The following is a 69490-nucleotide window of genomic DNA, read 5'->3' as shown; positions in this document are numbered from 1 at the left end:
TTTCAGAATATCCCAAAATTTTGGGATTTTTAGGGGTCAGAATGTCCCAGAAATTGGGGCTCCAAAGGTTCAAAGAATCCCTGAAATTTTGGGATTCCTGGGGCTTCCTGTGGGCTCAGAATTTCCCAAAATTTTGGGATTTTTAGGGGTCGGAATGTCCCAGAAATTTGGGATCCCAAAGGCTCAAAGAATCCCAGAAATTTGGGAATTTTTGGGTCCCAAAATTCTCTGAATGTCCCAGAAATTTGGGATCCTTGGGGGTCCCTGGAATCCTGGAGAATCCCAGAAATTTGGGATTTTTAGGGTCCCCAAAGGCTCAGAATTTCCCAAAATTTTGGGATTTTTAGGGCTCAGAATATCCCAGAAATTGGGGACCCCAAAAGCTCAAAGAACCTCAGAAATTTGGGAATTTTGGGTCCCCAAATTCTCTGAATGTCCCAGAAATTTGGGATCCCTGGCGGTCCCTGAAATCTTGGAGAATCCCAGAAATTCGGGATTTTTAGGGTCCCCAAAGGCTCAGAATATCCCAAAATTTTGGGATTTTTAGGGGTCAGAATATCCCAGAAATTGGGGGTCCCAAAGGCTCCAAGAATCCCAAAAAAAACTCCGAGAATTCCGTGGAATCGGCGCTTCCTGAGCACCCCACAAATTTAAAATCCCCGAGAACCCCAAAACTCCAACCCCACATTCCCAATGGGATCCAGAACCAACCACAACAACTCCTTTGGGAATTCCATCCCACTCCCCAAAAATCCCAAAAATCCCAAAAATCCCAAAAATCCCAAATTCCCCTCTGGAATTCTGACCCCGTTTTCCGCCCGTTTTTCCGGAAAGTTGGGATCCCAAAAGCTCAAAGAATCCCAGAAATTTTGGGATTCCTGAGTGCCCCAAATTCTCCAAATGTCCCAAAAATTTGGGATCCCTGAAATCTTGGAGAATCCCAGAAATTTGGGATTCCTGGGGCTTCCTAAAGGCTCAGAATATCCCAAAATTTTGGGATTTTTAGGGGTCAGAATGTCCCAGAAATTGGGGGTCCCAAAGGCTCCAAGAATCCAAAAAAAACCTCCGAGAATTCCGTGGAATTGGCGCTTCCTGAGCACCCCATAAATTTAAAATCCCCGAGAACCCCAAAACTCCAACCCCACATTCCCAATGAGATCCAGAACCAACCAACAACTCCTTTGGGAATTCCATCCCACTCACCAAAAACCCCAAAAATCCCAAAAATCCCAAAATTCAGGAATTCTGACCCCGTTTCCCGCCCGTTTTTCCGCAGACGACGTCGTCTCCAATTATTTCACCAAGGGGAAAAGAGGGAACGCTCCGGGATCCTCCTGATTTTCTCCTTCATCAAGGAAGCCATCCTGCCCAGCAGGCAGAAAATTTACTGAAATTCCAGAAGATTTGGGAAAATTTGGGAATTTTTGGGAATTTTTGGGAATATCCAGAAGATCCCCCAGCCGGAATATCCCAAATTTTGCCGCTTTTTTTAGGGATTTTTTTTGGGAATTCAAAGACTTGGACACTCCTGGAGGTGCCGACCGCGCTTGGGGGGTTTTTCCTGCTGATTCTTTGGGGATGTTTTCATGGAAAATTTTGGGAATTTTGGAATTTTGGGAATTTCCCCAGTTCCCTGAGGAAGCTGCTCCTGGATTTTCCTGAGGGTTCCACAGAGCCGTGAATGAAAGGAAAAAAATATGGGAAAAATCGGGATAAACCCAGAGGATTCCACATTTTTCCAGAAGGAATGATCCCAAAAAAAAAAAAAAAAAATTAAAAAATCAGGATTTGGGTGGTTGAAATCCTGAAAATTCCCATTTTTCCCTCCAGCCAAGCCTTGGGAAGGAGTTGATGGAAGGGATTTTCCATGGGAATCTCAGTTTTCCAAGGAATTCCCAGAATTCGGATTTTTCTGACCTGCAGACGAGGGGGGAATGTTGAGAATTCCCAGATTTTTCCTTCCTCCTTTTCCAAAGGGTGAAAATCCTCCGAGGGAGCTGCAAATTTCTTCTTTCCCATCCAAAAAATTCCCGTTTTTTTTTCTGGAATTTTCCATTCCCACCCCAGCCAGGCTTGGGAATTCCCGATCCAGAAGATTTTTGGAGGAATTCCCAAAAAAACCAAAATTTCCTTTGGAAAGTTGGAATTTTGCTCTGAGACCTCTTGGATTGGGATTTTTTGTTGATTTTTTTTTCTTTTTTTTTTTTTCCCCCCCTCTGGATTGGCTGGAAAATTCCAGGATGGGAATGAGGAAAATCAGGAATTCCTGATCCCTTTGAATCCCGATTTTCCTGGGAATTTTTTTTTTTTTTCCATATTTTTCCAGCCTGGATTTCCAGGAGCTGAATCAGATTTTAGAGAAATTGTGGGAAATCCATCAATATTGAACCAGGAAAAGGAAATTTGGGATGAAACCTCTGGAAATTTGGGAAAATCATTCCCAGAAACACCAAAAATGAGAGAAATCGATGAATAAAGTGGAAAAATCTTGGATTTTCCGTGGGGTTTTGAGGCTTTTATTGGGATTGGGATTTTTCCAGGTTGTGGAATTTGGATGGAATTTTGCCACAGGAATTCCAGGATTTTGGGGGAAATTCATGGATTCAGATCCCATCCCCCATCCTGTGGGATTGTGGATTTTCCTGGATCTGGAAAGAGCAGGAAAAGGAAATTCCCAAGCTCTGAATTTCCCTGGAAGCAGCAGAGAGAGCTCAAAAAAAGCTGGATTGGGAAAAAATCGGGGGAAAAAACTCCAGGATTTGGGAAAAATCAGGGAAGAAACTCCAGGATTTGAAGAAATCCGGGGAAAAATCTCCAGGATTTGGGAAAAATCCATGAAAAACTCCAAGGTTTGGAAAAATCTGGGGAAAAACTCCAGGAGAATTCCAGGATTTGGAGAAATCTAGGAAAAAATTCCTGGATTTGGGGAAATTTGGGGAAAATCTCGAAGAAAATTCCAGGATTTGGGAAAAATCTGGGGAAAACTCCAGGAAAGTTCCAGGAATTGGAGAAATCTGGGAAAAAGCTCCAGGATTTGGGAAAATTTAGGAAAAACTCCAGAAAATTCCAGGAATTGGAGAAATCTGGGGAAAATCTCCAGGATTTGGGAAAATTTGGGAAAATCTCCAAGAAAATTCCAGGATTTGGGAAAATCCAGGAAAAAACTCCAGAAAATTCCAGGATTTGGAGAAGTCCAAGAAAAAACTCCAGGAAAATTCCAGGAATTGGAGAAATGTGGGGAAAAACTCCAGGATGTGGAAAAATTTGGGGAAAATCTCAAGAAAATTCCAGGATTTGCGAAAAATCGAGGGGAAAACTCCAGAAAATTCCAGGAATTGGAGAAATGTGGGAAAAATCTCCAAGAAAATTCCAGGATTTGGGAAAATCCAGGAAAAAACTCCAGGAAAATTCCAGGAATTGGAGAAATGTGGGAAAAACCTCCAGGATTTGGAAAAATTTGGGAAAAATCTCCAAGAAAATTCCAGGATTTGGGGAAAATCGAGGGGAAAACTCCAGAAAATTCCAGGAATTGGAGAAGTCTTGGAAAAAACTCCAGGATTTGGGAAAAACTCCAGGAAAATTCCAGGATTTGGGAAAAATCTGGACAAACTCCAGGAGAATTCCAGGATTTGGAAAATTTTGGGAAAAATCTCCAAGAAAATTCCAGGATTTGGGAAAAATCTGGGGAAAACTCCAGGAAAGTTCCAGGAATTGGAGAAATCTGGGAAAATCTCCAGGATTTGGGAAAATTTGGGAAAAATCTCCAAGAAAATTCCAGGATTTAGGAAAATCTGGGGAAAACTCCAGGAGAATTCCAGGATTTGGAGAAATCTGGAAAAAACTCCAGGATTTGGAAAAATTTGGGGAAAAATCTCCAAGAAAATTCCAGGATTTGGGAAAAACTTGGGAAATTTTCTTGCTTCTTTCCCATCAGGAATTTCCCTTTTCCAGTTTTTTTTTTTGGGGCATCTCCTTCCCAATTTTCCTCCAGGAAAAGGAGCAGGAATTCGGGAAATTTGGGAAAAATCCCTCCCAGCCTTAAATCTTGGAGTTCCAGCTGGAAAATTTGGGAAAAAAATGTGGGAAAAAAATTCCAAATCCAAGGGAATTCCCAAGGAATGGAGGATTTGGGATTTCTGGGAAAGGAGCTTTGGAATAATTCCAGGCGGTCTCAAATCCAAGGGAAATAAAGGATTTTATTGGGATTTGGGGGAAGGAATTCCCGAATTTTGGGGGGATTTGGAGGCTGGGATGGAATTCCGTGGGGTTGGGTTGTTCCTAAGGGAAAGCAGCGTGGAATTCCAGGAAATCCCGATTTTCCAGGGGTTCCCGGGAGGGTGGGAAATTCTGGGAATGGAGGGTGGGAAATTCTGGATTTAAGGGTGGGAAATGCTGGGAAATGAGGGCAGGAAAATCCGGGAAATGAGGGTGGAAAACCTGGAAAAATCTTGGGAAAAAGGGGTGGGAAATCCTGGGAATTGAGGGTGGAAAATCCTGGAAAAAATTTGGGAAAAAAGGGTGGAAAATCCTGGGAACTGAGGGTGGGAAATCCTGGAAATGAGGCAGGAAAATCCCAGGAAATGAGGGTGGAAAACCTGGGAAGGCGGGCGGAAAATCCTGGAAAAATCTTGGGGAAAAAGGGGTGGAAAATTCTGGGAATGGAGGGTGGGAAATTCTGGGAATTGAGGGTGGAAAATCTTGGAAAAATCGTAGGAATGGAGGGGGAAAATCCCAGGAAATGAGGGTGGAAAATCCTGGAAAAATCTTGGGAAAAAAGGGTGGAAAATTCTGGGAAATGTGGGCAGGAAATCCTGGGAATTGAGGGTGGGAAATCCTGGAAAAAATTTGGGAAAAAAGGGTGGAAAATCCTGGGAATTGAGGGCAGGAAATTCTGGGATTAAGGGTGGGAAATGCTGGGAAATGAGGCTGGAAAATCTTGGGAATTGAGGGGGGAAAATCGGGGAAAAATCTTGAGAAAGGAGGCTGGAAAATCTTGGGGAAAAAAGGGTGGGAAATCCTGGGAATTGAGGGTGGGAAATCTTGGAAAAATCGTAGGAATGGAGGGGGAAAAATCCCAGGAAATGAGGGCGGAAAATCGTGGAAAAATCTTGGAATTGTGGGTGGGAAATCCGGGGAAATGAGGGCAGGAAATCCTGGGAATTGAGGGTGAAAAATCTTGGGAATTGGGGGTGGGATAGCCTGGGAAAGGAGGACGGGAAATTCTGGGAATCAGAGGTGGAAAATCCTGGAAAAATCTTGGGAATGGAGGGGGGGAAATCCTAGGAAATGAGGCAGGAAAATCCCGGGAAATGAGGGTGGAAAACCTGGAAAAATCTTGGGAATTGGGGTGGAAAATCCCGGGAAAGGAGCGTGGAAAATCCTGGAAATAAGGGTGGGAAATTCTGGAATTGGGGGCAGGAATCCTGGAAATGAGTGTGGGAAATCCTGGAAAAATCTTGGAAAAACGGGTGGAAAATCCCAGGAAAGGAGGGTGGGAAATTTTTGGGAAAAAAAAAGGGATGGAAATTCCTGGGAAAGGAGGCAGGAAAATTCTGGGAGTCGAAGGTGGAAAATTCTGGAAAAATCTTGGAAATGGAGGTTGGGAAATCCCAGGAAATGAGGGTGGAAAATCTTGGGAATGGAGGCAGGAAAATTCTGGGAATTGAGGGGGGAAAATTCTGGAAAAATCTTGAGAAAGAAGGCTGGAAATTCTTGGGGAAAAAAAAGTGGGAAATCCTGGGAATTGAGGGTGGAAAATCTTGGAAAAATCGTCAGAATGGAGGGGGAGAAATTCCAGGAAATGAGGGCGGGAAATCCTGGAAAAATCTTGGAAAAAGGGGTGGGAAATCCTGGGAATTGAGGGCAGGAAATTCTGGGAATTGGGGGTGGAAAATCTTGGAATTGGGAGTGGGATAGCCTGGGAAAGGAGGGCGGGAAATTCTGGGAATCAGAGGTGGAAAATCCTGGAAAAATCTTGGGAATGGAGGGAGGGGAAGTGCTGGGAAATGAGTCAGGAAAATCCCGGGAAATGAGTGTGGGAAATCCTGGAAAAATCTTGGGAAAAGGGGTGGAAAATCCTGGAAATGAGGGTGGAAAATCTTGGAAAATTCGTAGGAATGGAGGGGGAAAAATCCCAGGAAATGAGGGCGGGAAATCCTGGAAAAATCTTGGGCAAAAGGGGTGGGAAATCCTGGGAAATGAGGGTGGGAAATCCTGGGAATGAGGCAGGAAAATCCCAGGAAATGAGGGTGGGAAATCCTGGAAAGGCGGGCGGAAAATCGTGGAAAAATCCTGGGAAAGGAGTGTGGAAAATCCCAGGAAATGAAGGTGGGAAATTCAGAGAATTGAGGGCAGGAAATTCAGGGAATTGAGGGTGGGAAATTCTGGGAATTTAGGTCAGGAAATTCAGGGAATTGAGGGAAGGAAATTCTGGGAATTGAGGGTGGGAAATCCCGGAAAGGAGGCAGGAAAATCTTGGGAATGGAGGACGGGAAATCCAGGAAATGAGGGCAGGAAATCCTGGGGAAGGAGGGTGGAAAATCTTGGAGGAAAAGGGTGGAAAATCCTGGGAAAGGAGTGTGGAAAATCCCAGGAAATGAAGGTGGGAAATTCAGGGAATTTAGGTCAGGAAATTCAGGGAATTGAGGGAAGGAAATTCTGGGAATTGAGGGTGGGAAGTCCCGGAAAGGAGGCAGGAAAATCTTGGGAATGGAGGACGGGAAATCCAGGAAATGAGGGCAGGAAATCCTGGGGAAGGAGGGCAGAAAATCTTGGAGGAAAAGGGTGGAAAATCCTGGGAAAGGAGTGTGGAAAATCCAGGAAATGAAGGTGGGAAATTCAGGGAATTGAGGGCAGGAAATTCTGGGAATTGAGGGTGGGAAGTCCCGGAAAGGAGGCAGGAAAATCTTGGGAATGGAGGACGGGAAATCCAGGAAATGAGGGCAGGAAATCCCGGGAGAGGAGGGTGGAAAATCTTGGATGGGAAAGGGTGGAAGACCCTGGGAACCGATGGTGGGGAAAGGAAGGTGGAGAATGCCGGGAAAGGAGGGTGGGGATTCCCGGGAAGCGGCTCCTAGGCACTGTCCCAAGCCCAGCGGGGACGGGGACGGGGACGCGTCCTGGGGAGGCCACCAAGGCCCCGGGGACGGAAGGAGACAGCGGCCGTGTCCGTGTCCTTGTCCTGCTCCTTGTCCTTGTCCTTGTCCTTCTCCTTGTCCGTGTCCTGCTCCTTGTCCTTCTCCTTGTCTGTGTCCTTCTCCTTGTCCTTGTCCTGCTCCTTGTCCTTGTCCTTGTCCTTCTCCTTCTCCTTCTCCTTGTCCTTCTCCTTGTCCGTGTCCTGCTCCTTCTCCTTGTCCTTCTCCTGCTCCTTGTCCTGCTCCTTGTCCTTGTCCTTGTCCTGCTCCTCGTCCTTGTCGCGGTTTCCTGGGAAAAGCCGTGACACAGGGCTGGCATTGGGGACAGGAGGGGACAGGGGGTGGCAGCTGCCAGTGTCACCTCCGCGCCCTCCTTGGGGACATTCCCAGCTCCGTACCCGCGCCTGGCTCCGTCCCGGCTCCGTCGCGCTCCTGAGCTCCTGTGGAATTCCTCGTGGGGTTGGTGCCCGTGGAATTCCCGCCCGTGGAGTTGGTGCCCATGGAGTCGGTGCCCATGGAGTTGGTGCCCATGGAGTTGGTGCCCATGGAATCGGTGCCCATGGAATTTCCCATGGAATTGGTGCCCATGAAATCGGTGCCCATGGAATTTCCCATGGAATTGGTGCCCATGGAATCGGTGCCCATGGAATTCCCCATGGAATCGATGCCCATGGAACTGGTGCCTGTGGAATTCCTTGTAGAATTGGTGCCCATGGAATCGGTGCCCATGGAATTCCCCATGGAATTGGTGCCCTTGGAACGGTTTTCCATGGAATTGGTGCCCATGGATTTCCCCATGGAATTGGTGCCCATGGAATCTGTGCCCTTGGAATGGTTTCCCATGGAATTGGTGCCTATGGACCTGATGCCCACGGAATTCCTCATGAAATTGGTGCCCGTGGAATTCCCCATGGAATTGGTGCCCGTGGAACTGGTGCCCTTGGAACGGTTTCCCATGGAATTCCCATGGAACTGGTGCCCATGGACTGGTTTCCCGTGGAATTGGTGCCCATGGACTGGTTCCCCATGGAATTCCCTGTGGAACTGGTGCCCTTGGGCTGCTTTCCCATGGAATTGGTGCCCATGGAATTCCTCATGGAATTGGTGCCCATGGACTGGTTTCCCATGGAATTGGTGCCCATGGAATTCCCTGTGGAACTGGCGCCCATGGGCTGGTTTCCCATGGAATTGGTGCCCATGGAATTCCTCATGGAATTGGTGCCCATGGGCTGGTTTCCCATGGAATTGGTGCCCATGGATTGGTTTCCCATGGAATTGGTGCCCATGGAATTCCCTGTGGAATTGGTGCCCATGGACTGCTTTCCCATGGAATTGGTGCCCATGGGCTGGTTTCCCATGGAACTGGTGCCCATGGGCTGCTTTCCCATGGAATTGGCGCCCATGGATTTGTTTCCCATGGAATTGGCGCCCATGGATGGTTTCCCATGGAATTGGTGCCCATGGGCTGGTTTCCCATGGAATTGGTGCCCATGGAATTCCTCATGGAATTGGTGCCCATGGGCTGGTTTCCCATGGAACTGGTGCCCATGGACTGGTTTCCCATGGAATTGGTGCCCATGGACTGGTTTCCCATGGAATTGGTGCCCATGGATTGGTTTCCCATGGAATTGGCGCCCATGGATTGGTTTCCCATGGAATTGGTGCCCATGGGCTGGTTTCCCATGGAATTGGTGCCCATGGGCTGGTTTCCCATGGAACTGGTGCCCATGGACTGGTTTCCCATGGAATTGGTGCCCATGGACTGGTTTCCCATGGAATTGGTGCCCATGGATTGGTTTCCCATGGAATTGGTGCCCATGGATTGGTTTCCCATGGAATTCCCCGTGGAATTCCCCGTGGCAGCGTCCAGGGCCCGGCGGCGCCGCTCCAGGATGGATCCCAGCTCCAGGGCCGATCCCCGATCCCGGTCCCGATCCCGATCCCGGTCCCGATCCCGATCCCGGTCCCGGTCCCGGCTCTGCCGGCTGCGCCTCCGGCTCGGCCTCCGCAGGGCGCCCTGGGACACAAAGGGTCACCGGGGGGGGACAGCGAGGGGACACAAAGGGGACACCGTGGGGACACCACAGGGACATTGAGGGAACACTGAGGGGACAGCAAGGGACGCTGAGGGGCACATTGAGGGGACATCGTAGGGACACCAAGGGGGACATCATGGAGAGGGATATCAAGGGGACATCATGGGGACATCATGGGGACATCGAGGGGACACAAAGGGGACATCAAGGGGACACAAAGGGGACATTGAGGGGACACCATGGGGACATCAAGGGGACACCGAGGGGATATCAAGGGGACACCATGGGGACATCAAGGGGACATTGAGGGGACACAAAGGGGACATTGAGGGGGACATGGAGGGGACACCGAGGGGACACCGTGGGGAGGGACAGCGAGGGAACACCATGGGGACACCATGGGGACATCAACGAGACATTGAGGGGGACATTGAGGGGACATTGTAGGGACACCAGGGGGGACATCATGGAGAGGGATATCGAGGGGACATCATGGGGACATCGAGGGGACATTGAGGGGACACAAAGGGGACATTGAGGGGGCACCATGGGGACATCAAGGGGGACATTGAGCATTTAGGGGACACCGAGGGGATATCAAGGGGAGGGATAGCAAGGGGACATTGAAGGGACACAAAGGGGACATTGAGGGGACACCACAGGGGACATTGAGGGGACAGTTCAGCAGCCGTGTGGGTGTACAAAGGGGACATCTAAGGGGGCACCAGGGGGACATCATGGGGACATCGAAGAGGCATCAAGAGGGCACTGAGGGGACATCAAGGGCCACCAAAGGGGACACCACAGGGACAGAATGGGGACAATGCAGGGAGAGCAGGTCAACATGGTGGGGACACCACAGGGACATCAGGGGGACGGATATCAAGGGGACATCGTGGGGACATCAAGGGGACACAAAGGGGACACCATGGGGACACTGCAGGGACAGCAAGGGGACACAAAGGGGACATCGTGGGGACACAAAGGGGACACCATGGGGACACCATGGGGACACTGCAGGGACATCAAGGGGACACAAAGGGGACACCATGGGGACACTGCAGGGACAGCATGGCAACACCGTGGGTATACAGAGGGGACATCTAAAGGGTCCCCACAGGGACATCATGGGGACAGCATGGGGACACCACAGGAACATCAAACAGACACCAGAGGGACATCAAGAAGACATCAAGGGGACACTGAGGGGACATCAAGGGGACACTGAGGGGACATCAAGGGCCACAAAAGGGACACAAAGGGGACATAAGGGGACACCATAAGGAAAGAATTGGGGCACCGCAGGGAGAGCATGTCAACACCATGGGGACACCATGGGGACATCGAGGGGACACGGAGGGGAGGGATACCCAGGAGACATCAAAGGGACACAAAGGGGACATCATGGGGACACCAAGGAGACACCCCAGGGACATCGAGGGGACACTAGGGGGACATCAAGGAGATAGGGTGGGGACATCAAAGGGACACCAAGGGGACACCATGGGGGCATCAAGGGACACCAAGGGGGCATCATCAGGGCATGGAGGGGACCCTGAGGGGACATCGTGGGGATCAAAAGGACATCAAGGGGACACCATGGGGACACCAGGGGGACATCAAGGGGAACATCACGGGGACACCATGGGGACATGAAGGGGACACTGAGGGGACAGCACAGGGACAGCATGGAGACACCAAAGGGACACCATGGGGACAGTGTGAGGACACTGAGGGGACACTGAGGGGACACTGAGGGATCAGCGCTGCCCACCAGGATCCCCTGCAGCTCCAGCGCTGCGCTCCTCCTCTTGCTGGCCACAGAGTCCTGCCAGGAAACCGGGAATGGCTCAGTCCTGGGAATGGCTCAATCCGGGAATTCCTGACCTGGGAATGGCTCAATCCGGGAATGGCTCAGTCCCGAGAATTCCTGACCCGGGAATGGCTCAATCCGGGAATTCCTGACCCGGGAATGGCTCAATCCTGGGAATGGCTCAATCCGGGAATGGCTCAATCCTGGGAATGGCTCAATCCGGGAATGGCTCAATCCTGGGAATGGCTCAATCCCGGGAATGGCTCAATCCGGGAATGGCTCAATCCGGGAATGGCTCAATCCGTGAATGGCTCAATCCCGGGAATTCCTGACCTGGGAATGGCTCAATCCCGGGAATGGCTCAGTCCTGGGAATTCCTGACCTGGAATGGCTCAGTCTTGGGAATTCGTGACCTGGGAATGGCTCAATCCTGGGAATGGCTCAATCCTGGGAATTCCTGACCTGAGAATGGCTCAATCTGGGAATGGCTCAATCCCGGGAATTCCTGACCTGGGAATGGCTCAATCCCAGGAATTCCTGACCTGGGAATGGCTCAATCCTGGGAATGGCTCAATCCCGGGAATTCCTGACCTGGGAATGGCTCAATCCTGGGAATTCCTGACCTGGGAATGGCTCAATCCCGGGAATTCCTGACCCGGGAATGGCTCAATCTCAGGAATTCCTGACCCTGGGAATGGCTCAATCCCGGGAGTGGCTCAATCCCGGGAATGGCTCAATCCCAGGAATTCCTGACCTGGGAATGGCTCAATCCCGGGAATGGCTCAATCCCGGGAATGGCTCAATCCCGGGAATTCCTGACCTGGGAATGGCTCAATCCCGGGAATTCCTGACCTGGGAATGGCTCAGTCCCGGGAATGGCTCAATCCTGGGAATTCCTGACCTGGGAATGGCTCAATCTGGGAATGGCTCAATCCTGGGAATTCCTGACCTGGGAATGGCTCAATCCTGGAATGGCTCAATCCCGGGAATGGCTCAGTCCCGGGAATTCCTGACCTGGGAATGGCTCAATCCGGGAATTCCTGACCTGGGAATGGCTCAGTCTTGGGAATTCGTGACCTGGGAATGGCTCAATCCCGGGAATTCCTGACCCCGGGAATGGCTCAATCCCGGGAATTCCTGACCCCGGGAATGCCAGGCCTGCCAGCCCGTTGTCCCTGTTGTCACCTGGCACGGGGGTGGCCTGGCCCTGGCCGGCCGCAGGACGATCCCGGTGCGGATCCGCTCCAGCATCTCCTGCACAGCCCGGGCACGGATGTCCTCGGTCCCCGAGTCACCTGCTGGGGTGGCACCGTGTCACCTCCCCGCGCTGGGGACACCACTCAGGTCACACTGAGGGTGGCATTGTGTCACCTCCCCGTGCTGGGGACACCACTCAGGTCACATTGAGGGTGGAGCTGTCACCTCCCCGTGCTGGGGACAGGGCTGGGGTCACATTGAGGGTGGAGCTGTCACCTCCCTGGCCGTGCCACCCTGTCCCCGGATCACTCGCAATGGAGCTCGGGGACCTCTGGAGCAGCGCCTGTTCTGGTGACACTTTGGGGACACTCCCAATGTCCCCATCCCCACCCTGGTGACACTCTGGGGACACTCCTGATGTCCCCATCCCCACCCTGGTGACATTCCCAATGTCCGCACCCTGGGGACACTTTGGGGACATTCCCAGTGTCCCCGCCTTGGTGACACTCTGGGGACACTCCTGATGTCCCCACCCTGGTGACATTCCCGACGTCCCCATCCTGGTGACACTCCTGATGTCCCCACCCTGGTGACATTCCCGATGTCCCCACCCTGGTGACACTCCTGATGTCCCCACTCCCCCCTGCTGACACTCTGGGGACACTCCTGCTGTCCCCACCCTGGTGACACTCCTGATGTCCCCACTCCCACCCTGCTGACACTCTGGGGACATTCCTGCTGTCCCCACCCTGGGGACATTCCCGATGTCCCCACCTTGGTGACACTTTGGGGACACTCCTGCTGTCCCCACCCTGGTGACATTCCCAATGTCCCCACCCTGGGGACATTCCCAGTGTCCCCGCCTTGGTGACACTCTGGGGACGCTCCTGCTGTCCCCACCCTGGGGACATTCCCGATGTCCCCACCCCTCAGGACTCACTTTGCTCCGGGTTTTTCCGCACCTTCCTCTGCCTGAGGGCGGCCAGGGGGCTGTGGGGGGGACAGGAGGTGACACTGGAGGGGACAGGAGGTGACACATCTGTCACCCCATCCCCTCCCCTCTTGGGGACAGCGGTTTTCTGGGAATGTTCTGGAATGTTGGCCGGAAAAGCTGCCGGGAAGTGTCACCTACTCGGCGGGGACGGTGGTGGCAGCGGGCGGTGGCAGCGGTGGCGGCGGGTGGCACCTCGGGGTGGCTCTGGGGTGGCGGCTGCTGCGCCAGCTGCTCCCGGAGGGATCCCACTGGAATGAGGCGGCATCGGGATTGGGGATCCCTCTGGAATTGTCTGGAACCCTCTAAAATCCCCCTGGCGTCTGTCTGGAATTCCTCTGGAATTTTCTGGAATCCTCCCTGGAATCTTCTGGAATCCCCCTGGAATTCCCCTGGAATCTTCTGGAATCTCCCCTGGAATCTTCTGGAATCCCTTTGGAATCCCCCTGAAATCCCTCCCGGAATCCCCCTTGGAATCTTCTGGAATCCCTTTGGAATCCCCCTGAAATCCCTCCCGGAATCCCCCTTGAATCTTCTGGAATCCCTTTGGAATGCTCCTGAGATTCCTCTGGAATCTCCTGGAAACCTCTGGGATTCTTTGGAATCAGTCCAGAATCCCCTTGGAATCTTCTGGAATCCCCTCTGGAATAATCGGGAATCCTCTAAAATCCCCCTGGAACTGTCTGGAATCCTTCTGAAATCCTCTAAAATCCCTCTAGAATTCTTTGGAATCCATCTGGAATCCCCCTGGATTTTTCCTGGAATCCTCTAAAACCCCCCTGGAATTTTTTTAATCCCTCCTGGAATCCTCTGGGAATCCCCCTGGAATTCTTTGGAATCCATCTGGAATCCCCCTGGATTTTTCCTGGAATCCTCTAAAACCCCCCTGGAATTGTTTTAATCCCCCCTGGAATCCTCTGGAATCCCCCCTGGAATTCTCTGGAATCCCTCTGGAATCCCATGGGACCCTCTGGAATTCCATGTGGAAATTCCCACCTTCCTTCTCCAGCCCTTCCAGCCTCTCCCTCAGCTCCCGTTTCTGCTCCCGCTCCTCCTGCAGCGCTTCCCGCGCCCGCTGCAGCTCCTCCCGCTCCTGCTGCAGCTCCTCCTCCTGTGGGAATACGGGAATTCCGGGATCCGGGAAAACCCCAAGGACGGCGACCCTTCCCCAACCCTAAAATTGGGAATTTGGGGAAAAACTCCCGGCGGGTTTTAGGGCAAATCTGCCCTCGCTGTGGGGTGAGGTTCCGTCAACACCTTGGGAAGTCCATGGAGGGAAATCCAGGGAGGGAAATCCATGGAAGGAAATCCATGGAGGGAAATCGACGGAGGGAAATCCACAGAGGGAAATCAATGGATGGAAATTCCTGGGATTCCATCCATGGATTCATGGAGGGAAATCCACGGAGGGAAATCCACGGACGGAAATCCATGGAGGGAAATCCACGGAGGGAAATCCACAGAGGGAAATCCATGGAGGAAAATCCATGGAGGGAAATCCATGGAAGGAAATCCATGGAGGGAAATCCACAGAGGGAAATCTGTGAAAGTAAATCCGTGGAGGGAAATCCATGGTGGGAAATTCATAGAGGAAAATTCATGAAAGGAAATCCATGGTGAGAAATCCATGGGAGGAAATCCAGGGATGGAATTCCATGGAAAGAAATCCATGGAAGGGGATCCATGGTGGGAAATCCATGGAGGGAAATCCATGGTGGGAGATCCGTGGTGGAAATCCATGGAAAGAAATCCACAGAGGGAAATCCATGGAGGGAAATTCGTGGTGGGAAATTCCTGGAAGGAAATCCATGGAAGTACATCCATGGTGGAAATCCAGGGAAGGAGATCCATGGTGGGAGATCCATGGAAAGAAATCCATGGAGGGAAATCCATGGAGGAAAATCCATGGAGGAAAATCCATGATGGGAAATCCACAGAGGGAAATCCATGGATGGAAATCCACGGTGGGAAATCCATGTGAGGAAATTAATGGTGGGAAATCTGTGGAAAGAAATCCATAGAGGAAAATCTGTGATGGGAAATCCCTGGATGGAAATCCATGGAAGGAAATCCAGGGATGGAATTCCACAGTGGGAAATCCATGGAAGGAAATCCAGGGATGGAAATCCACGGTGGGAAATCCATGGAGGGAGATCCATGGTAGGAAATCCCTGGTGGGAAATCCATGAAGGGAAATGCACAGTAGGAGATCCATGGAGGGAAATCCAAGGATGGAAATCTGTGTAAGGAAATCCATGGTGGGAGATCCATGGTGGGAAATCCATGGAAAGAAATCCACGGAGGGAAATCCATGGAGGGAAATCCATGGAGGGAAATTGGTGGTGGGAAATTCCTGGAAGGAAATCCATGGAAGGAGATCCTTGGATGGAAATCCATGGTGGAAATCCATGGAAGGAAATCCATGGAGGGAAATGCATGGAGGGAGATCCATGAGAGAAAATCCATGGAAGGAGATCCATGGTGGGAGATCCATGGAAAGAAATCCACGGAGGGAAATCCAAGGATGGAAATCCATGGAAGGAAATCCGTGGAAGGCAATCCATGGTGGGAAGTCCATAGAAGGAAATCTGTGGAAGAAAATCCATGGAAGGAAATCCATGGTGGGAAATCCATGGATGGGAATCCATGGAGGGAGATCCAGGGATGGAAATCCGTGGAAGGAAGTCCAGGGAAGGAGATCCATGGAAAGAAATCCAGGGAGGGAAATCCAGGGAGGGAAATCCATGGAGGAAAATCCATGATGGGAAATCCACAGAGGGAAATCCATGGATGGAAATCCATGGTGGGAAAATCCATGGTGGGAAATTCATGTGAGGAAATTAATGGTGGGAAATCTGTGGAAAGAAATCCATAGAGGAAAATCTGTGATGGGAAATCCCTGCATGGAAATCCATGGAAGGAAATCCAGGGATGGAATTCCACAGTGGGAAATCCATGGAAGGAGATTCATGGTGGGAAATCCATGGATGGAAATCCATGGAGGGAGATCCATGGTGGGAAATCTGTGTAAGGAAATCCATGGTGGGAGATCCATGGTGGGAAGTCCATGGAAAGGAATCCATGGATAGAAATCCATGGTGGGAAATCCAAGGAGGGAAATCCAAGGAGGGAAATCCAAGGAGGGAAATCTGTGTGAGGAAATCCATGGTGGGAAATGCATGGAGGGAGATCCATGGTGGGAAATCCATGGAAAGGAATCCATGGATAGAAATACATGGTGGGAAATCCATGGTGGGAAATCCATGGAGGGAAATGCATGGAGGGAGATCCATAGAAGGGAGATCCATGGTGGGAAATGCAGGGAGGGAAATCTGTGGTGGGAAATCCGTGGTGGAAATCCATGGAGGGAAATCCATGGAAAAGCAGCGCTCCATGGAATAATGGGAATGGAGGTGTGGGATCTGGACCCCGCTGTCCCCTCCCTGCAATGTCCCCAAGCTTGGGGACGTTCCCTCACCCGCTGGCGCGTTCCTGCCGCGTCTCCTCCAGCTCCCGGCTGAGTTTTTCCAGTTCCTGGAACGCTTCCAGGATTTGGGAATCGGGCGCGACGCTCCTCAGCAGGATGGAGCTCTGGCGCTTCGCCTCCTTCTGCTGGACCAGCATCTGGGAGCACAGGTGTCACCTCGGTGTCACCTCCTTGTGTGTCACCCACTTCGGTGTCACCCTCTGGAGGGGCTGGCAGTGAATCCCAGCCAGCTCCATGCAGGAAAACCACAGTGGGAGAATCCTGGGATCATCCCTTTCCTTTGGGATCACCCCATTCCCTCAGGATGGGTGCCAGGGATGTGCTGGGCCACCCCATTGTCACCTCTGTGCCACCCCCAGCGGTGTCCCCAACCCCTCAGTGTCACCTCAGTGTCACCTCCTGGAGGGGCTGGTGGCTCCACCCCGAGAAAGCACAGCGGGAGAATCCTGGGATCATCCCATTCCTTTGGGATCGCCCCATTCCATCGGGATGGGTGCCAGGGATGTGCTGGCCCACCCCATTGTCACCTCTGTGCCACCCCCAGCGGTGTCCCCAACCCCTCAGTGTCACCTTCTGGAGGGGCTGGTGGCTCCATCCCAGCAAACCAAAGTGGGAGAATCCAGGGATTGTCCCATCCCGATGGCATCACCCCATTCCCTCGGGATGGGTGACCCCACTGCCACCTCCGTGCCACCCCCAGCGGTGTCCCCAAGGCCCTGGTGGCACCTGGTGGGCGAAGGCCTCGGCGTGGCAGCGCAGGTCCTGCTCCAGCTCCAGCTGCTCCAGGGCCTGGCAGTAATCCTGGGTGACAATCTGGGACACTGCGGGGACAGCGGGGTGGCACCGGGGAAAGGGCAGAAAAGGATGGAAAAAGGGGTGGGAAAGAAATAGGGGAAAAGATTTGGGAAATGGGAGGGAAAAGGGTGGGGAAAAGGGGTGGGAAAGGAGTGGAAAATGTATGGGAAATGGAGGAAGAAAAGGCAGGAAAGGAGAAGGAAAAGGTTAAAAAGGGTGGGAAAAAGGGGAAAAGATTTGGGAAATGGGAGGGAAAAGGGTGGGAAAAAGGATGGGAAAGGGTGGGAAATGGAGGGAAAAAAGGGGTGGGAAAACGGGGAGGGAAAGGTGGGAAAGGGGGAAATGAGGGGTGGGAAATCAGGGAAAAGGGATGGGAAAAATGTGGGAAATGGGGGAAGAAAAGGCAGGAAAGGAGAGGGGAAAGCTTAAAAAAGGGTGGGAAAAGATTTGGGAAGTGGGAGGGGAAAGGGGTGGGTAAAAAAGGTGGGAAATGGGGGAAAAAAGGGATGTAAAAAGGAGATGGGAAATGGGAGGGAAAAGGGTCAGAAAAGTGTAGGAAAAAGGGGGAGGGAAAGGGGGGAAACGAGAGGTGGGAAATGGGGAAAAAGGGGGGGGAAGGGCAGAAAAATGGAGGAAAATGTGGAAGGAAAAGGGGAGAAAGTGGAAGAAAAGTGTGGGAAAAGTTTGAGAACGGGAAGGAAAAGGGTGGGGAAAAGGATGGGAAAAAGGGGTGGGAAATGGGGGGAAAAGGAGTGGAAAACGGGTGGGAAATGGAGGAGAAAAGGCAGGAAAGGAGAAGGAAAAGGTTAAAAAGGGTGGGGAAAAAGGGGAAAAGATTTGGGAAATGGGAGGGAAAAGGGTGGGAAAAAGGATGGGAAAGGGTGGGAAATGGAGGAAAAAGGGGTGGGAACACGGGAGGGAAAGGTGAGAAAGGGGGAAATGAGGGGTGGGAAATCAGGGAAAAAGGGATGGAAAAAGTGTGGGAAATGGGGAAGAAAAGGCAGGAAAGGAGAGGGGAAAGGTTAAAAAAGGGTGGGAAAAGATTTGGGAAGTGGGAGGGGAAAGGGGTGGGTAAAAAAGGTGGGAAATGGGGGAAAAAGGGATGGAAAAAGGAGATGGGAAATGGGGGGGAAAAGGGTCAGAAAAGGGTAGGAAAAAGGGGGAGGGAAATGGGGGAAAAAAGGGGGGGAAGGGCAGAAAAAAGGTGGAAAATGTGGAAGGAAAAGGGGAGAAAGTGGAGGAAAAGTGTGGGAAAGGTTTGAGAAATGGGAAGGAAAAGGGTGGGAAAAAGGATGGGAAAAAGGGGTGGGAAATGGGGGGAAAAGGAGCGGAAAACGGGTGGGAAATGGAGGAAGAGAAGGCAGGAAAGGAGAAGGAAAAGGTTAAAAAGGGTGGGAAAAAGGGGAAAAGATTTGGGAAATGGGAGGGAAAAGGGAGGGGAAAAGGTTGGGAAAAAGGGGTGGGAAATGGAGGGAAAAAAAGGGGTTGGAACACGGGGAGGGAAAGGTGAGAAAGGGGGAAATGAGGGGTGGGAAATCAGGGAAAAAGGGATGGGAAAAGTGTGGGAAATGGGGGAAGAAAAGGCAGGAAAGGAGAGGGGAAAGGTTAAAAAAGGGTGGGAAAAGATTTGGGAAGTGGGAGGGAAAAGGGGTGGGTAAAAAAGGTGGGAAATGGGGGAAAAAAGGGATGGAAAAAGGAGATGGGAATGGGAGGGAAAAGGGTCAGAAAAGTGTAGGAAAAAGGGGGAGGAAAAGGGGGGAAACGAGGGGTGGGAAATGGGGGAAAAAAGCGGGGGAAGGGCAGAAAAAAGGTGGAAAATATGGAAGGAAAAGGGGAGAAAGTGGAGGAAAAGTGTGGGAAAGGTTTGAGAAACGGGAAGGAAAAGGGTGGGAAAAAGGGGTGGGAAAAAGGGGAAAAGATTTGGGAAATGGGAGGGAAAAGGGTGGGAAAAAGGATGGGAAAAAGGGGTGGGAAATGGAGGGAAAAAAAGGGGTGGGAACACGGGGAGGGAAAGGTGAGATGAGGGGTGGGAAATCAGGGAAAAAGGGATGGAAGAAGTGTGGGAAATGGGGGAAGAAAAGGCAGGAAAGGAGAGGGGAAAGGTTAAAAAAGGGTGGGAAAAGATTTGGGAAGTGGGAGGGGAAAGGGGTGGGTAAAAAAGGTGGGAAATGGGGGGAAAAAAGGGATGGAAAAAGGAGGTGGGAAATGGGGGGGAAGAGTCAGAAAAGTGTAGGAAAAAGGGGGAGGGAAAGGGGGGAAACGAGAGGTGGGAAATGGGGGAAAAAGGGGGGGGAAGGGCAGAAAAATGGAGGAAAATGTGGAAGGAAAAGGGGAGAAAGTGGAGGAAAAGTGTGGGAAAGGTTTGAGAAACGGGAAGGAAAAGGGTGGGAAAAAGGATGGGAAAAGGGGGTGGGAAATGGGGGGAAAAGGAGCGGAAAACGGGTGGGAAATGGAGGAAGAGAAGGCAGGAAAGGAGAAGGAAAAGGTTAAAAAGGGTGGGAAAAAGGGGAAAAGATTTGGGAAATGGGAGGGGAAAGGGCGGGAAAGGGGTGGGTAAAAAGGGGTGGGAAATGGGGGTGAAAAGGGTCAGAAAAGTGTAGGAGAAGTGGGGAGGGAAAGGTGGGAAAGAGGAAATGAGGGGTGAGAAATGGGTGGGGGAAAAAGGGTCAGAAAAGTGTAGGAAAAGGGGGGAGGGAAAGGTGGGAAAGGGGGGAATGAGGGGTGGGAAATGGGGGAAGAAAAAGCAGGAAAGAAGGGGGAAAATGTTAAAAAAGAGTGGAAAAAGGGGGGAAATGAGGCGTGATAAGGTGGGAAAAGGATGGGGAAAGTTTGGGGGTAAAAGAGTGGGAAAAGGATGGGGAAATTTTGGGAAATGGGGGAGGAAAAAGTGGGGAAGGGAGGAAATGAGGGGTGGGAAAGGGGGGAATGGGGGGTGGAGGAAAAAGGGAGGGGAAGGGCAGAAAACAGGTGGAAATGGGGGAGGAAAAGGGGGGGGAAAGCGGAAAAAAATGTGGGAAAGGTTTGAGAAATGAGGGGGGAAAGGGCGAGAAGTGAAAGGAAAACGAGGTGGAGGGAAAGAGTGGGAAAGGAAGGGAAAATGGTGGGAAAAGGGGGAGAAGGTGGGAAGTGGGGTGGGAAATAGGTGGGAAAAAAAGGAGAAAAAGGAGGGGAAAAGGGGGAGATGAAGGTTGTGCCACCACGGGCACTGGGGCCGTTGGTTTGGTGGCACTGGTGGCACTGGAGGGGACATGGGGACCCTGCTGACCTCTCTTGAAGGACCTCAGTGCCCTCTGGCTGGCGGCCAGGGCTGCCCGCAGGCGCTGCTGCTCCTCCCGCTCCAGCTCCAGCTGTGTGGGAAAATACAGGAAAATATGTGAGAAATCCGGGAAATATCCGGGAGAAAATCCGGGAGAAAAGAAGTGAAAAATCTTCAAAACAGCTGTGAAAATGTCATGAAAAATCCGTGAGTAATCAGGGAGAAATCGGGGAGAAAATGTGTGACAAATCTGTGAAGACTCAGTGAAAAATCTGGGAGAAATACGGGGGGGAAAATGGGGAAAAGATCAGTGAAAAAATTAGTGAAAAATCTGGGAGAAAATCCGGGAGAAAAATCTGTGACAGATCCTCAAAAATCTGTGAAAGCGTCATGAAAAAATCTGTGAATAATCAGGAAGAAAACCAGGAGAAATCTGGGAGAAAATCTGTGACAAATCCCTGAAAACTCGGTGAGAAATCTGGGGGAAATCAGGGGAAAAAATGGGAAAAAAAATCAGTGAAAAATCAGTGAAAAATCTGGGAGAAAATCTGGGAGAAATATGTGAAGAATTCGTGAAAAAATCCAGAAGAAATCCAGGAGAAAATCTGTGAAAAAAATCCAGGAGAAGTCCACAAAAATTTAGTGAAAAATTTAGGAAAAAATCTGTGAAAAGGATGGGAGAAAATTCGTGGAAAAATCCATGAAAAATCAATGAAAAAATCAGCAAAAATCTGTTAAAAAATCAGCAAAAATTTGGGAGAAAATCTATGAAAAAAGTGCAAAAAATCCGCAAAAAGCGTCTGAGAAATCAGTGAGAAATTAACGAAAATCTGCGTAAAATCAGTGAAAAATCCCGCCCTGAGCTCTGGGATGTTGGGGGGGCTTAATCCCAAAAAAATCCAAAAAAATCCCAAAAATCCCCAATTTGGAAAGGGGGGTTTGGGGTGATTTTGGGGTACCTGGGTGTGCAGGTGCTGCAGCTGTGCCTGGAGGACCCGGTGCTGTTCCAGGAGCTGGGAGAGATTTTCCTGTGGAGCTGGGGGAAAAGTGGGAATGAGGAATGGGAAATGGGGAAAAAGGAGAAAAGGGGGAAAAAGGGGGGAAAGGGGGGAAAAGAAGGGGAAAGGGAAAAAAGGTGGGAAAGGGGAAAAAGGGGGGAAAATGGGAAAAGTGGGGAAAAGGGGAAATGGGGGGAAAAGGTGGAAAAAGGGGGAAAGGGGAAATGGGAGGAATCAGAAGTGGGGAGATAAAAAGTGGAGAATGGAGGGAGAAAAGATTGGGAAAGGGGGAATTGAGAGGTGGGAAATTGGGGTGGGAATGAGGGAAAGAGGGGGGGAAAGGGAGGGAATGAGAGGTGGGAAAGGGGGAAAATGAGGAAAAGGGGAAGAAGGGGAAAAAGGGAAAAACAGGGAAAGTGGAAAAGGATGAAATGAGGAGTGGGAAAAGGGGGGAATAAGGAGTGGGAGAGAGAGAGAAAAAGTGGGAAATGAGGGGGGAAAAGGTTGGGAATGGGGGAATTGAAAGGTAGGATTTGGGTGGGAAAGGGAGGGAATGAGAGGTGGGAAAGGGGGAAAAGGGGGAAAAGGAGGGTGGGAATGAGGAATGGGAAAGGGGGAAAAAGGAGAAAAGAGGGAAAAAAGGGGGGAAAGGGGGAAAGGGGCGGAAAAGGGGGAAAAGGGGGAAAAGGGAAAAAAGGTGGGAAAGGGGGAAAAGGGAAAGATGGGAAAAGTGGGGAAAGGGGGAAATGGGGGGAAAATGGGAAAAGTGGGGAAAGGGGAAATGGGAGGAATCAGAAGTGGGGAGATAAAAAGTGGGGAATGGAGGGAGAAAAGATTGGGAAAGGGGGAATTGAGGGAAATTGGGGTGGGAATGGGGGAAAGAGGGGGGAAGGGAGGGAATGAGAGGTGGGAAAGGGGGAAAATGAGGAAAAGGGGAAGAAGGGGAAAAAGGGAAAAACAGGGAAAGTGGAAAAGGATGAAATGAGGAGTGGGAAAAGGGGGGAATAAGGAGTGGGAGAGAGAGAGAAAAAGTGGGAAATGAGGGGGGAAAAGGTTGGGAATGGGGGAATTGAAAGGGAGGGAATGGGTGGGAGAGGGAGGGAATGAGAGGTGGGAAAGGGGGAAAAAGGGGGAAAGGGGGATTGGGAAATGGGGGGAATGAGGAGTGGGAAAGGGAGATAAAAAGTGGGAAATGGGGGGGAAAGATTAGGAAAGGGGGAATTGAGAGGTGGGAAATTGGGGTGGGAATGGAGGAAAGAGGGTGGGAAGGGGAGGGAATGAGAGGTGGGAAAGGGGGAAAAGGGGGGGTGGGAAATGGGGGGAATGAGGAGTGGAAAAGGGAGAGAAAAAGGGGGAAATGGGGGAGAAAAAGATTAGGAAAGGGGGAATTGAGAGGTGGGAAATTGGGGTGGGAATGGGGGAAAGGGGAAACAGGGTGGGAAATGGAGGGAATGAGAGGTGGGAAAGGGGGAAAATGAGGAAAAGGGGAAAAAGGGGAAGAAGGGGAAGAAGGGAAAAACAGGGAAAGTGGAAAAGGATGAAAGGAGGAGTGGGAAAAGGGGGGAATAAGGAGTGGGAAAGAGAGAAAAATTGGGAATTGAGGGGGGAAAAGGTTGGGAATGGGGGAATTGAAAGGTAGGAAATGGGTGGGAAAGGGAGGGAATGAGAGGTGGGAAAGGGGGAAAAGGGGGAAAAGGTGGGTGGGAATGAGGAATGGGAAAGGGGGAAAAAGGAGAAAAGAGGGACAAAAGTGGGGAAAGGGGGGGAAAAGGGGGAAAAGGGGGAAAGGGAAAAAAGGTGGGAAAGGGGGAAAAAGGGGGGAAAATGGGAAAAGTGGGGAAAGGGGAAATGGGAGGAATCAGAAGTGGGGAGATAAAAAGTGGGAAATGGAGGGAGAAAAGATTGGGAAAGGGGGAATTGAGGGAAATTGGGGTGGGAATGGGGGAAAGAGGGGGGGAAAGGGAGGGAATGAGAGGGGGAGAAGGGGAAAAAGGAGGGTGGGAATGAGGAATGGGAAAGGGAGATAAGTGGGAAATGGGGAGGGAAAGATTAGGAAAAGGGAAATTGAGGGGCGGGAAATTGGGGTGGGAATGGAGGAAAGAGGGTGGGAAGGGGAGGGAATGAGAAGTGGAAAAGGGGGAAAAGGGGGAAAAGGAGGGTGGGAGTGAGGAATGGGAAAGGGAGATAAAAAGTGGGAAATGGAGGGAGGAAAGATTGGGAAAGGGGGAATTGAGAGGTGGGAAATTGTAGTGGAATGGGGGAAAGGGGAAACAGGGTGGGAAAGGGAGGGAATGAGACGTTGGAAAGGGGGAAAATGAGGAAAAGGGGAAAAAGGGGAAGAAGGGAAAAACAGGGAAAGTGGAAAAGGATGAAATGAGGAGTGGGAAAAGGGGGGAATAAGGAGTGGGAGAGAGAGAGAAAAAGTGGGAAATGAGGGGGGAAAGGTTGGGAATGGGGGAATTGAAAAGTAGGAAATGGGTGGGAAAGGGAGGGAATGAGAGGTGGGAAAGGGGGAAAAGGAGGGTGGGAATGAGGAATGGGAAAGGGAGATAAAAAGTGGGAAATGGGGAGGGAAAGATTAGGAAAAGGGAAATTGAGGGGCGGGAAATTGGGGTGGGAATGGAGGAAAGAGGGTGGGAAGGGGAGGGAATGAGAGGTGGGAAAGGGGGAAAAGGGGGGGTGGGAAATGGGAGGAATGAGGAGTGGGAAAGGGAGAGACAAAGGGGGAAATGGGGGAGAAAAAGATTAGGAAAGGGGGAATTGAGAGGTGGGAAATTGGGGTGGGAATGGGGGAAAGGGGAATGAGAGGTGGGAAAGGGGGAAAATGAGGAAAAGGGGAAAAAGGGGAAGAAGGGGAAGAAGGGAAAAACGGGGAAAGTGGAAAAGGATGAAATGAGGAGTGGGAAAAGTGGGGAACAAGGAGTGGGAAAGAGAGAGAAAAAGTGGGAAATGAGGGGGGAAAAGGTTGGGAATGGGGGAATTGAAAGGGAGGGAATGGGTGGGAAAGGGAGGGAATGAGAGGTGTGAAAGGGGGAAAAGGGTGGGAGAAAAGGGGGAAAAGGGGATTGGGAAATGGGGGGAATGAGGAGTGGGAAAGGGAGATAAAAAGTGGGAAATGGGGGGGAAAGATTAGGAATGGGGGAATTGAGGGGTGGAAAATAGGGAGGAATGAGGAATGGGAAATGAGGGGGGAAAAGGTTGGGAAAGGAAGAATTGAGGGATGGGAAATTGGGGTAGGAATGGGGGAAAGGGTGGGAAAGGGAGGGAATGAGAGGTGGGAGAGACGGAAAAGGGGGGAAAGGGGAAAATGAGGAGTGGGAAAGGGGGAAAATAGGGGAAAAAAGCGGGGAAAAGGGGGAAAAGGGGAAAGGGGGTGGGAAATGGGGAATGAGGAGTGGGAAATGGGAAAAAAGGGGGGAAAGGGGGGTGGGAAATGGAGGGGAATGAGAAGTGGGAAAGGGAGATAAAAAGTGGGAAATGGGGGGAGAAAGGTTGGGAAAGGGGGAATTGAAGGGTGGGAAAAGGGGGAGAAAAAGAGTGGGAAAGAGGGAAAAAAGGGCAGTGCAGCCTCCCAGAGCTGAGCCCCCCTTGTCACCCCATCCCAGCTCTGTCCCAGTATCCCGACTGGAATCTGTGTCTGCAATGGGATCCGGCGGGAATGAGGCGTGACTACGGGGTGGCATCCCTGGGACACCCCAAACACCCCCCAAAGATCATCCTGGTGAAGCCCCAAAACAGATAGCCTTTAAGAAATAATGAGTTAAAACATAGAATGTGAGGCATTTGAAGAAAGCATAGCATTAGGAAACACATAAAGCAATAAATCAGCTAAAGCATGAAACACAATGATAAGAAAGAGATAGGGATAGGGGAACTGATGGGCTAAGCCTGTTCAGAGCCAACAATGTCAAACTGACCCTAAAAACTTTGCCAAGCCATAGAGACCAAGCCAAGTACACCGGGAATTGACCAAATTAGGAGAGGAGTTCAAAAGTTTAAGGAGGAAGACTCATCAGGAGACCCCAGCCCATGATGAAGGCAACTGGAACGACCACCAAGATGATCCTCAAAAGAGGTGTCCCCGCCCACGCTCCGCCTACACCACGCCCCATATGAATATTCATGCAAAGATATGATGATGTATATGATCTGATGCAATCTTATATCCAAAACTGTATAAAAGCTTGCTTCTGTTACGGGAAACTCAGAAATCCATTTTGTGATTTCTCCGATGCGTCGCAATAAAATACCTCCTGCTTATCTGACTTAAGTTGAGTCTCTTAAGCAGTTATTCTCGCCTTTTGGGGCAAAATTCGGCATCACTGGGGACGGATCAGGGAATTTGGGATGTTCCCACGAGGTCCCCAGAGGCTGCCGAGAGCCAGAAGCGGCACCTTGGGAAAGGAGGATGGGAAAGGGGAAGCGCGAGCGGTGTCGGCGACTGCGGTTGGATTTTGGTGTCGCTTTCAGTTGATCTGACGCAAAACAGGACGTGGGAACAGCGCCAAAGGTCGGTGTGGGGACGGGCTGGGATTTGGGGACATTGGGAGGGGACAGCGGGGCAGAGTTGGGGTGGGTGGATGGGATGGATGGATGATGGATGGATGGATGGATGGATGATGGATGGATGATGGATGGATGGATGGATGGATGGATGGATGGATGGATGGATGGATGGATGGATGATGGATGGATGCATGATGGATGGATGGATGATGGATGATGGATGGATGGATGGATGGATGGATGGATGGATGGATGATGGATGGATGATGGATGGATGGATGGATGGATGGATGGATGGATGGATGGATGGATGGATGATGGATGGATGGATGGATGGATGGATGGATGGATGGATGGATGATGGATGGATGATGGATGGATGGATGGATGGATGGATGGATGGATGGATGGATGATGGATGGATGGACGGATGGATGGATGATGGATGGATGGATGGATGATGGATGGATGATGGATGGATGGATGGATGGATGATGGATGGATGGATGATGGATGGATGGATGATGGATGGATGGATGATGGATGGATGATGGATGGATGGATGGATGGATGGATGGATGGATGGATGGATGGATGATGGATGGATGATGGATGGATGGATGGATGGATGGATGGATGGATGGATGATGGATGGATGGATGGATGGATGGATAACGGATGGATGATGGATGGATGGATGGATGGATGGATAACGGATGGATGATGGATGGATGATGGATGATGGATGGATGGATGGATAACGGATGGATGGATGGATGGATGGATGATGGATGGATGGATGGATGGATGGATGGATGGATGGATGGATGATGGATGGATGGATGATGGATGGATGGATGGATGGATGGATGATGGATGGATGGATGGATGGATGGATGGATGGATGGATGGATGGATGATGGATGGATGATGGATGGATGGATGGATGGATGGATGGATGGATGGAGGATGGATGGATGGATGGATGATGGATGGATGGATGGATGGATGGATGGATGGATGGATGATGGATGGATGGAACAGAATTGGGATGGGAAGGAATAGGGATGATTTGGGATGAGATGGAATTGGGATGAAATGGGATGGGATGGGATAAAATGAGATGGCGAGGAAATGCCATGGGATGGGATGGGACACCTCAGTCTCACCTGGGAGCTGGGCAGGGGTGGGTGGCTCCTCCAGCGCCACCCCTGTGGTTGTCACCTCCTTTGGGGCCACCTCAAGGGTCCCTTTGGGGCTCCTGGCCAGGCTGATCCTCTCCAGCCGCGTGTTCTCCTGCTCCACCAGAATTCCAGAATCCCAGAATTAGGGTTCCCCCAGTGTGTCCCAAGGGTACCCACGAAGGGACAATTTTGGGGACCTGTCCCCATCCTCACCTGGGCACTGAAGGCCTGGGCTCGCTGTCGGCTCTGCTGCTCCAGCTCCACCTCGGTGTCCAGTGCCGCCAGCTCGGCCAGCAGCGCCTGCGACGCTGAGGGTGACACCGGCGGGGACACCGGGGGTCAGGTGCCACCAGCGTGCCCAGAGCCTGGCCAGGGCACCCAGGAGCGGGGCTGACACCGAGCCAGGGTGGGGATTTAACACAGGGAGGTGCCAGGGACATTGGGGACATGGGAATGGGACATTGGGATGGGACATGGGGATGGGACATTGGGATGGGACAACAGGAAGGGACAGGGGCCACCTTGCTCCAGCTGGGCCAGCCGAGTCTCGGTGTCATCTGGCACTGGATCCAGGGGCGAGTGCTGTGGTAGGAAAAATGGGAATGAAGCTCTGGGTTGGCATGGAATTCCGTTGGCATGGAATTCCGTTGGCATGGAATTCCGTTGGCACGGCCGTGGCAAATGTCACCGTGTTCGCACAGCGCGGCATTTGTCGCGGAACGGAATGGCCCTCGTGATGGAATTTGGCATGGAAGCAATTTTGTTGGGATGGGATGGCCCTTGGTGGGGAATTCCATTGGCATGGTGTTCCATTGGAGCAGGGCTGTTTGGCGCTGGCACCGCATTGGCACAGAATTCCATTGGCACGACATTCCAGGCCCCAGCAGGGCATTCTATCAGCATTCCATGGGGCACTGCCAGGGTATTCCATTGGCATTCCATCATCATTCCATTGGCATTCCATTGGCATTCCATCACCATTCCATTGGCATTCCATTGGTGAACACTGAGCCACCTGGACACCCTCAGTGCCAGGGACGCTGTGCCCGTGTCACCCCTGGAATCTGGGCACGGGGCACCCCTCCTTCATCCCCCCAATTTATGGGATCAGCAAGGGGGAATCCAAAGCAAGAGGAGCCTGGAAGAGGGAAAATGAGCCTGGAAGCGATACCTGTCCAAGGGCTGCCTCTTCCTCCTCCTCCTCCTCGCTGCTCCCGGACTCCATGATGGCTGCAGGGACCCAAGCCAGGACTGTGGTGACACCAGGGGTGACAGTGGGGGACAGGATGGTCCCTGACACCCCTGAGTGTCCCCTCTGCAGACTGGGACACAGCCCTGGAATCCCCAGTGTGGCACTGGGGACATCTCTTGTCCCCAGGGTCCCCGGCTCCCCCTGGACTGGTCCCACAATCCCTGATCTGATGGGGAACGTGCTCGGGAATCTGAATCCCAACCCCTTTTCCCAGGACAGGACCCTCTCCCCAGCCAATCCCCCAATCCTGAGGAGGGAAAATCCCTCCCAGGTCCCAAATCCCAGCCCCCAAACCCCACTCATGATGCTCCGAAAATCCCCAATCTTGAGAAGGGAAAATCACCCCCAGACCCCAAACCCCACCGGTGACCCCTCAAAAATCCCCAATTTTGAGAAGGGAAAATCCCCCCCCAGACCCCAAATCCCAGCCCCCCAAACCCCACTGGTGACCCCCCAGTCTTGAGGAGGGAAAATCCCCCCAGCCCCCAAACCTCACTGGCGACCCTCCAAAAAATCCTCCACGAGGTTCCCCCTTACCCGTGAGGTGTCCCCCGACTCCGTCCCCAATCCAGGCCATGCCTGGGGCCCCCCAAACCCCCGAGATTTTGGGGTGCCTCCCTTTCCCCGGCGCTGCCTCCTCGTTCCCCCCACAGGGAAGTGAAACCTCCCTCCCCTCCCTCTCCCCTCCCTCCTCCCGAGAGGCCCCGATCCCAAGGAGGGGAAGCGAAACCCACAGCAAGATGTTGGGATTTTCCATGGCGAGTTTTCCCCTAAAACACAGAATTATGGGGTTTTGGGGAGCTGCAGTCTGGGGTGGGGTCAGGAGCTGCCACTCCAGGGGTTCCCAGGGGTGGGAATTCCATGGCCGTGGAAGGAAACATCGGAAAGGTTTGGTGACCACGGTGGTTTATTCACCAATAAAACAAAGAGATTTTTACTGATTTTAGGAAGGGGGATCCAACTGTAGGAAAGAGGAGTTTTCCCCTAAAACACAGAATTATGGGGTTTTGGGGAGCTCAGATTGGGGTCAGGGCTGCCACTCCAGGGGTTTCCAGGGGTGGGAATTCCATGGCCATGGAAGGAAACATCGGAGCACGGGAGGGTTTGGTGACCACGGTGGTTTATTCACCAATAAAACAGAGATTTTTACTGATTTTAGGAAAGGGGATCCAACTGTAGGAAAGAGGAGTTTTCCCCTTAAACACAGAATTATAGGATTTTGGGGAGCTCGGATTGGGGTCAGGGGCTGCCACTCCAGGGGTTCCCAGGGGTGGGAATTCCATGGCCATGGAGGGAAACAGAGCATGGAAGGGTTTGGTGACCACGGTTGTTTAGTCATTGATAAAAACAAAGAGATTTTTACTGATTTTAGGAAAGGGGATCCAACTGTAGGAAAGAGGAGTTTTCCCCTAAAACACAGAATTATGGGATTTTGGGGAGCTGCAGTTTGGGGTGGGGTCAGGAGCTGCCACTCCAGGGGTTCCCAGGGTGAGAATTCCATGGCCATGGAAGGAAACATCGGAGCACGGAAGGGTTTGGTGACCACGGTGGTTTATTCACCAATAAAACAGAGATTTTTACTGATTTTAGGAAAGGGGATCCAACTGTAGGAAAGGGGAGTTTTCCCCTAAAACACAGAATTATGGGATTTTGGGGAGCTCGGATTGGGGTCAGGGGCTGCCACTCCAAGGGTTCCCAGGGGTGGGAATTCCATGGCCCTGGAGGGAAACACTGGAGCACTGAAGGGTTTGATGACCATGGCTGTTTATTCATAACTAAAAACAAATTATTTCCGATTTTAGGAAGGGGCATCCAACTGTAGGAAAGAGGAGTTTTCCCCTAAAACAGAGAATTATGGGGTTTTGGGGAGCTGCAGCTTGGGAACGGCCACTCCAGGCCTTCCCAGGGGTTCCCAAGGGTAGGAATTCCATGGCCATGGAAGGAAACATCGGAGCATGGAAGGGTTTGGTGACCACGGTTGTTTAGTCATCGATAAAAACAAAGAGATTTTTACTGATTTTAGGAAGGGAGATCCAACTGTAGGAAAGAGGAGTTTTCCCCTAAAACACAGAATTATGGGGTTTTGGGGAGCTCAGAGTGGAGTCAGGGGCTGCCGCTCCAGGGGTTCCCAGAGTGGGAATTCCATGGCCATGGAGGGAAACATCGGAGCACGGAATGGTTTGGTGACCACGGTGGTTTATTCACCAATAAAACAAAGAGATTTTTACTGATTTTAGGAAAGGGGATCCAACTGTAGGAAAGAGGAGTTTTCCCCTAAAACACAGAATTATGGGGTTTTGGGGAGCTCGGAGTGGAGTCAGGGGCTGCCACTCCAGGGGTTCCCAGGGGTGGGAATTCCATGGCCATGGAAGGAAACACTGGAGCACTGAAGGGTTTGATGACCATGGCTGTTTATTCATAACTAAAACCAAATTATTTCCGATTTTAGGAAGGGGCATCCAACTGTAGGAAAGAGGAGTTTTCCCCTAAAACACAGAATTATGGGGTTTTGATGAGCTGCAGTTTGGGGTGGGGTCAGGAGCTGCCACGCCAGGGGTTCCCAGGGTGAGAATTCCATGGCCATGGAAGGAAACATCGGAGCACGGAAGGGTTTGGTGACCATGGTGGATTATTCACCAATAAAACAAAGAGGTTTTTACTGATTTTAGGAAAGGGGATCCAACTGTAGGAAAGAGGAGTTTTCCCTAAAACAGAGAATTATGGGGTTTTGGGGAGCTGCAGTTTGGGGTGGGGTCAGGAGCTGCCACTCCAGGGGTTCCCAGGGGTGGGAATTCCACAGCCATGGAAGGAAACATCGGAGCACAGAAGGGTTTGGTGACCACGGTTGTTTAGTCATCGATAAAAACAAAGAGATTTTTACTGATTTTAGGAAGGGCGATCCAACTGCATGAAAGGGGAGCTGCAGCTTGGAGTGGGGTCAGGAACTGCCACTCCAGGGGTTCCTGGGATGGGAATTCCATGGCCATGGAAGGAAACATCGGAGCACGGAACGGTTTGGTGACCACGGTGGTTTATTCACCAATAAAAACAAAGAGATTGTTGCCAATTTTAGGAAAGGGGGATGTGATTTTAGGAAGGGGGATCCAATTGCAGGAAAAGGGGTTTTGTGTGGATTTGGGGTCACAGGGCCGTGCCCTGCTCGGGCGCCTTGGCCTCGCGGGGGTAGAACTCGGCCAGGATGTTCTCGGGGATGCGCTTGAGGAGCTGCTTGGGGAAGATGCGCAGGAGCTGCCAGCCGATGTCCAGCGACTCGAAAATGCTCCGGTTCTCGTAGGGACCTGCCGGGAGAGCGGGGAGGAGGATTTGGGGCTGCTGCAGGGGCTCTCCCAGATCCCAAATCCCCGGTTTAGGACTAAAAGCTCACCCTGGGAGATGAAGTGCTTCTCGAACTTGTGCAGAAACTCCAGGTACAGGAGGTCGTCGGCGGACAGGGCCTCCTCGCCCACCACGGCCTTCATGGCCTGCACGTCCTTCCCGATGGCGTAGCAGGCGTACTGCGGGATCCAGGGATTCCAGAGAGGGATTGGGATGGGCACGGACCCCACAGTCCATCCAGTGCCACCAAGGGACACCTCCCACGAGCCTGGGTGGCTCAAAGACCCATCCCAACCTGGCTTTGGGCACTGCCAGGGATCCAGGGGCAGCCACAGCAAATCTGGGAATTCCAGCCCAGCCCCTGCCCACCCTCCCAGCCAGCAATTCCTTGCCAAGATCCCAGCCCAATCTCCCCTTTCCCAGTGGGAGCCATTCCCTGGCTCCTGTCCCTGCAGGCCTTGTCCCCAGTCCCTCTCCAGCTCTCCTGGAGCCCCTCCAGGGACTCTGAGGATTCCCTGGAATTTTCCCTTCTCGAGGGGAACATTCCCAGCTCTCCCAGCCTGGCTACAGAACTCTGGGATAGTTTGGGTTGGAAGGACCTTAAATCCCATCCCATTCCCAACCCATGTTTAGGGACACCTTCCCCTACCCTGGGTTGCTTCTGTGTCCTGTCCGTCCACAACACTGAAGCAACCATCCCATCCCATCCCATCCCATCCCATCCCATCCCATCCCATCCCATCCCATCCCATCCCATCCCATCCCATCCCCATCCCCATCCCCATCCCATCCCATTTCCTCCCCATCTCATTTTATCCCACCCCATTTTGTCCCAATTCCATCTCATCCCAAATCATCCCAATTACTCCCTCCCATCCATCCATCCATCCATCCATCCATCCATCCATCCATCCATCCATCCATCCATCCATCCATCCATCCCGGCCTTGGACATTCCCAGGGATTTGGGGCAGCCCCAGCATTGCCAGGTGTTGTCACTGTCACCTTCCCTGGATTCTCCCCCATCCCAATAAAGGCAGATGAAGATTTGGGATTTAGGACACCCCGTGGAGCTCAGTGGGATCCAATCCTGAATCACCCCAAAAATCAGAGCTCCCCTCTGGAATCCTGTGGCCATTCCTGGCTCTCTGAGCTCTTCCCTTCCCCAGGAGAACATCCCCAGCTCTCCCAACCTGGCTCCAGAGCAGCTCCAGCCCTCAGAGCATCTCCAGAACCCCCTCTGGAATTGCTCCAGCAGCTCCAAACCCTCCTGAATTTGGGATCTGGGAGCAGGAGCAGCTCCACAGGTGGGGCCTCACCTGAGTCTCCACAAACAGGGGGACAGGAGGGCCCTGAAGTGACAAACGCCCCACCCCGAGTGTCCCCAAGCCCTCACCAGCTGGTTGGACACGTCCCCGTGGTCCTTCCTGGTCATTCCCTCTCCGATGGCCGATTTCATCAGCCGGGACAGGGACGGCAGAACGTTGATGGGGGGGTAAATCTGTAGGGTGGGAGTGACCCCAATGTCCAGCCAGCTCTGGGGGACCCCACCCCTACCCCCGGTGTTCCCGGGGCTTTCCAGCCCTGGATCCATCCTGGAGATGGGAAGGGGTTTGGGAACGAACCTGGCGGTTGTGGAGCTGCCGGTCTACGTAGATCTGGCCCTCGGTGATGAAGCCAGTCAGGTCAGGGATGGGGTGGGTGATGTCTGGGGTGGGGGGGACAGAGGGGTTGTGAGACCCCAAAGCAGGGCTGGCAGCTCAGCTGGACACGGGACAACGCTGTGTGACATCTGTGGGGTCACCAGGGCAGCACAGACCCCACTGGGGTCAGTAGTGGGGGATTTGGTGTCACCCCATTGTCCTGGAGCTGGGGACCCAAATCTAGGTGATTGGGGTGGCACAGAGGGGTCTCAGTGCCACCTCTCTGTCCTGGAGTTGGGGACCCCAAATGGGAGGGGATGGGGTGGTTGGGATGGCATGGGGAGGTTTTGGTGCCACCACCTTGTCCTGGAGTGATCCCAAATGGGAGGGGATGGGGATGGTTGGGGTGGCACAGAGGGGTCTCAGTGTCACCTCTCTTTCCTGGAGTTGGGGACCCCAAATGGGAGGGGATGGGAGTGGTTGGGATGGCACAGAGAGGTTCTGGTGTCACCTTCCTGAAGCCAAGGACCCCAAACTGGAATTGTTGAAGGGTTGTTGAGGACATGGGGAACTCTCAGACCCTAAATCACCCCAGCAGCCTCACCACCCCAGGAGCTCCCAAAACCGGGTAAAACCAGTGCAATTTGGGATTTCCCAACCCTACGATTTCCAGGAGTGGGGAAATCCCCATCTCCCACGGTGTTCCCGCCCCCTCCCACAGTGTTCCCGTCCCCTCCCGGTATTCCCAGCCCCTCCGTGTCCCTCTGACCGTCGTTGGGCATGGTGAGGATGGGGATCTGTGTGATGGAGCCGTTCCTGCCCTCCACGCGCCCAGCGCGCTCGTAGATGGTGGCCAGGTCTGTGTACATGTAGCCAGGGAAGCCACGGCGGCCCGGGACCTCCTCCCTGGCTGCTGACACCTGTGGGGTTGGGGGGTCAGGGCACCCCAAACATCCCAAAAACCACAGGGGGCACGGGGGACACGAGTGTCCTGAGCAGCCCAGGCAACCCCAAAAACCCCAGGTATGCTGGGCACCCCAAACACCCCAAAAAACTCAAAACCCGTGGGAACCCGAGGTGTGCTGAGGATTCTGAGCATCCCAAACATCCCAAAAACCATGGGAGGCACGAGGGACATGAGTGTCCCGAGCAGCCCAGGCAACCCCAAAAACCCCAAGTGCACTGGCTGCTCCAAATACCCCAAAACCCCAAGAATTGTGGAAACCCCAGGTGTGCTGAGTATTCTAAGCATCCTAAACACCCCAAAACCCATGAGAGGCAAAGGGGACATGTGTGTCCCGAGCAACCCAGGCAACCCCAAAAACCCAAGGTATGCTGGGCACCTCAAACACCCCAAAAAACTCAAAACCCGTGGGAACCCGAGGTGTGCTGAGGATTCTAAGCATCCCAAACATCCCAAACACCCCGAGCATTCCAAAGACCCCCAAAACCATGGGAAGCATGAGGGACGCAAGTGTCCTGAGCAGCCCAGGCAACCCCAAAAATCCCAAGAGTGCTGGGTGCCCCAAACACCCCAAGAACAGTGGAAACCCCAGATGTGCTGGGAATCCTGAGCATCCCAAACATCCCAAACACCCCGGGCACCCCAAAGACCTCAGTCACCCCAAAAACCATGGGAGGAAAAGGAGACATGAGTGTCCTGAGCAGCCCAGGCAACCCCAAAAATCCCAGGTGTGCCCCAAACACCCCAAAAAACTCAAGATGCTTGGAAACTCCAGGTGTGCTGAGGATTCTAAGTGCCCTGATCACCCCAAACACCCCACGAACCCTGGGCTCTCCTCGTCACTCTGAGCACCTCAAACACCCCAAGGACCCTGAGCTGTCCATGTCATCCCGAGCACCCCAAATCCCCAAAGACCCTGTCACCCCCAGCTGTCCTTGTCACCCTGAGCACCCCTGGTACCCCAAGAACCCTGAGCTGTCATTGTCAACCCCAAACCCCCCAAGGACCCTGAGACCGCCAGCTGTCCTTGTCACCCTGAGCACCCAGGTACCCCAAAGACCCTGGGCTCTGCTTGTCACTCTGAGCGTCCCAAACACCCCAAGGACCTTGGAACTTCCAGCTGTCCTTGTCACCTTGAGCACCTCAAACACCCCAAGGACCCTGGGCTGTCCTTGTCACCCCAAATCCCCCAAGGACTCTGGGTTCTCCTTGTCACCCTGAGCACCCCAAACCTCCCAAGAACCCCAAACACCTCCCGCTGTCCTTGTCACCCTGAGCACCCCAAGGCCCCCAGGGACTCTGGGCTGTCCTTGTCACCCCAAAACCCTCAAGGACCCTGGGCTGTCCTTGTCACCCTGAGCACCCCAAGTCCCCCAAGGACCCTGTCATCCCCAGCTGTCCTTGTCACCCCAAACTCTCCCAGGACCCTGGGTTGTCCTTGTCACCCCAAATCTCCCAAGGACCCTGGGATGCCCAGCTGTCCTTGTCACCCTGAGCACTCCAAGAACCCTGGGCTGTCCTTGTCACCCCAAATCCTCCAAGGACTCTGGGTTCTCCTTGTCACCCTGAGCACCCCAAACCTCCCAAGAACCCCAAACACCTCCCGCTGTCCTTGTCACCCTGAGCACCCCAAGTCCCCCAAGGACCCTGTCACCCCCAGCTGTCCTTGTCACCCCAAACTCTCCCAGGACCCTGGGTTGTCCTTGTCATGCTCAGCATCCCAAACTCTCCAAGGACCCTGGGCTGTCCTTGTCACCCCAAATCCCCCAAGGACCCTGGGACGCCCAGCTGTCCTTGTCACCCTGAGCACTCCAAGGACCCTGGGCTGTCCTTGTCACCCTGGGCCCCCAAACCCTGCAGCCACTCCACACTGACCTCTCTGAGGGCCTCAGCGTAGGAGCTCATGTCGGTCAGGATGACCAGCACGTGCTTCTCGCACTGGTACGCCAGGAACTCGGCCGTGGTCAGTGCCAGCCGCGGCGTGATGATCCTCTCAATCCTGTGGGACACCCCCAATTAGCGCAATTAGGCTAATTAGTGCCCACAGGGCAGGTTTGCGGTGCCAGGGAAGGAAGGGAGAGAGGGAAGAAGGAAGGAAGGAGAAGGAGAAGGAGAAGGAGAAGGAGAAGGAGAAGGAGAAGGAGAAGGAGAAGGAGAAGGAGAAGGAGAAGGAGAAGGAGAAGGAGGAAAAGGAGGAAGAAAGGAAAGGAAAATGGAAGAAAATGGAGAGAAAAGAAAAAGAGAAAAAGGAGAGAGGAGGAAGAGAGACAAGGGAAATAAAGAAAAGGAGTAGGGGAGAAGGGGAGAAGGGGAGAAGGGGAAAGGAAAAGAAGAAGGAAAAGAAGAAGGAAAAGAAGAAGGAAAAGAAGAAGGAAAAGAAGAAGGAAAAGAAGAAGGAAAAGAAGAAGGAAAAGAAGAAGGAAAAGAAGAAGGAAAAGAAGAAGGAAAAGAAGAAGGAAAAGAAGAAGGAAAAGAAGAAGGAAAAGAAGAAGGAAGAGGAGGAAGGAAAAAGGGAGAAGGAAAAAGAAGAAGGAGAAAGGAAAAGAAAAAGGAAGGAGAAAATAAGAGAGGAGGGAGAAGGAGGAGGAGAATGGAAAAGGAGAAGGGAGAAGGAAGAAAAGAAGAAGGAAGAAAAGGAGAAGGAAGAAAAGGAGAAGGAAGAAAAGGAGAAGGAAGAAAAGGAGAAGGAAGAAAAGGAGAAGGAAGAAAAGAGAGAGGGAAGAGGGGGAGGAGGAAGAAAAAGTAGGAGAAAGAAGGAGAAAAAAGGAGGAGGAGGGAGAAGGAAGAATGAGGAGACAAAAGGAGAAAGGAGGAGGAGGAGGAGGGAGAAGGACAGGAAGAGGAGGAGGAGGAGGAGGAGGCAGGGCTGTGCCTCACGTGGGGTCGTTGGCCAGGTTGAGGAAGAGGCAGACGTTCTCCATGGAGCCGTTCTGCTCGAAGTCCGACTTGAAGAACCGCGCGGTCTCCATGTTCACCTGTGGGACACGTGGTCAGCGGGTGGGGACATGGGGACACAGAGACACAGGGACAGGGCAGTTCTGGGGTCACCTGGGATGTCCTGACTCACCCCCATGGCTGCAAAGACGATGGCAAAGTTGTCCTCATGGAAATCCACCACATCCTTGGATTTCTTCACCAGCCCGGCCTGGCGGCAGATCTGTGCTGCAATCTGAGGGAGGGGACAGGGACAGGGTGGCAGCAGGGACAGGGGTGGCAGCAGGGGCACCCTGGAGCAGCCATGGCCCCTGTGAGACCAGGACATGGTCCCACGGGCTGCAGGCCAGTGGGGTGTCCCCCCCCTTCCTGTGTCCTGCCTTGTCCATTGTCACTCCTGACTGGTCAGGGATGGCTCCCATCAGATCCCACCCTATGGATCCCATCCCATCCCAGGAATCCCATGGATCCCATCCATCCCAATCCCACCCCATGGCATCCCACAGATCCCATTCCATCCCATGGATCCCATCCCATGGATCCCATCCCATCCCATCCCAGGGATCCCATGGATCCCATCCATCCCAATCCCATCCCATGGCATCCCACAGATCCCATTCCATCCCATGGATCCCATCCCCATCCCCCTCTGGAATTCCCAGCCCCTCCTGCTGTCCCACACTCACGGCGACATGAGAAGGGTCTGCAGCCCCCCCAGTCCCTGCATTTAGGGACCCTAAACCAGTCCAGATCCTCCTGCACAGCACACAGCGATTGCTATGCCAATGGGGAAACTGAGGCACGAGCTGATGGCAGCTTCCTGACACCAGGAGCGAGGATCTGACCTTCCCAACCCCTCCATCCTCCTCCTCCCCCAATCCCACCTCGTTGTGGGGCAGCCCGGCAGCGGAGAAGATGGGAATTTTCTGTCCGCGGGCGATGCTGTTCATGACGTCGATGGGAGAGATCCCGGTCTGGATCATCTCCTCGGGATAGATCCGCCCGTGGGGGTTGATGGGCTGGCCTGGAGCGGGAAAAGGAGAGATCATGGAATGGTGGGGTTGGAAGGGGCCTTGAACCCATCCAGTCCCACCCAGGGACAATTCCCACTATCCCGGGGTGCTCCAAGCCCTGTCCAGCCTGGCTTGGGACATTTCCAGGGACGGGGGGGTGGAGGATGCAGGCATGGCCCGGGTTGGTGGCAAAAATTGGGAAGGAAGGTCTGGAGGTAAGCAGGGAGCAGCTCTGGTGTGGGACAGGAACCATCCCAGCAGTTGGACACCCTCCTGGTGGGGATGGATGGATGGATGGATGGATGGATGGATGGATGGATGGATGGATGGATGGATGGATGGATGGATGGATGGATGATGAATGATGGATGGATGGATGGATGGATGGATGGATGGATGGATGGATGGATGGATGGATGATGGATGGATGATGGATGGATGATGGATGGATGATGGATGGATGGATGGATGGATGGATGGATGGATGGATGGATGGATGGATGATGGATGGATGGATGATGGATGGATGGATGGATGGATGGATGGATGGATGGATGGATGGATGATGGATGGATGGATGGATGGATGATGGATGGATGGATGATGGATGGATGGATGATGGATGGATGGATGGAGGATGGATGGATGATGGATGGATGATGGATGGATGGATGGATGGATGGATGGATGGATGGATGATGGATGGATGGATGGATGGATGGATGGATGGATGGATGGATGGATGATGGATGGATGATGGATGGATGGATCCATGGATGGATGCAGGGATGTGGTGACACCACAGGACATGGTGACACCATCAGGGCATGTTGTCACCCCAATTCCAGCCCATCCCAAGCCCCTCCCGCGTTCCCTCAGAGCCGTCACCGTTGATGTCCAGGAAGTCCTCGGCCATCACTGGGGGGCCGCTGTCGATGGGTTTGGCGGAGCCGTTGAACACCCGGCCTGTGGGGACACAGGGACTGTCCCTAACTGAGGCCACCAGCTGGGGGTGGCACTCCCATGGCCCTGGGACATGGTCCCCATCCCGATCCCGGGATGTGCCTTCCACCCCAGCCAGGACATAGCGACTGGGGGCTGTGGGGCAGGAAGTGTCACCTGTGGGCTGGGTGACACTGCAGGTGCCAGCACATGGGGACAAGACCCCCGTGTCCCCCCATGTCCCATCCACCTCCATCACCTTGTCCCCATGTCCCCATGCTCCTGGCCACCCCTGTCACTTTCTGCTTGGGGTCCTGGGTTCCCAGTTAGGGGGTGACACCAGGACCCCCATACAGGCACAGAGGACAGGACCTTGTCCCCATCATCCTTTCCATGTCCCCATCACCCCCATCACCCTGTCCCCATGTCCCAATGTCCCCATCACCCCGTCCCTGTGTCCCCATGTCCCCATCACCCCCATCACCCTGTCCCTGTGTCCCCGTGTCCCCATCACCCCCATCACCCTGTCCCCATGTCCCAATGTCCCCATCACCCCGTCCCTGTGTCCCCATGTCCCCATCACCCCCATCACCCTGTCCCTGTGTCCCCGTGTCCCCATCACCCCCATCACCCTGTCCCTGTGTCCCCATGTCCCCATCACCCCCATCACCCTGTCCCTGTGTCCCCATGTCCCTATCACCCCCATCACTCTCCTCGTGTGTCCCTGTATCCCCATCACCCTGTCCCCGTGTCCCCACGTCCCCAGTCACTCCCTCCTTGCAGTCCCTGTGTCCCCATCATCCCCATCACCCTGTTCCCATGTCCCCATCACCCCCATCACCCTGTCACTGTGTCCTCACATCCCCATCACCCCACCTTTGTGTCTCCATGTCCCCATACTCCTGTCCCCATGTCCCAATGTCCCAATGTCCCTCATCGCCCTGTCCTTGTGTCCCCATCACCCCCATCACCCTGCCCTTGTGTCCCCATGTCCTCATCACCCACTCCCTGTGTCCCCATGTCCTCATCACCCCCATCACTCTGTCCTCATGTCCCCATCACTGTCTCCCTGTGTCCCCATGTCCCCATGTCCCCAGTCACCCCCATACCTCTGTCCCCATGTCTCCATCACCCCCATACCTCTGTCCCCATGTCCCCATCGCTCTCTCCCTGTGTCCCCATTTCCCCATCACCCCCATCACTCTGTTCCCGTGTCCCCTTGTCCCCATCACCCCATCCCTGTGTCCCTGTCACTCTGTCCCCGCGTCCCCACATCCGCAGTCACTCCCCTCTCGCAGTCCCCAAGTCTCCATCACCCCCATCACTCTGTCCCCGTGTCCCCACGTCCCCAGTCACTCCCCAGCTCAGTGGGGTGACACCAACCCCCCCCAAACCATCCCCAGGGAGGGGACGCGGCCTCACCGCTCCCTCTCAGCCTCATCGACCGCCTCGGAGCCGCGGTGGCATCGATCGCGACAAAGCCACGGTTCCCTGACCTCGCCTCGGTGGCTGCCGCCCCCTGCCCGCCCCCCCTGTCCCCCACGGGACGCGGTGGCGGTGCGGGGACACGGCAGCGGTGTCACAGCGCATCAGGCTGATGGCAGCGCCGAGCGCCGAGCACGAAAGGTCAGCGGCCACGGCAGCGGCGACTCCCGGGGGACACCGAGAGCGGCAGGGGAGGGTGACACCGGGGGGGCCACACGGGGGAGGTGACACCGCCCCCTGCCCTTTGCGGGAGCGCGGCGGGAGCGCGGCGGACACGCGGCCCCCGTGGGTGAGGGGACAGCGCAGGGACAGGGCCACCACCCGGCCCGACCCCGAGTGACCCCCGGGGTGGGGGGGTTGGGGGGATCGGGGGACATGAGGGGACAGGGGGGACTCAGAGCTGGATCCCAGAGAGGTTTGGGGGGGAAGGGACTTTAAATCGCATCGATGTCACCTCCCTGCATGGGGACACCTTCCACTGTGCCAGGTGGCTTCAGGTGCTGGCCAGCCCGGGCTGGGACACTGCCAGGGGTGGGGTGACAGGATCAGGGACAGGGTGACACCGCCAGGGGTGGGGTGACACTGCCAGGGATGATGTGGCACCGCCAGGCATGGGGTGATGCTTTCAGGGATCGGGTGACACTTGCAGCGACAGGGTGACACCGCCAGGGACGGGGTGACACTTATAGGGACGAGGTGACACTAGCAGAGTGGCGGTGACACCACCAGGGACAGGGTGGTACCTCCAGGGACAGGGTGACACAGCCAGGGGTTGGGGGACACCGCCAGGGAAGGGGTGATGCTTTCAGGGATAGGGTGACACTTGCAGGGACGAGGTGACAGCTCCAGGAGGGGGTGACACTTATAGGGTGAGGTGACACCAGCAGAGAGGCGGTGACACAGCCAGGGACAGGGTGGAACCGCCAGGGACAGGGTGACGCTTTCAGGGATTGGGTGACACTAGGAGGGACGGGGTGACAGCTCCAGGAGCGGGGTAACACTAGCAGGGATGAGGTGACACCACCAGGGATAGGGTGACACCTCCAGGGTTGGGGTGACACCACCAGGGGTGGGGTGACGCTTCCAGGGACGGGGTGACACCGCCAGGGATGCGGTGACACCTCCAGGGTTGGGGTGACACCTCCAGGGTTGGGGTGACACCACCAGGGATGCGGTGACACCACCAGGGATGCGGTGACACTTCCAGGGACGGGGTGACACCGCCAGGGATGTGGTGACACTTTCAGGGACTCAGTGACACCGCCAGGGACAGGATGACACCTCCAAGGACGCGGTGGCACCGCCAGGGACAGGGTGATGTTTTCAGGGATGGGGTGACACTTCCAGGGACGGGGTGACACTTCCAGGGACGAGGTGACACTTCCAGGGACCCGGTGCCACCTCACCTGGCCTCCTTTCCCAGCCCACCCCTCGCGTTTCCCGGGATCGCCGCGCACGGAGGAGGCGGGGACCGCTCCCGCCCTGTCCCAGGTGGCTGCCACAGCTCGGAGGTGGCCCGGGGACGTTCTCAGCCCCAGAGATGAACCCTGAATGTCCCCAAATCTCGGTGCCAGCCGTGCCCGGGCTCACCCAGCATGTCCTCGGACACCGGCGTGCGCAGGATGTCCCCCGTGAACTCGCACGTTGTGGCCTTGGCATCGATGCCCGATGTGCCCTCAAACACCTGCGGAGTGCCCGGCGAGGGCAATTAACCAGGATTAATTAACGCTTTGGGGGACGTGAGGTGACCCGCGCTCACCCCAACCCCCCCGGGAGGGGACATAAAAAAGGGACAAAGTTTGGGGTTAAAAACCCTTCTTGAGGGGATTTGGCGGAATTTTTTTTTGGGGGTGGATGGTGAATGCCGCACCCGCGGGAAAAGCCTTTTGATCCGGATAATATTTGACATCATTCGCGTTAATTAACCCCCGGCTCGCCGCTTTAATTAGAGCCGGGTGGCCCCTGGGGGCAGGGGGGAGCTGGGGACGGTGACAGGTGACACTCGGAGCCCCCCAGGTGGCTGCGGGTCACCCCCAACAACGCTGAGGCTGCAAAAATCCCCTTTTCTCCCTTTTTTCCCCCCTTTTTTCCCCCTGCCCGAGCCTGACTCCCTAATAGGATTAAAAGGGCAGCCCCGAGGCGCAGGTGGCACCAGAGCCGCGATTTTGGGGCAGCTGCGCCACCCCCGGGCCCCCGCGGGGCCATCTGGGGGGGATCCGGACGAATTAGGGGGGATTTGACCCCAAACAGCCCCCGCGGCTTTGGGGACACTCCTGAGGCCACTGGTGCTCCAGGGCTGGTCGCTTTGGGGACACCCCAGCCAGGGCTCGTGGCTTTGGGGACACCCTGGCAGCCCCTGCGGTCCCAGGGCTGGTGGCTTTGGGGACAATGGCCTGGCTGTCCCAGGGCTGGTGGCTTTGGGGACAATGGCCTGGCTGTCCCAGGGTTGGTGGCTTTGGGGGGTGGTGGCAGCGTGGTCCTGGGATGGAGCAGGGGGTCAGTGGGGGGTGGTGGGGTGAGGGAGGGGACACGGCCTGTCCCAGGACATCACTACCAGTCCCAGGACACTGTCCCCTGTCCCAGGTCACCCTTGACCAGCCCAGACATCCCTGACCATCCCAGGACACTGTCCCCCACCCAAGGACATTTGTCCCAGGACAGTGTCCATCACAGGACGCCACTATCTGTCCAAGGACACTGTCACCTCTCCCAGGACACTGCCCATCCCAGGACACCCCGGACCATCCCAGGACACTGTCACCTCTCCCAGGACATTTGTCCCAGGACACTGCCCAATCCCAGGACACCCCTGGCCATCCCAGGACATTGTCACCTCTCCCAGGACATTTGTCCCAGGACACTGCCCAATCCCAGGACACCCCTGGCCATCCCACGACACTGTCGCCTGTCCCAGGACACTGCCCATCCCAGGACACTCCTGGCCATCCCAGGACATCAGTCCCGCCCCTAAAGAGCACAGGGACACGAGCCCGACAGCCACCACTGGAGGGGGACAGAGCCACGGGACAGAGCCCTGGGACAGGGACAGAGCCTTGGGACAGGGACCCGGGACAAGGACAGAGCCTTGGGACAGGGACCCGGGACAGGGACCGAGCCCGGGACAGGGACAGAGCCTTGGGACAGGGACCCGGGACAGGGACCGAGCCCGGGACAGGGACCTGGGACAGAGCTCTGGGACAGGGACCCGGGACAGGGACAGAGCCCAGGGACAGAGACAGAACTCTGGCCCGCGTAGCCCCCGCGCGTCGCCATGTGGCGGTGTCGCCGTGTCCCCGCGGTGTCCCCGTGTGGCGGTGTCGCCGTGTCCCCGCGGTGTCCCCGTGTCCCCGCGCTCACCTGCACGATGGCCTTGGCGCCCATCACCTCCAGCACCTGCCCGCTGCGGGTGGTGCCGTTGGGCAGGGTGAAGTTCACGATCTCGGCGTACTGGGCGAACTGTGGGGACAGCGACACGGGCAAACGGGGTGGCGGTGTCCCCTCTGTCCCCTCAGCCCCAGCCCCTCTCCCCCCAGCCCCTCCTGCTCCGCTGGTGCTGCCTCAGTTTCCCCTCCTTTGGACCTGAAGCCACCAAACTCTGAAGTGGGGACGCACCGGGTGGCAAAGGGGTGGCGCTGCCTGTCCCTGTCACTGTCCCATCTTGGAGCTGCCCCCGGGCTGTGGCACCGCTCTGTGCCTCAGTTTCCCCGATGTCGAGGGGATTTTCCACTCCCGAGGAGGTGACACCAAATGCTGTCCCAGCCAGAGCCACCACCAGGGTGCCACCACCTCCAAGGCAGAGGTGTCCCCATGAGGCACGAGTGGCACTCATGGGGACACTGCAGGGTGCAGGGAGGGGACGTTTGTGTTGAGGGGACATGTCCTGCTCTGGGGACAATGGCCGATGTCAGGGCTCTCCTCCTCCTCCTTTGATTGAGCTGATTAATTATATAAATGAGAGGGCCATGGAAATGCGACACCAGGTGACAAAACCCTCTGGGTGTCACCCAGGTGGCCCCAGCCCAGACAGGAGAGTGGGACAAGGGACAGGGAGGGTGACAACAAGGGGACATGGGGGTTGTGGAGTGGCCCCGCTCAGAGCAGGAGCCCTGTGGGAGATGGGGCTGGGACAGGGGACAGGGGACAAGGGACAAGGGACAGGGGACAGAGCTGGGAAAGGGGACAGGGGAGGGGGGACAAGGGACAGGGGACAAGGGACAGGGGATAGAGCTGGGAAAGGGGACAGGGGACAGGGGACAAGGGACAGGGGACAAGGGACAGAGCTGGGAAAGGGGACAGGGGACAGAACTCAGGCAGGTGCACAGGACACAGGGACAGGAGGCAGAGCTTGGTCAGGGACACAGGGGACAGGGCACAGGGACACAGGGGACACAGGCTGAGCTCGGGCAGGGACACGGGGACATGGGGGACAGGGTGCCCGGACCGAGCGCACACACGTTCCACGGAATGTCCCCCGTGTCCCCAGTGTCCCCCATGTGGGCGCACACTCCACTCGCACGGGGACATGACGACACCGGGACATGGGGACATGGGGACACGGGACACGCCACCCGCGCGGGCAGGCGGGGACAGGGCTCTGCTGCCGAGCGCGTCCAGAGGAGGGAGCTCGGACCCCGGAGAGGAGGGGACAGCCCAGGGGACAGCCCAGGGGACAAGGGACACGAGGGATGGCGCAGGGAAAGGGACAGCCCTGGGGACCGGGGACAAGGGACAGGAGGGATGGCACAGGGAAAGGGGACAAGGGACAGGAGGGATGGCACAGGGAAAGGGGACAGCCCAGGGGACAGCCCAGGGGACAAGAGATGGAGAAGAAGGCACAGGGGACAGCCCAGGGGTCAGGAGGGAGGGGACAGAGGACAGGTGACAGGGGACACACTCCCCCCATCGCACCCTCAGCACTGCAGTCCCCACACAGCCCCAGGTGCCACCACCAAGCTGTCCCCGTGTCACCCAGGGTCCTACCTTGACGTTGTCCAGCACCACCAGGGGCCCGTTGACACCGCACACTGTCCTGTAGGCTGGGGGAGGTGACACCGTCAGTCCCCAGGGCCACGGGGCCACCCGGGCGGTGCCACCCCCATATCCTGTCCCTTCCTGTGTCCCTTTCCCTGTCCTGGTGACATCCCCAGTGACCGGTGGTGGCCCGACTGGACACTGTCACTCAGTGGTGACGCGGCACTCGGGGGTTGTGTCACCTTCTGGAGGTGTCCTCAAACACCCGGCAGGGATGTCACCGCTGGGAATGCCACCAGGGCAAGCAGGGAAGTGTCCCCTTGTCCCCTCCCAGTCACGCCTTGCCCGGTGGGATGCGGGGACACTTCCCAAAGTCCCCGCGGTGCTGGGGGGACCCTGGGGACACCCCGGGGCGACATTGGGGTGGGGAAAGGACGGTGTGACCCGGCGGGAACAGCCCTGGGACAGGGGGTGACAAACGGGGACAGGGGACAAGGGTGACAAATGAGGGTGAAGCTGGATAGAAACACAGAGAGAGACAGCGGATCCCGGGAATTTCGGGATTGGGATTCTGGGAATGCCGGGATTGGGATGGGATCCTGGGAATAATGGGATTGGGATGGGATCCCGGGATTGGGATGGGATCCTGGGAATAATGGGATTGGGATGGGATCCCGGGATTGGGATGGGATCCTGGGAATGCCAGGATTAGGATGGGATTCCGGGATTGGGATGGGATCCTGGGAATAATGGGATGGGATCAGATCCCGGGATTGGGATGGGATCCTGGGAATAATGGGATTGGGATGGGATCCCGGGATTGGGATGGGATCCTGGGAATAATGGGATTTGGATGGGATTCCCTGGAATGCTGGGGTTGGAATGGGATCCCGGGATATTCCAGGACTGGATCCCAGGAATAATGAGTTTGGGATGAGATCCTGGGAATGCCGGGGTTGGGATGGGATCCCAGGAATAATGGGATTTGGGTTGGGTCCCCTGGAATGCCGGGGATTGGGTGCTGGGAATAATGGGATTGGGATGGGATCTTGAGAACGGCAGGATTGGGATCAGGTCCTGGAAACCCTGGGACTGGGACTGGCTCCCAGGAGTGCCGGGTTTGGGATCAGCTCCAGGGAGTGCTGGGATTGGGATGGGATCCTGGGAGCACCAGAATTGGGATCGAGTCCCAGGAGTGCCGGGAGTGGGATCAGCTCTGGGGAATGCCAGGATTTGGATCAGCTCCTGGAATTGCCAGGTTTAAGATCAATTCCCGGAAATGCCAGGATCAGGATCAGCTCCCGGGAACGCCGGGACTGGGATCGGCTCCCAGGAACACCGGGTTTAGGATCAATTCCCGGGAAAGCCAGGATTTGGGATCAGCTCCCGAGAACGCCGGGGTTTGGGATCGGCTCCTGGGAACGCCAGAATTTGGATTGGCTCCCGGGAACGCCGGGGTTTGAATCAGCTCCCAGCAGTGTCTGGTTTGGGATCTCCGGGGTTTGGGATCGGCTCCCGGGAACGCCGGGACGGGGGTCGGCACCAGGGTTTGGGATCGGCTCCCAGGAACGCCAGGATTTGGATCGGCTCCCAGGAACGCCGGGGTTTGAATCAGCTCCCGGGAACGCCGGAGTTTGGGATCGGCTTCCAGGAACGCCGGGGTTTGGGATCGGCTCCCAGGAACGCCGGGGTTTGGGATCAGCTCCGGGGAACGCCGGGGTTTGGGATCGGCACCAGGATTTGGGATCGGCTCCCAGGAACGCCAGGATTTGGATCAGCTCCCAGGAACGCCGGGGTTTGGGATCAGCTCCGGGGAACGCCGGGTTTGGGATCGGCTCTCGGGAACGCCGGGGTTTGAATCAGCTCCCAGCAGTGTCTGGTTTGGGATCTCCGGTGTTTGGGATCGGCTCCCAGGAACGCCGGGACTGGGATCGGCTCCCGGGAATGCCGAGACTGGGATCGGCTCCGGGGAACGCCGGGGTTGGGATCGGCTCTCGGGAACGCCGGGGTTTGGGCTCAGCTCCGGGGAACGCCGGGGTTTGGGCTCAGCTCCGGGGAACGCCGGGTTTGGGATCTCCGGGGTTCGGGCTCGGCCCCCGGCGGGTGCAGGTGCGGGGGAGCTGATCCGGCTCTAAGCCGCGCCTTGATCATCGCAGGAAGTGTCAAAGCCCCGAGCGCTGCCCCGGCCCCGCTGACCCCGCCGGGCCCTTTCATGCCCTGCCCCCGCTCCCACACCGCGCTCCGGCATTCCCACCTGATCCTAATAGGATCGGAGAGGCCGGGCCAGCTGCAGGGCGTCCCGCGGAGACGGGGGTCCCTGATGTCCCTGTGCTGACGGCGGCATTGTCCCCCAGCTGGGACGGCCCAGGGAATTCACGGGTCCCGTTTCTCCCGCTGGTCACAGCCCAATCCTGGACATCCCACGGGGCACTGTGGGGTCACCCCGATGGCACAACGGGACCCTCGGTGTCCCCTCCCCTCAGCCAGGGCAGTGCCAGCGATCCCAGACATTCCAGCTATGGGATCTTGGAATTATAGGCTGGTTTAGGTTGGGAATTCCTTAAAGCCCAGGAATTCCACCCCTGGCACCTTCCACTGTCCCAGATTGATCCAAGCCCCAGTGTCCAACCCAGCCTTGGGCACTGCCAGGGATCCAGGGGCAGCCACAGCAAATCTGGCAATTCCAGCCCAGCCCCTGCCCACCCTCCCAGCCAGCAATTCCTTGCCAAGATCCCAGCCCAATCTCCCCTTTCCCAGTGGGAGCCATTCCCTGGCTCCTGTCCCTGCAGGCCTTGTCCCCAGTCCCTCTGCAGCTCTCCTGGAGCCCCTGCAGGGACTCTGAGGATTCCCTGGAATTTTCCCTTCTCCAGGGGAACATTCCCAGCTCTGCCAGCCTTGCTCCAGAGCAGAGGGGCTCCAGCCCTGGGAACAGCTCTGGAATCTCCCTGGATTTGCTCCAGGAGCTCCACACCCTCCTGAATTTGGCATCTGGGAGCTGGAGCACCTCTGCAGGTTGAGTGTCACCTGAACAGAGCACAGGGACAGAATTCCCACCTTTCCCAACTCCATCTTCTCCCAGGGCTGTCCCCAATCCTTTCCCCTCCAGCCTGGATTTGTGCCCCATCCCAGTTCCTCCTGCCCTTGGCCTTGCAGAGCCCCATGAAGTTCTCCCAGCCCCTCTCCAGGAGCTAATTAGCTAATTAGCTTTCTCTGCCCTTCCCCAATTAGGGCCGGCTCCTGCTGCTCGCTCATTCAGGCTCTGGAGGGGCCGGCACACCGGGAGCCCCCTCCCCGCCTTTTGTCCCCTTTATTCCCAAAGTGACCATCCGGCCTTTTATTCCCGTTCCCACTTCCCTTCTCTCGGCTGGAGTTTATGGGATTTTTAATTTTCAGCAGCCCCAAAGTCACCCCCATGGGACAGGGACGTTGGGAGTGTCACTTGTCCCGGCACGGGGATGTCCAGTGAGGTACCAGTGGCTGCCACCCCCTTGGGGACAATCCTGGTGGCCCTCCAGCCCCACTGGAATGGGTCTTCACATCAGGAATGTGGAAGCCTCTGGCAGCACTGGTGTCACCAGGAGTGACATTGGATCATCAGCTGAGCTCTTGGGTGGTATGGAAATCCATCCTTAGTCCGTCCATCCATCCATCCATCCATCCATCCATCCATCCATCCATCCATCCATCCATCCATCCATCCATCCATCCATCCATCCATCCATCCATCCATCCATCATCCATCCATCCATCCATCCATCCATCATCCATCCATCCATCCATCATCCATCCATCCATCCATCCATCCATCCATCCATCCATCCATCCATCCATCCATCCCTCCATGGGCAGAGATCTCTGGACATCAGGGAATCCTGGACTGGTTTGGGTTGGGAGGGGTCTCAAATCCCACCTGGTTCCATCCAGGGACCCCTCCCACCACCCCAGGTGCTCCAAGTCCCGTGTCCAGCCTGGCCTTGGACATTCCAGGGGTCATTCCAGCCCCTCGTCCCTGCCCGGCTCTGGGATGTTCTGTCAGGACAGAGCGGAAATCGCGACAACAACGCCATGGGACAGCCTGGGAAGGGATCGGGGTGGGGAGAGAGGAGGAGAAGGAGAAAAAGGAAAAGAAGGAAAAGAAGAAGAATGAGGAGGAAGAGGAGAAAAAGAGGAAGAAGATGGAAGAGGTGGAAGAGGTGCAGAAGAGTCAGAAATAGAAGAAGAGGAAAAAGAAAGAGGAAAAGGAGGAGGTGGAGATGAAGGAGGAGAAGAATAAAAAGGAGAAGGGGAAGAAGAAGAGAAGGAGGAAGAAGAGGAGGAGGAGAAGAGGAAGAAGGGAAGATGAAGAAGAAAAAGAGGAGGAAGAAGAGGAAGAGGAGGAGAAGGAGATGAAAGAGGAGAAGAAGTGGAGGAAGAGGAGAAAAAGAAGACGAGGGAGGAGGAAGAGGTGAAAGAGGTGAAGAAGGATGAGAAGAAAAAGAAGAAGAAGAAGAAGAAGAAAGAGGAGGAGGAAGGGAAGGATGAGGAAGGAGAAGAGGAGGAGAAGGAGAAGAGGAGGAGAAGGAGAAGAGGAGGAGAATAAAAGGAAGAGGAAGAGGAGGAAGAAGAGCACGAGGAGAAGAACAAGAAAAGAAGAAGGAAGAGAAGGAGAAGAACAAGAAGAAGAGGAGGAAGAAGAGGAGGAGGAAGAGGATGAAGAGAAGAAGAAGAAGGAGGAGGAGGAGGAGGAGAAGAAGAAGAAGAAGAAGAAGAAGAAGAAGAAGAAGAAGAAGAAGAAGAAGAAGAAGAAGAAGAAGAAGAACAAGAACAAGAAGAACAAGAAGAACAAGAACAAGAAGAACAAGAAGAGGAGAAGGAAGAGGAAGAAGAGAAGGAGGAAGAGGAGGAGGACGAGGAGAAGAACAAGAAGAGGAGAAAGAGGAGGAAGGAGAAGAATAACAAGAAGAGGAGGAGGAAGAGGAGAGAAGAGCAAGAAGAGGAGAAGGAAGAGGAGGAGAAGGAGAGGAAGAACAAGAGGAGGAGGAGGAGGAGGGCCGAGAAGCGCAGGGGCAGCACCGGAAAGCCGCAGCAGCGATAATGAAGCCGCGGCAGGCGCGGGCTGGGTGGGCTGCGGCCGCCGGCAGGGGCACGGCCGGGGAGCAGGGGGCGGAGGGGGCGAGGGGGCCGAGGGGGCAGCAAAGTCTTTCAACGCGGCCTTTCCACACCCCCAGCCCCAAATTCACAGCTGCTGTCACATGCGATCTCCGTCAGCGCTGACACTCACGCACTGCTGCCCGCGCGGGGGGGACCGCGGCCCCCGGTGACAAAGGGGACCCGACCCGGCTCCACCCGCCGCTAATTGCTCCCGCTCGCCCGCCCTGCCCTCCGCAGCCCCCGCGGCCCCTCCCGGCACTCAGGGCTCGGCTGCAAAGTGCGCCGGGGGCTCGCTGCCACCTCCGAGGGGGGCTGGGGGTCGGGGAAGGGAGCATAAGGGTCGGCCTGTTCCGCCAGGTCAGGTGGATCCGAGTCCATCCAGCCTGGCCTTGGGCGCTTCCAAGGATTCAGGGCCGGCCACAGCAAATCTGGGAATGCCATCCCAGCCAGGAATTCCTTCCCCAAATCTCACCCAAATCTCCCCTTTCCCAGTGGGAAGCCATTCCCCTTTTTTGTCACCTCGTTCTCTGGGCTGGGTGTGCAGTGAGTGACGCTCAATCCCAGCCCCGAATTCCAGAGCTGGGAAGGGATGGGAACACCTGGAGCAGAGATGGGAAGCAGGAGGGATAAACGGCCCCCAAACCCCCAAATTCCCCAAATGCTCGGGCCCTGAGCAAAGCTGTGGGTGCAGGGCTGCCCCAGCAGGTCCAGAGCTGATCCTGAGCCACCGTGGGGCACAGGGAGGGTCCCCGGTGTCCCCCAGGGCACAGAGAGGGGACCCCAGCCCTGGCACCCCTGGATGGATGATGGATGATGGATGGATGGATGGATGGATGGATGGATGATGGATGGATGATGGATGGATGGATGATGGATGGATGGATGATGGATGGATGATGGATGGATGGATGATGGATGGATGGATGATGGATGGATGGATGGACGGATGGATGATGGATGGATGATGGATGGACGGATGGTGGATGATGGATGGATGGATGGATGATGGATGGATGGATGGATGGATGGATGGATGGATGGATGGATGGATGGATGGATCCATGGATGGATGGATGATGGATCCATGGATGGATGGATGGATGGATGGATGGATCCATGGATGGACAGATGGACAGAGCAGGGGCAGACAATGCTGGGCACAAGGCTCTGGATGGGGCTGGGTGCCTCCCCCATCCCCGGCAGTGTCCAAGGGACAGGGACAGGGCTTGGAGCAGCCTGGGACAGTGGGAGGTGTCCCTGAGAGTGGCACTGGGTGGCTTTAAACTCCCTGCCAACCCAAAATCCAGGATTTTACGACCCCATGAAGGCCCAATTTCCAGAACCCACACCACAAACCCACCCCCCTCTTTTCCTCCTCCAGCTCTTTCTCCCAATCCCTCTCAGCCCCAAGCCCACCCTGGGACTTTTCCGACAATCCCTAAGTGACCGCTCGCTTCCGCCCCAGTCGCGGCCGGCCGTGGTGGCCTCCTGGACCTGCCCATTGTGCCGTGTGTCACTTTGTGCCGCGCTGTCAACCCCGCGGGGCTGGCCCGGGGCTGGCAGGGGCCGTGAAAAGCCCGGCGGGGGGTCACACTCTATGCCACTAATTAGGGCCCGGCGGCCGCGGGTTCCCAGACACACCTGCATGGTCATGTGGGGGCAGCCGCAGAAAAGGCGGCCCCAGCCAAGCGTGAAGCCAGAGAGGGAAAAAAAAAAAAAGGGAAAAAAAACCAAAAAAAAAAGAGAGAAAAAAAGAGGGAAATTCAAGCGTTGCTCGCTGCGGGTTTTGCTGGTGGAATTAAATACCAGGGAGGGAGGAGAGGGAAGGGGAGGGATCCTAAAGGATGTGGGATGATGAAGGGTGGGGGTTGTTGTGGGGCAGAGGGGTCACAGCCCCCCAGGGCAGGGTGGCCAAGGGTTGGGAGTGTCCCTGGATCTTCCTTTGCTGCTGCTCGTGTCCTGTCCCAAACGGCACCAGGAACAGACCCCAAAGGGACAACCTGTGCCTGGAGCAGGAGAGGTGTCAGGGATGGTGGGGACAGATGGGACATGGCAGCAACCCACCAAAATCATTGCTGGGCTGAGGCTGTGTGGCACAAATTGGATGTCCATCTGTCTGTCCATCCATCCGTCCATCCATCCATCCATCCATCCATCCATCCATCCATCCATCCATCCATCCATCCATCCATCCGCCCATCCATCCATCCATCCATCCATCCATCCATCCATCCATCCATCCATCCATCCATCCATCCATCATCCATCCCTCATCCATCCATCCATCCATCCATCCATCCATCATCCATCATCCATCCCTCATCCATCCATCCATCCGTCCATCCATCCATCCATCCATCCATCCATCCATCCATCCATCATCCATCCATCATCCATCCATCCATCCATCCATCCATCATCCTTCCATCCATCCATCATCCATCCATCCATCCATCCATTGATCCATCATCCATCCGTCCATCATCCATCATCCATCCATCCATCCATCCATCCATCCATCCATCCATCCATCCATCCATCCATCCATCCATCATCCATCCATCATCCATCCATCCATCCATCCATCCATCCATCCATCCATCATCCATCCATCCATCCATCCATCCATCCATCCATCCATCCATCCATCCATCATCCATCCATCCATCCATCCATCCATCCATCCATCCATCCATCCATCCATCCATCCATCCATCCATCATCCATCCATCCATCCATCCATCCATCCATCCATCCATCCATCCATCCATCCATCCATCCATCCATCATCCATCCATCCATCCATCCATCCATCCATCCATCCATCCATCCATCCATCCATCCCTGCCCATCCCAGTTCCCCCAGTTCCGGGCACTGGGCTGTAGCTGGGGACAGTGACAGCACCCCTGTGCCCAGTGCCACACTGGGACCCCAAACTGGGATGCCAAACTGGGATTCCAAACGGGGAACCTGAACGGGAACCCATAACTGGGGCTCTAAACTAGAACATTTAGCTGGGACCCTAAACTGGTACCCTAAACTGGGAACATAAACTGGGACCCCAAACTGGGATCCCAAACTGGGAAACTGAACTGGGACCTCAGACTTGGACCCTAAACTGGAATTCTTAACTGGGACCCCAAACTGGAACCTTTAACTGGGAAGCTGAACTGGAACTCTTAACTGGAATTCTAAACTGGAGCCTTTAACTGGGACCCCAAAATGGTACCTTAAACTGGGAACCCAAACTGGGACCCCAAATTGGGGACCCAAACTGTGAAACTGAACTGGGACCCCAGACTTGGACCCTAAACTGGAGTTCTTAACTGGGAACCTGAACTGGGACCCTTAACTGGGACTCTAAACTGGAACCTTTAACTGGGAAGCTGAACTGGAATTCTTAACTGGAATTCTAAACTGGAGCCTTTAACTGGGACCCCAAAATGGTACTCTAAACTAGGACCCTAAACTGGGAACATAAACTGGGAACCCAAACTGGGAAACTGAACTGGGAACCCAGACTTAGACCCTAAACTGGAGCTCTTAACTGGGAACCTGAACTGGGACCCTTAACTGGGACTCTAAACTGGAACCTTTAACTGGGACCCTAAAACGGTACTCTAAACTAGGACCCTAAACTGGTACCCTAAACTGGGAACATAAACTGGGAACACAAACTGGGAAACTGAACTGGGAACCCAGACTTAGACCCTAAACTGGAGCTCTTAACTGGGAACCTGAACTGGGACCCTTAACTGGGACCCCAAACAGGGACCCCCAAGCTGGGATGGCAAGCTAGGATGCCAAACTGGGACCCTAAACCGGGAACACAAACTGGGACCCCAAACTGGGATCCCAAACTGACACCCAGAACTGGGGCCCTAAACTGGGACCCAAACTGGGACCCCGAACTGGGAACATAAGCTAGGACCCTAAACTGGGAGCCAGCACTGGGGAACCCCGCCCCCCCATGAGCTCAGGCACCCACAGCCCCACGCTGCCCCTCCCCCAGATTCAGGGATGTCCCCACCCCTCCGAATGTCACCTCCAGGTCCCCCCCCCCCCTCAGTCGTGCCACTCCCTCTGTCCTTCCTGCCACTTCTGCTGTCACCTCCAGAACATTTTGGGACTCGCCTGTGCCAGCTGCCCACCTGGGTGACAGGGACACACCGGGGACAGGACTTTGTCCCCGCCTGGGTGGCGGTGCCGCTCTGGGCACAGGGGAGGGGACAAACGCTTCCCTCGAGGGGACAAACGTGCGCAGTGGGAAGAAACTGGGGCGGTTTTTTCCTGGCACAGGGACACGCGGGTGACACCCGAGCCAAGGGCTGGCGCTCGGCCAGGCGACACGGGCAGGAGTCACCCGCGGGTGGCCGCTGTTGACAGCAAACACGGCGGGTGGCCGGGCAGGGCCAGCTCGGCTCGGGAGGGACCGGAGCCACCCGGTTGGGGACATCCCCGCGAGGTGGCTTCCGAACTGCCCCAGCAGCGAAGGCACAAAGGTCACAAGGGACGCCCTTGGTGACAGCGGGGCCTTGGGGACAAAGTGACAGGGGGGTCGTCCAGCCCCGTGTGGCGCTGGCACGGTGCCAGGTGTCCCGATGTCGCCGTGGGATGGGGACACAGCGGGAAGGGCGCCCCGGCTGTCACCACGGCGCCTCACAGGTGTCCCCAGGGTGGGGACACTTTCCCCGGTCCTTGTCGGTGCGGTGCCCAGGAGGGGACACCCCCGCAGCCCCACAGTGTCCCCCTGTCCCCCCGAGAGGCACACGTGGCCGCTGTGCCACCCTGCCTGTCGCAGTGCCACCCAGCTGTCCACTCCTGAGCCAGTGGCACCCGTCCATCCATCCCTGCCACCCCTGACTGTCCCAGTGCCGCCCACCCATCCCTGTTACCCTCCCTGTCCCAGTGCCACCCCTCTGTCCCTTCCTGAGCCAGTGTCACCCACCTGTCCCTGTCACCTCTGCCTGTCCCAGTGCCACCCCTCTGTCCCTGCCATCCCTGCCTGCCCCAGTGCCACCCACCCATCCCTGTCACCTCTGCCTGTCCCAGTGCCACCCCTCTGTCCCTGCCATCCCTGCCTGCCCCAGTGCCACCCACCCATCCCTGTCACCTCTGCCTGTCCCAGTGCCATCCCTCTGTCCCTTCCTGTCCCAGTGCCACCCGCCCGACCCTATCACCTCTCCCTGCCCCAGTGCCACCCACCTGTCCCTGTACCTGCTCCAGTGCCACCCACGCACTCCTGCCCGCTGTCACCCCCTCGTCCCTGCCACCACTGCTCGGGGACAGAGCGATGTCCCTCCCCGGGGTTCCCGCCTCGGTGTCCCCTCGGTGTCCCCCCGGTGTCCCCTCAATGTCCCGCACTCACTCAGCCGGGGGTTGCTGTGGAAGTCGCGGGTCACGGCCAGCCCGTGCTCGCGGGCGGCCGCCAGCTCTGTCGCCGCTGCTGTCACCTTGGTGGCGGCCATGGCCCTGTCCCTGTCCTTGTCGCCGTCACGGTCCCGGTCCCGCCGGGCAGGACACGGCAGCGCCCCGGGTTTTGTAGCCCCGGCCCGGCCCCGCCCGCGACACCGGCGGCAAAGGTGACACTGGCAGCAAAGGTGATACCGGTGGCACAGGTGACACCGGAGACAGAGGTGGCACCGGCGGCACAGGTGACACCGGAGACACAGGTGACACCGTGTTGGCTGTAAACAGCGGGAGGGAGCGGCCGGGGGCGGGATCGCGGGAGCCGGGATGGGGGCAGGGAATGGGAACGGGAATGAGAACGGGAAAGGGAACGGGAAAGGGAACGGGAAAGGGAATGGGAATGGGAATGGGAACGGGAATGGGAACGGGAATGGGACAGGGAGTGGGAATGGGAATGGGAATGGGAACGGGAAAGGGAATGGGAATGGGAATGGGAATGAGAATGGGAATGGGAATGGGAACGGGAACGGGAATGGGAATGGGAATGGGAATGGGAATGGGAATGGGAATGGGAATGGGACAGGGAGTGGGAATGGGAATGGGAATGGGAATGGGAACGGGAAAGGGAATGGGAAGGGGAACGGGAAAGGGAAAGGGAATGGGAATGGGAATGGGAATGGGAATGGGAATGGGAATGGGAATGGGAATGGGAATGGGATGGGGATGGGAATGGGAATGGGAACGGGAATGGGAATGGGAACGGGAATGGGAAAGGGAAAGGGAATGGGAACGGGAAAGGGAAAGGGAATGGGAATGGGAATGGGAATGGGAATGGGAATGGGAATGGGAAAGGGAATGGGAATGGGAACGGGAACGGGAACGGGAATGGGATGGGAATGGGAATGAGAATGGGAATGGGAATGGGAATGGGAACGGGAACGGGAATGGGACAGGGGAGCGGGAATGGGAGTGGGAATGGGAATGGGACAGGGAGTGGGAATGGGAACAGGAGTGGGAACGGGAATGGGAACGGGACAGGGATAGGGGTAGGGACAGGGACAGAGATGGGGACAGGGATGAGGATCGGGATAGGGATGGGGAATGGGATAAGGTATGGGGATAAAGGACAGGGATTACAGGTATGAGATAAGGAAAGTGATAGGGATAAGGGATAGGGATCGGAATGGGGAGAGGGAATGGGAGAGGTGTGGGAATGGCGTAAGGGATATGAGATAATGGATCAGGACAGGGAGAGAGATAAGGAGCAGGGATAGGAAGGGGGATAGGGAATGGGAGAGGAAGAGAGATAAAGGACAGGGATAAGGGGTAGGGATAAGGAAAGGGATAGTGGTAATGGATAGGGATGGGAATACGGATAGGGATAAGGATAGAGATAAGGGATGGGCTAGGGATAGAGATAAGGAATAAGGATAGGGATAGGGATAGGGATAGGGATAGGGATAGGGATAGGGATAGGGATAGGGATAGGGATAGGGATAGGGAAAGGGACTAGGATAGGGAAAGGGACTGGGATAAGGGATAGGGATCGGGATAGCCATGGGGTTAGGGATAAGGGATAGTGATAAGAATAAGGAATAAGAATAGGGATAAGGGATAGGGATAGGGATAGGGAATGGGAATGGGAATGGGATAGGGATAAGGGAATGGGATAGGGAAAGGGACGGGGATAAGAGATAGGGACAGGGATGTAGATAAGGGATAAGGATCGGGATAGGGAATGGGATAAGGATAGGGGATAGGGATAGGGATGGGGATAGGGATAGGGATAGGGATTGGGTTAGGGATAAGGGATTGGGATAGGAATAAGGGATAGGGATAGGGATAAGCGATGGAGTAGAGATGCGGGTAAGGAATAAGAATAGAGATAAGGGGTAGGGGTAGTGATAGCAGGATAGAGATAGGAGTTAGAGATAAGGGATAGGGAGAGGAATTGGGATATTCCTGCTCCTCAGCAGGGATCAGAGATCTGAGATAAGGAATTGGGATAAAGGATAAAGGCTAGGGAGATGGAAAAGGAGAGGGAGAGGGAAAAGGAGAGGGAGAGGGACGGGGATAAGGGATAGAAATGGAAACAGGGATAGGGATAAGGGATAGGGATAAGGGATAGGGATAGGGATAGGGATAGGGATAGGGATAGGGATAGGGATAGGGATAGGGATAGGGATAGGGATAGGGATAGGGATAGGGATAGGGATGAGGGATTGGGGTAGGGATAAGGAATAAGAATAGGGTTAAGGAATAAAAGTAGGGTTAAGGGATAGCGATAGGGGATGGAGATTGGGGTAGGGATAAAGGATAAGGAAAATGGGATAAAAAATAGGGAAATAGGAAAAATAGGGATAAGGATTGGGATAAGGAATGAGGATAGGGAACAAGGGGTCCACGGCTCCTCGGGGGCTCTGAGGACACAGCAGAGAGGGCAATGGTGGCCTTAGAAATGTCACCCCTGCGATGTCACCCACGCAGCCAGTGACACCCGGAGCGGGGAAGGATGAGGAGGAGGCGGAAGGAGGCAGGACGTGACTTTTATTAACATTAGAAACCATTTTAAAACCCCCCAATTTTTCCTTAAAATTTGACATCCAATTGTTGGTTTTCCAGTCATCCCAGTCTGGAGGAGCCCCTGGAACGGACTGGGACAAACTGGGGGTGTCCCCAAGCTGTCCCCGACCCCCGTGACAGCTTCGCTTTGGAGAAAGGAGCTTCGGATGGGATTTGGGATTTTTGGGGTCAAACGGGCAAAAGGAGCAGCGCCGGGATTCCCGCGGAACCAGAGCAGGCAGGAAAACCCCAAGGATGATCCCAAATCCAACCCGGGCTTTGTTTGGCCCGAAATGTCCCCAAATCCCCTCCGGCCGCGAGGTTGAGGAGTCTGGGGTTCCTTTCTCCACTCGATTCCTCCCGGTGAGCCCGGGAATTTTCTGGGTTGGAAAATCCCTAAATCCCCCTGGAATGGGGCTGGGAAAAAAGGAAAAGCAAAATCCAAGCGAGGCCCGGGTGGGGCTGGGGACAGAATTCCAGGGCTGGGGACGCGGCCACTTCCCTGTCCTGGCTCCACCTGGATCGGGAAGAGGCGGGATGGACAGAAATTAAAGGATTAGGGGGTGAGCGGGAGAAAAATCCCAAATAATCGTTGGAGAAATTCCAGGCGAATTGTGCCAGAATTAAAGGACAGGGGGACAGGCGGGATTGTCACTTGTCACCTGTCCCTGCCTCAGTTTCCCCGCCCGAGCCGTCCCCTTAAAACGCTCCAAAGGCAGCGGACCAATAAACAACAATTCCCTGAAAACGGGGAAAAATTTAAAAAAGGACCCAAAGTTTCTCATAAAATCTTTTATTTTAAATATTTCCCTGCAAAATCCTGGGAATTCGGGGCCCCGGGGGAGCAGCAGCCCGGGGGTGGGGGAGGGGGGGACGATGCTCAGTGTTAATGATCATTATTAATTAATTGATTGATTAATTAATCAACAGCAGCGGGTTTGAGGGGTGTGGGGGGGAGCCCCCAGGGCAGGGTGTGGATGTGGGGAGGGGGCTCGGGGGTGTCCCCCTGGTCCTGTCACAGCCGTGTCCCCTGCGGGGTCGGGGGGTGGCGCTGAGGGGTGGTGACACCGCGGGGTGTCCCTGGCACGGTGGTGACACTTTGGGGGTACCGGGTGATGCCACCCCAGGTTGTCCTGGCAAGGCAATGCCATCACAGGATGACAAAGTGATGCCAACCCCAAGGTGTCCTGGCACGGTGGTGACACCCCAGGACACCAGCACAACGTGATGCCACTGCAGGGTGTCCCACCAAGGTGACACTCACACCCCCCAGCAACCTTCCCCTGTCCCCAAGGGCCACCTCACGCCAAGTCCCCCTGGTCCCCAACGCCACCCTCAGCCCGAGTGGCCCCCGCAGGAAGCCACTGTCACCCGCCGGGACCTGGGAAGGGACCCTGGCTGTGGCAGGTGACAAGGGGGGTGTGTGGCGGGTGACAGTGTCAGCGCGGGGTCACTGCGGTGCCACCCCAGGATGGGTCTGGGGGTGCCCCAGAGCGGCAGGTGGCACTGTCACCGCTGTCCCCAGCTGTCGCCCAGCGGGACGGGACAGGGACCCACAGCCCCCCTGTAGGGACAGCCCCAAAAAGGGACAGGGCGGTGTTGGGGCTCCGCGGGTGTCCCAGCACGGCGACAATTGGGGACATCACTCAGGACGCCGGAGGACAAATCCCCTCCCCGGGAGCAGCGCCGGGGACCCTGCGGTCACCGCGGGGAAACTGAGGCACGGCGCTTCTCCGAGGACATCGCAGGGACAGAGCCCGGTGTCACCTCGCGCTGTCCCTTTTGTCCCCCCGGGAAAAGACACCCCAGGGTGTCCCCAGCGCCACCTCCCGCTGCTCCTGTCCCCTCCCGCCCATACCTGGAGCGGAGCTTTGGTGACAGCGACACCTCGGAGTGTCACCACCCCAACCCTGGTGACATCCGCGCCTTCACCAGCCCGGGGAGAGCTGCCATTCCCAGCGGGAATTCCCAGTTGGGGAGGGGACAATCTGGGCTTGGTGTGGCGGGGGGGGAGGTGACACTTTTTGACACTGTTTTTTTTTTTTTTAGGGGTTTTTTGTTTTTTTTTTTTGTTTTAGTTTTTCCTTTTAAGGGCTCGGCTTCTTGCTGGGTATAGAACTGTCCTTCCTCTCCAGCCGCGTGTAAGGCTCGAACGCGGAGGTTCCGGGCGGGTACGAAGCGGGCAGGTCGTGCAGGGCGCCACAGCAGCGGCCCCCCGAAACACAGCGGCCTCCCGGCAGCCGCGGCGACGACGACAACGAGGATGAGGAGGAGGATGAGGAGGAGGAGGAGTGAGGAAGCGGCGAGGGACGGGACGTGCAGGCCGAAAGGCGGCGGGGCCGGGGGGGCTGCTGGTGCCCAGCCCCGGCGGGGACGCGGGGACAGGCGGCGCCAGGCTGGCCGCGGGGGCTGGCGACAGCGACAGGGTTGGAAGGGGGGGACAGGAGGCTCGGGGGGGCCGGCACGGACAGGAGGCGGCCCTGCTCCAGCAGCCGCAGGATGTTGCAGGTGGCGAAGGACTCGGAGGTGCTGGAGGAGCGTTTCTCAGAGTCCCTGCTCTGGTCCTTCTTCTGCTTCGTGCGGCGGTTCTGGAACCACACCTTGACCTGGGGAGGGGGTTTGGGGTGGGGGAAAGGGGGGGGGACGGGAGGGGCACGGACGGAAAGAGAGCGCGGGGGGGGGGCCGGGGAGAGAGAGGCGAGAGCCAGGAGAGAGCGAGAGGTACGAGAGAGAGAGAGAGATGGATTAGAATAAACGGCCAAGCGAGATCCGCCCGCCCGGGGATCCGGGAAAAGGGGAGAATTCCTGCGGGGGCCCGAGCCTGACGGGGGCGAGCACCCCGGGAATGAGAGAACCGGGGTGGGAATCGGGACTGGAGACCAGGAATGGCACCCCGGGAATGGGACTTGGGACAGGAACTCAGAGTTGGGATGGCGGGGATGGAACCCCGGGAATGAGAGCACCGGGGTGGGAATCGGGACTGGAGACCAGAAATGGCACCCCGGGAATGGGACTTGGGACAGGAACTCAGAGTTGGGATCGCGGGGATGGAACCCCGGGAATGAGAGCACCGGGGTGGGAATCGGGACTGGAGAGCGGGAATGGCACCCCGGGAATGGGACTTGGGACAGGAACCCTAGGGTTGGGATCACAGGGATGGAATGCCAGGAATGGAATCCCAAGAATGGGATCCCATGGATGGGACTCTAGGAATGGGACCCCAGGAATGGCACTCCAGGAATGGCACCCCAGGAATGGGACTCGGGACAAGAACTCAGGGTTGGGGTCCCAGGGATGGAACCCCAAGGATGGAACCTCAGGAATGGGATCCCAGGGATGGAACCCCAGGAATGGGGTCACAGGGATGCAACTTGGGGACAGGAAGCCAGGAATGGCACTCCAGGAATGGGACTTGGGACAGGAACCCAGGATTGGGATTACAGGGATGGAACCACATGAATGGGACCCCAGGAATGGAATCCCAAGAATGGGATGCCAGGGATGCGACCCTAGGAATGGGATCCCAGGAATGGCACCCCAGGAATGGGACTCGGGACAGGAGCCCAGAAATGGGATCCCAGGGATGGAACCCTAGGAATGGGATCACAGGGATGTGACTCGGGACAGGAGCCCAGGAATGGGATCCATGGATGGGACTTGGGACATGAACCCAGGGTTGGGATCTCAGGGATGGAACCCCAAGAATGGGATCCCAGGGATGGAACCTTGAGAATGGGATCCCAAGGTTGGGAGCCCGGGGATGGGTCCCCATGGATGGGGACTCCAGGACTGAGACCCCAGGAATGGGATCCCAGGGTTTGGACTCAGAACAGGAGCCCAGGGTTGGGATTCCAGGGACAGGACCCCGGAAACGGGGATCCCAGGCTCCTGTCCCTGGAATGGGACCCCAGGAATGGGATCCCACAGATGGGACTTGGAACAGGAGCCCAGGGTTGGGATTCCAGGGACCGGACCCCAGGAATGGGATCCCAGGGATGGGATCCTAGGGTTGGGAGCCTGGGGATTTGTCCCTATGAATGGGACTCCAAGAATGGGATCCCAGGGATGGGACTTGAGACAGGAGCCAGGGACAGGATCTCAGGGATGGGACCCCAGGGATGGGACCCCAACGAGCCCAGGCTCCTGTTCCTGGAATGGGACCCTTGGAATGGAGCTGGGGACAGGAGCCCAGGGTTGGGAACCCATGGATGGCACCCCAGGAATGGGGACCCCCAGGGATGGGATCCCAGGGATGGCACTCGGGACAGGAGCCCAGGGATGGGATCTCAGGGAGGGCACCTTGGGGATGTGGAGCCTGGGGAAGGAGCCCAGAGCTGGTGTCTGACCCGCCCGTGCCGTGCTCGGCTCTCCCTGCGCTGCTTTCCCGGGAATGCTGACAGGGACAGGCTGGATTCCCAAATTCCCATCCCCGACTGCAAACCCTTCCCTCGGCCGGGGCGCGGAGGGTGACACCTGAGGGGACAGGGTGGCTTCTGGTGGCCCTGGACTGCTGGGGACAGACCCGGCTGGGGACACCCTCACCCCTGGCCGGGATCAGGAGGGAACCCAGGCTGAGCCCCGCGGGATCCCCGCACCCCGAACCCGCCCCTGCCCACCGCAGACCCCCCAAAATCCCGCTCCATCCTTCCCTCCCTCCCTGGCAGAGCAGAGAGGGGCAGGAGAGGCAGAGAGAGAGACAGAGAGAGGCGGGAGGGACGGACAGACGGACACGGGGTGAGGGAAGGACACGGGTGGGAAGACACTCGGGTTAGAGCGCGGCGGGGGGAAGGGCGGGAGGAACCCCGAGTCGAGGGGCCGGCGGTGCCGGACTCGTCCCGGTGTCACCGGCGGCTCCTTGGGGACACGCCAGGCCCGCGGTGACACGGCACAAAGGAGACCCGGGGCGAGGCAGGGGAGCTGCGGGAACCGGGGACACCGCGGGACACGGTGGGGACACCGACACCGCGGGGACATCGCCTCCCGCCGCCGCCGGGCACTGCCGGCCCGCCACTCCCCTCGGGGACATCCGTGACGCCCGCACGGGGACATCGAGGCACTCGCTGCCACCGGGCACAGCCGGGTCCTCAGAGATGGTGTCACCCATGTCACCGACCCCCAGAGCGGTGTAACCATGCCACTGACCCCAGAGCTGTGTCCCCATGTCACTGACCCCAGAGCTGTGTCCCCATGTCACTGACTCCAGGGCTGTGTCCCCATGCCAGTGGCCACCCCATGCTGACCAACTGGGGTGGTTTTGGGAGCACAACTGGGTCCCCAGGGTTGGTGTCCCCATCCCACTGACCCCAGAGTGGTGTCCCCATCCCACTAATCCAATTGGTCACTGCGTGCTGACCACTGGGATGGTTTTGGGAGCACAGCCAGGTCCCCATGGTTGGTGTCCCCATGCCACTGACCCCCAGAGCTGTGTCACTGACCCCACTGGTGACTCCGTGCTGACCACTGGGATGGTTTTGGGCACAGTCCCACGTCCCCAGACATGGTGACTGGACACAGAATTGTCCCATCCCTGGAGCAGCCGAATCCTGGGAATTGCAGGTGCCAAACCTGCAGTGGTGGGGCCAAAGAGGACCCAGGGAGCCCCAAACCCATCTAATTAGCACCATTTATAATGAAGATCCAAAGTGAACCTGTACAGGGTGGATATTCCCAGAACTCTCACTCCAAATATTCCCCATCCAGCAATTCAGGAGGAGCAGGAATTCAGGAAAATCCCTCAGTGGGATTTAACTCTTGAGGATGGGCAGGACGAGCCCATGGATCAGGTTTGGAACTTCAACCCCATCCCTGAACCCCAAACCAGGAGCTGCTCCAAAATCCAATTGCTCCAGGTGGATCCAGCCTGGCCTTGGGCACTGCCAGGGATCCAGGGGCAGCCACAGCAAATCTGGCAATTCCAGCCCAGCCAGCAATTCCTTGCCAAGATCCCAGCCCAATCTCCCCTTTCCCAGTGGGAGCCATTCCCTGGCTCCTGTCCCTGCAGGCCTTGTCCCCAGTCCCTCTGCAGCTCTCCTGGAGCCCCTGCAGGGACTCTGAGCATTCCCTGGATTTTTCCTTCTCCAGGTGAACATTCCCAGCTCTCCTGGACCAGAGGAGCTCCACAGTCCTGGAGTGCTTTGGGTGGAGAGGGACCTTGAAATTTATTGACACTTTCCACCATGCCAGGTGGCTCCAGCCTGGCCTTGGGCACTGCCAGGGATCCAGGGGCAGCCCACAGCAAATCTGGCAATTCCAGCCCCAGCCCCTGCCCACCCCTCCCAGCCAGCAATTCCTTGCCAAGATCCCAGCCCAATCTCCCCTTTCCCAGTGGGAGCCATTCCCTGGCTCCTGTCCCTGCAGGCCTTGTCCCCAGTCCCTCTGCAGCTCTCCTGGAGCCCCTTTAGGAACTCTGAGGATTCCTGGATTTTTCACTTCTCCAGGGGAACATTCCCAGCTCCCCAACCCACCAAGGAAATGGGAATATGGGAAAAAGGAATCGTGGCACAGAGACCCCAAAAGGCTGGGAAAGTGTCTGTGGGGAGTTATGAAATAGTATAAAATGTTCGTATTTCATTATTTAAATTTAATAATAAAGCAATAAAAATTTTGATAGTTATATTTGGAAAGAGAATAATAATGGAAAAATAAATATATACACACATAATTTACATACATATTATTTTATTTTATATAGATATATAATTATTGTTTTCTATTATATTTACTGATGTCTTTATGTCTACTATATTATATTGAATTACATCTTTATATTTTCGTTGTTTTTATTTTCTGCTGCATATTAACTCGTTGAGATATTTTATATTAATTTATAATTATAGTAGTAAATAATATTAATATACACCTATAAAATATAGCTTACTAATACATAATACATAATACATATATACATATATAGTGTATGCATATTTAATGTAATTATATATATTTAAATATATATTTATAATATAATATATAATATAATTTATAATATAAATATATTTAAATATATATTTAATGTAATTATAATGTATTATATATTTTATATGATGTGTTACATTTGATTTTAGATTGCGTTTATATATTGTGATATTGATGCTTTTTCTTCTTTATTTTATATCATTTTATTATTTTATCATGTTATCATTTTATTATTTATTATTTTATGATTTATTATTTTATTCTTTAGCAATTTATTTTAATTTTTAAAATTGATTTTAAAAAAATATAATTTAATTTAATTTATCTTAATTATTTCACTCCCTTGTCTTCTATCAAATTTTTAGAATTCTCTTATACTTATTTTGTTTTCTCCTACTGTATTTTTTTTTTTGCTTTATTCTCTTTTATTTTCCCATCTTTTTATTCCATTCTATTCCTTGTCCCTGAGCCAATTTGCTTTCATCGTATTTTATATTTTATATTTTATATTTTATATTTTATATTTTATATTTTATATTTTATATTTTATATTATATTATATTTTAGTTTACATTTTATTTTATTATATTTAATTTATTTTTATTTTTATTTTATAACGCTAGAATTTTATTTTATTTTATTTTATTTATTTTATTTTATTTTATTTTATTTTATTTTATTTTATTTTATTTTATTTTATTTTATTTATTTATTTTATTTTATTTTATTTTATTTTATTTTATTTTATTTTATTTTATTTTATTTTCATTTCCCACTCCCTATTCCATGACCGAATGAGTCCCTGAGATCCCCCTGGATTTTTTCCTCCTCCCGCGGATCCTTTCCTTAAGGATTCACCCCTCTGACTGCAGGCAGGCAGGGTTGTGTTCCCTCCCCTGCTCCTGGCACCTGGAATGTCATCCCAAATGTCACCGCGCTCGGAATGCCCAGTGCTCCAGCGAGTTCTGATCCCGGAATCCCAATTCCCAGATCCCCAGCAGAGTGTGGGGAGCAGCGTGTGAAGACGGGAATAAAAATGGGAACACGGCATTATCCGGAGCCTACGGAATCATCCGGAACCCGTGACGTCAGCTCCATCTCGTTTTCCACATCGGCACCGGGATGGAGCCCGTGAGGGGTTGGATCCCTGGAATCCCCACTATGGAGTCCACAGGGGTTGGATCCCTGGAATTCCGTGCTGTGACCTTGGAAGGAATCCTGGGATTCCTTCTCCGGAGACGTGGGCTGCTGTTCCCATCCCTGCCCTTCCCCAAACACTTCCGAGCCACAAAAGGAATTATTCCAAGAAGGAAATTCCAACGGAAACCCCTTATCTGGGAAGGGAAAGGGTGGGAGCTCATCATTCCACAGATCTCAGCGATTCGGGGATTTGTGCATGTTTTCAGTCCAGTAACTGCCTGCCCATCCATCCATCCATCCATCCATCCATCCATCCATCCATCCATCCATCCATCCATCCATCCATTCAGCATCCCAAAGCATCACACGGATGGAACCGGAATTTTCCTCCTTTCATTACAGCTCCTGTTTTCCATCTTCATCCGCTGCTTCCTGCTACACTGGGGCTGAGCCATGATGGGAATCGCTCCTGACTGGGATCCCAAACACCCAACCGCCACCCAGGCAGATCCCAGAAATATCAACACCGCACACTCTGGCACTCCCACATTCCCCAAAAAACACCGCAGCACGTTCTCCCAGCGTTTATCCACCCAACAGGACAATCTCGACCCTGCTGTGTGGCTCTGGGGCCGGGGCCGTGTTTGGGGTTTTTAGCGGTGGCTGTTTTGGGCCAGCCCCGCCCTGGCAATGACTCCATCCATTATCCATCCATCCATCCATCCATCCATCCATCCATCCATCCATCCATCCATCCATCATCCATCCATCCATCCATCCATCCATCCATCCATCCATCCATCCATCCATCCCAGCATCCGAAAGCACTGCACAGATGGAACTGGAATTTTCCTCCTCTCATTACAGCTCCCGTTTTCCATCCTCATCTGCTGCTTCCCGCTGCACTGGGGCCGACTCCCAATGATGGAAATCGCTCCTGACTGGGATTCCAACCCTGCCCAAGCAGATTCTGGGAATATCAACATTGCACACTCCGGCACTCCCACATTCCCAAAAAACACCGCAGTGTGTTCTCCCAGCGTTTATCCACCCAACAGAACAATCTCGACCCTGCTGTGCGGCTCTGGGGCCGGGGCCGTGTTTGGGGTTTTTAGCGGTGGTTGTTTTGGGTGGCCCTGCCCTGGTACTGACCCATCTCTTATCCGTCCATCCATCCATCCATCCATCCATCCATCCATCCATCCATCCATCCATCCATCCATCCGTCCGTCCGTCCGTCCATCCATTCAGCATCCCAAAGCATCACATGGATGGAACCGGAATTTTCCTCCTCTCATTACAGCCCCCGTTTTCCATCTTCATCCGCTGCTTCCTGCTACATTGGGGCTGAGCCATAGTGGGAATCGCTCCTGACTGGATCCCAACCCGCCCAGGCAGATCCTGGGAATACCAGCATTGCACACTCCCACATTCCCAAAAAACACCGCAGCGCGTTCTCCCAGCATTTATCCGCCCAACAGGACAATCCTGACCCCGCTGCACGGCTCCAGGGCCGGGGCCGTGTTTGGGGTTTTTAGCGGTGTTTGTTTTGGGCGGCCCTGCCCCGGCGCTGACCCCGGCTCCGTCCACGCGCTCCTGGCACACGTGTGGCCCCCGGCTCCTCCATCCCGCGCTATTCCTGGCTGCCGAGCGGGAATTGGCCGGGATTAGCTCCTGACCGCCGGCAGCTGACGCTCGTATGGGAGCCTGCGCTCCACCATCATCCTGCGCCACCTTCCTCCTCCTCCCTTTCCCCCATTTTCCTCTCTTTCCTCCTCATTCTCCTCTCTCCAGCCCCACTGGGGCTCGGATCCCGGATCCTGGCGTTGTGCAATCCGTCAGGATCGCTGCCAGAACCCGCGGGTTTCGTAACGGCGGCTCCGTGACCCTCCTGCCTCTCCCTGTTCCGACTGGATGGATTCATCCCTCAGCCGCCATTCCAGCTCATCCCGCTGCGCCAACCATTCCAAACCCTCCGCCTCTCTCTTGGGAATGCGCTTCCAGCCACCAGCGCGGGTGGGAATTGTCCCTGACCCTCATCCTGGAGCCCATTCCCAGCACAGCCCCTCTCCCACCGCTGATCCAAAATTCCAGCCAGCAGCCAGGCGTGTGTCCCTCTCCTGCTCTAAAATTCTGGATATTCCTGGGCTTGGGAGTATTTGGACATTGGGAATTCTGGATATTGCTGCCAGGGAACCTTGCGGGTGCTCTGGTGCCATTTGGAAATGGAAAATTTGGAGATGCCCACAAAGCTGGGGGGGAATTCCCCCATTTTTGGGGTTTTGGGAAGTGCTGGATGGGTGGGGACACCACCCTCCATGAAGTCCTGAGGGTCTGGATGGGATCCATGGGAGGGATTTCCAGCCCAAGCATTGGGATGAGCTCCAAAACTCACAA

At 55.1% G+C, this 69490-nt stretch overlaps 2 protein-coding genes across 3 annotated transcripts; both read right to left on the bottom strand.

Annotated features, from left to right (window-relative positions):
- Window positions 1-16644: 16644 nt before the first annotated feature.
- LOC134434314 (shootin-1-like) lies at window positions 16645-29251 on the bottom strand. Its single transcript, XM_063182991.1, has 10 exons — window positions 29186-29251; window positions 28568-28626; window positions 27918-27978; window positions 27610-27704; window positions 27382-27508; window positions 26101-26181; window positions 21668-21744; window positions 20718-20799; window positions 17384-17478; window positions 16645-16794 (listed from the first exon to the last, which is right to left on the bottom strand). Exons 1-10 carry the CDS (start codon window positions 29223-29225, stop codon window positions 16645-16647), a joined length of 867 nt encoding a protein of 288 aa, XP_063039061.1. The 5' UTR covers window positions 29226-29251.
- Window positions 29252-31662: 2411 nt separating this feature from the next.
- LOC134434313 (V-type proton ATPase subunit B, kidney isoform) lies at window positions 31663-56566 on the bottom strand. Of its 2 annotated transcripts, XM_063182989.1 has the most exons (14): window positions 56436-56566; window positions 45946-46001; window positions 44323-44421; window positions 42556-42649; window positions 39427-39504; window positions 38410-38549; window positions 37659-37760; window positions 37469-37566; window positions 36467-36590; window positions 34397-34547; window positions 33610-33692; window positions 33381-33485; window positions 32034-32163; window positions 31663-31947 (listed from the first exon to the last, which is right to left on the bottom strand). In XM_063182989.1, exons 1-14 carry the CDS (start codon window positions 56533-56535, stop codon window positions 31790-31792), a joined length of 1518 nt encoding a protein of 505 aa, XP_063039059.1. In that variant the 5' UTR covers window positions 56536-56566; the 3' UTR covers window positions 31663-31789. The 2 variants fall into 2 exon arrangements, with proteins under 2 accessions (XP_063039059.1, XP_063039060.1); XM_063182990.1 differs by lacking the exons at window positions 45946-46001; window positions 56436-56566 and adding an exon at window positions 44578-44873.
- Window positions 56567-69490: the final 12924 nt, after the last annotated feature.

The sequence above is a fragment of the Melospiza melodia genome, unplaced genomic scaffold, assembly GCF_035770615.1.
Source record: "Melospiza melodia melodia isolate bMelMel2 unplaced genomic scaffold, bMelMel2.pri scaffold_341, whole genome shotgun sequence".
Classification (NCBI taxonomy): domain Eukaryota; kingdom Metazoa; phylum Chordata; class Aves; order Passeriformes; family Passerellidae; genus Melospiza; species Melospiza melodia.
The sequence above is the reverse complement of the archived record's forward strand: the minus strand, read 5'-3'. Positions and strand labels throughout refer to the sequence as shown.

Excerpts from the sequence above, each read along its gene's own strand:
- LOC134434313 (XM_063182989.1), bottom strand. The coding sequence starts at position 56,535 with ATGGCCGCCACCAAGGTGACAGCAGCGGCGACAGAGCTGGCGGCCGCC. Across the intron at positions 44,422-45,945 it reads TGGTGCTGGACAACGTCAAG|TTCGCCCAGTACGCCGAGAT; the intron begins GTAGGACCCTGG and ends CTGTCCCCACAG. Across the intron at positions 37,761-38,409 it reads CCGGGCTGCCCCACAACGAG|ATTGCAGCACAGATCTGCCG; the intron begins GTGGGATTGGGG and ends CCCCTCCCTCAG.
- LOC134434314 (XM_063182991.1), bottom strand. The coding sequence starts at position 29,225 with ATGGCCTGGATTGGGGACGGAGTCGGGGGACACCTCACGG. Across the intron at positions 27,979-28,567 it reads AAGAGGCAGCCCTTGGACAG|CACTCGCCCCTGGATCCAGT; the intron begins GTATCGCTTCCA and ends TTCCTACCACAG. Across the intron at positions 26,182-27,381 it reads CACCCCTGCCCAGCTCCCAG|ATCAACTGAAAGCGACACCA; the intron begins GTGAGACTGAGG and ends GTTTTGCGTCAG.